The following is a 69,028-nucleotide window of genomic DNA, read 5'->3' as shown; positions in this document are numbered from 1 at the left end:
AGAGTTTCAGCGAACTTGGAAGTTTCAGACGAAATGGCTTTCTTTTTTTCTTTTTGGCGCACGACATTCTTCAAGATGTAGGCTTTGAACGTTTTCAAAGCTACTGTTGATTTCATGTTTATGGGAACAGTCCAGAAAATCGGTTACTGCGTTAAGCGTTTAACAATGGTTCTCAACCTGTGCTTCACGTACCAGTTATGGTTGGCAAACAGCTTTTAGGTCTTAGTTCGGAAAATATTTCGGATTTATTATGGTAAACCTTTTCTCTGTTATTCGGTAATGACATGTTTTTCAGTAAATTGACATGTGATTTATTTATTTTATTTTTAGCTTACACAAACTGACGTGACTGTAAGCAAACTTATTTTTCTAAGATCTAGTGGTAGACAACGACTGTAAAACCTTGTAGGAGATGGTACACAGCCAAAGAAAAGGTTGAAAACCACTGGTCTGATGTTTTCAAGGTTATGAGACACTTCACAGATTGGACTGTTGTTTTTGTATTTTATTATCCGAATCTTGTTTGCATTTTATGCTTCCGAATCAGATTGCGAGGCTATTTTATTTTGATTTTTAGTTGATTATGTATTTTATTCTTTTCTTTGCCGATTACCTTCTATCGTTTGCTTGCCTGCCTTTTTCAACATCTATGGAAATGGCTCAATTTTGATTTTTTTACTACACTGCAACGCCATTATTCTTCATTAAAAGCCTACAAGGCACGTACAGAAAAATATGAACTTTATAGTATACCCACTTACATATTTAAGGTTATTAAAATTTTCAAAATTGAAATCCTATTGGTAAATAAGGAGCAAAAAATATATACTTTTTTATTTGTAACAAAAAATTGTTGCCTATATTTAGTCTTCAATCCGTGTTTTTTTTTCTTACAATGCAATTCAATTTACTACAAGTTGCCATCCTCTGTCATTTGTGCCTTGGCTTGACCTTGTTTGTGATCACGAAATAATGTACTAAATATAGATAAATCTGTGCACTCTATTTGATAAGGCACATTTTATACCTTGTTTCGATTTACCATTCAAGTTTTTTTTACTACTTTGGTGTTTGGTGCGTGCTTGTCAAAAAACACGCATTAGACTTTTTAGCGAACTCATTTTTCGCCTTTCCTGTGCCGAGATTACTGTTTACCTTCCGAACACCAACTAAAACACGAATTTTCTTTTTCTGTAGATACGAGTAGCTCTTCTTTTCTTATTACCTTATTGTGATGTGCCTTCTGCGCGATCAGAAATAAACTTGATTCGCTTGTGATTTCAACAAACGTTTCATGTGTGTGGTTTATTTCTCACAGTCCCCAGCAATTTTGTTTTTAGTCTGCAAATGAACAAAGAATTAAGTTTTTTCATTATATAAACATCAATTACAAAAATTGCTCTTTGGACAAATATTTTTTATCCATAAATATATCGACGTTTGGATAGCCTATAAGGGAAATCTTCATCAGAGCAATGAACTTTCAACTGGGCGAAAAATATATATAGTAGCCAAACAGCAAAGAAAAAACAATGGAACACGGTTTATAAGACGCTTATGTTTTATCCAAATACGTTAAAACATGATTCGACTAATTTCATATAAACCACACAAACTAAGTATCTGTCAAATACAAAAAACATGTTTCTCCTAATTGTTGCAACCTTAAATAAATTAACCTGGAACTTATAATAATTATTAGGCCTATAGTTCAGTTAAACACCACATTTTTTATGAACCAGACTACATATATTTATTTGCGTTTTATATAACAAGGCGCTCCTAATTAACCAAGTATAGTTTTCCTTTTAAGCGCCATGTCTTATTAAATCTGACCTAAATTTCACCCGAAAGCCCTAATATTATCAATATTTGGAGCATAAATATTGCCGCTAGACGGTGTAACAGAGCACGATAAACCCTAGCTCAAAAACGTAAAGCTGTAAAAACTAAGGTCAATTTATTTAATGGTATCAACGATTTATATTAAGAAATATAGTCATGAGGCAAACCTTGGCCTCCTTTATGTGTACAAAAGCAACATTACAATTGGAAACTTATTGCATTGATTTCATTATTGGCGTTAAATAATTTTATCTTAACTTAAGCCAACAAGGCCTAGCGATATTCAATGCGGTTCCCCATGCTTGTATTAATAAGCGAAAAACGACCCGTATAGTTGAATAAATAAATGTCATTTTTGTAGAAATGCCTGTATATGCCCGGCACAACAAAACATCACCTACAAAATACGAAATGAAGACAACTTGTTTCAACATTGTCTAACGGAACAAGCAGCATAATCACAGGTTGAAATCAATTAGAAAAACACGAGTCAATGTCAATTTAGTCTGATGACTTAATAATGTATAGAGGTTTTTATTACTTGATTACAGAACCGTAAAACGACAAGTTTTTGATTTTGCGTCTACTGGAATATTTTGTTGCATAGGAAAGCTCAGCAATCCTAAGGCGCTTTAATTCATTGTTTCCCAACCTTTTTGTTCTTGCAACCACCTTTTAAGTTTTCAAAGTCTACGCGACTTCCCCCATTTTTTTGGTATTGCACATAAACCAGATTATAATCATATACAAGGCAAAATGTTAAAATTCCTAGATTATCTAGGGAAACTAAAAGGACTTTTTTATCCCAACAAAGAAAAGGTCACGACTGGTTTACTAATTAAATCCAGTGACGTGCGGTGAGGTTCCTAGATGGTGAGGCACAATTTTTTTCGAGTCACGTTTTCTTTAACAACCACAAAAACGGTATCGCAATAATAAAAAAAAAATAAACTCAAAAACCATTCAGAGATCAAAAACAAAACGACTAAAAAGTAGCAAAACTACATTAATATAGCAAACATATTAATGACTACATCGTTTATGACGTAACAGTCCATGACAATTGAAGGTGTGGCATGCTTGTGATCGTCTGTGTTGTGGTAGGTTACTGCTCATAAAAGCTACAAAACAAACTATTATGAAGAGTACAATATTTATCAATTTTTGGGTGGCCATGGCCCCCCTGGCTACCAGTGGCGTAGCCAGCCGAAAATTTTGGGGGGGCCAAAAAGTTGGAATGTTTTATTTAGCTCTTAGTATTGTATTAACTGCCGTAACGAACACAAGTAACAATGCTAGCAACCGTTTCGAGCAGCAAATGACTGAGTGTTAACGCAATACTCAAAAAACAGTCAATTAGCAAAAACTGTCAGAAAGTAGTGAAAGTACATTGATGTATAGTAAATGTTATATCAACTACATCGTTTGTGACGTAACAATGCATGACAATTGAAGGTGTGGCATGCCTGTGATCAAATGTTGTGGAACTGCTCATAAATGCTACAAAACAAATTATTAAGAGTAAAATATTTATAAATTTGGGGGGGGGGCATGGCCCCTCAGGCCCCCCTGGTTACGCCTATGCTGGCTACGCCTATGACCCCCCTGGCTACGCCTATGACAGCTACACATATACTCCTTTTTAACCAATCTCTTTTAAAGTTGCGTGTTATTTTTTGTCCAGTCGTCTGATGCAAAGTTTAAAATTTGCAACAGGTCCAGGGTTGCCAGACTATGAAAAGGTCTTAAGGCCAAAATAATACGAAAAAAGGCCAAAAAAGGCCAAATGAATATTTACCCGTTTCTATTAAACATAAAGTGATGAAATAACAAATTTACAAAGGACTAAATAATAAAAAGTAAATATAATACACTGACACCAGCAACAAATTGAAATTACAGTAAATTTCTAGTTTTTGTGCAAGCTTGAAGTCAACTGGGATAACCACAATAATAAATATAAATTGTGCTTTTTAAATGTAGCCTATATATTAAATAGGTTAGGTTAAAACAATAGAAATAGATTATATGTTAACTTGCATAGCTACATAGTTATAATATTTATTATTATTCTTGTTACCTAAATAATATACATTTGGCGGGGAAAAGTCGGTGGGAAATTATCTTTGGAGGCAACATCTTAACAAGGCCTAAAAGGAATGGTCCAACAGGAAAGAGTCATTGTGTCAAACAGAGCTGAACACTTTTTTATAAATACGGCAAATATGAAAGCAATCAATATTAAAATGTCATCAATGAATCAAGCTAAATTCATGTATGTATTTAAGACTAAGTGAATATTACCCCACTACTTAATATACTTTTTTACAAAAGAGATTGTTTTGTGAAAAACCAAAAAGGTTTTCTTGCACTGCCGGTGTGTCCAAGAAGAAGTTAGACACTGCTACGCCAACAAAAGATTCTTTTGTAACAAGTCTATGATCACTAATGTTATTTACTCATCAGTAATGTACATTTGCTGAATTTCAACTGAATTTTTGAAAGCGTCGGTGGTTGTGATTAGACTACCGATAATTTGAAAAGTGAAGACCTTACGTTTCTGTACACCAAGTTTTTAAAGTTGACACTATAATTCTATAATGATGTCTATAATATTCATATTTATCGACATTTTATGACTTGTAGTGGATTTTAAATTAAAAAAGCCAAATTTAAGGCCAAATCTAGAAAAAGGCCAAATGTATAATTTCTAAGGCCAACAGAGTCTAAAAAAAACCAAATTCGTGGAATTGGGCCTTAAAAAGGCCAATCTGGCAACCCTGAACAGGTCTGCCTTTATTTATGACTTCAACTTTAGAGCTTTAAACTACAAGAAGTACACGTACTATGCGGGCATTCAAACTGGACGAAAAAAAGGTTTCATAGCTGGAACGTCACAATTGAGGCGTGCCTCGACTCATAGCTAAATCGTTCATCATGTTTTCCGAGAGAATTAGCGAAAGAAAACGGCACGCATAATGCAGTGTATAGCACTTCTGTGATCTGAAGAGAGGCACGGCTTGGCGCTGCCTCACTTTGCGTATTTCAATGATTTTGACCGCGTGAACGCTTGATATGAATAACACAACAGAAATAGAAGAAAAAATAAAGCACACTTTAGGTATAGAAACGTAAAATTTGCGATAGAGATATAAGTGTTGCTTGATATATCTTTTGCTTTTCCAGATGTGCCTCACCTGCCTCCCCTGACTGCACGTCCCTGATTAAATCCCATCAACACAATTGTTAGATTGGCGGTTTTTCTTGTTCCTTCTACTGCTAAATTTCTAGTTTATATTGTTTGCTTGTTCTTGTGAATTTTTGTTTAACAAATAGTACACGGCGACCCCCTGACAACCTCTTGCGACCTCCTTGGGGGGTCACGACTCGCAGGTTAGAAACCGCTGTTTTAGAAAAAACAAATAGCCATTTCATCTACAAAAAATTTAAAGTCAAGAAAGTGTTTCACCCCTGGGTTCAATTCAACAATTGAAAAACCTAATATAAAAAACATTGCCCGGTTTGTGCTGTGTATACTGTCTATTTGCCCCCAAAGACAGCAACAACGCGCTGTGACGCCTATGGAAAGAGGGTTGCAATACAGTGAGCTGCGGTTGAACTCATATAGGAAAAAACAACGCTCTGAATTGAATCGCGTGTGCGGCGCGTCAACGGGACTTTTGCCTTGATCGGAAATGACCGTAAGCAATTTAAGAAGGTGACTGCTGCCTTATGATGGTTAGTCGTCAGAAAAAGGGAGCAATTGTGGTGACGCATCGTGCCAGAATTGGCTGCTTCATAGCCTGCCTGTTTGTTCGCCGACAGAATTGCATTTTGTTACAAATATTAAAAAGACATGAAATTTTGGTGGCTTACTTATAATATGGGCTGCTTCCGTGGCTGTGTTGTATTTCGATTAAATCTGTAAGTATAAAGTGGTAGCCCGCAGAGCGAAACAGCGAAGTTGCGATTCTATTGGGCGATAGTCACAGTTATTAAAAATGAGTCAACGTTCATCAAGTTGGTAAACCATGTCCCCGAAAAGCATGGGGTCGGAGCGACAGCACGTTGATACCGCGAAGCCCAATTAATTCCATATGGAAGTGTTTCTCGCCGGTGTCGTTTTACTAGATGCAGGACGCATGCAGTATCATTCGGCCTGCAACGTGCGCTAATGCGAAACGCTGTTCTTGGCAGGTTTACGAGATAGTTAAAGAGGCGAAAAGGACGCTTTTATATGTTTTTAGATGACGAGTCTTTTTAACCTAATTTGCTTGCTATTTGAATGTCATTATAAACGTGAAACTACTTATTTGAATAAGCATGGTATAATAAACCGGTCGTTCCCAATAACGGATACCATGCTGATTCGTGATTTGTTTGACACGTGGTTTAAAATATTAAAACAAAGTGCAAACTGAAATCCAAATGTAGACTGAAAATTGTGAGAAAACAGTCATATGTTAGCTTATGATGAAGGTGTTATCTTTTCCGATAAATAATTGGTTAATTTTAGTTTAAAGGTATGTCGTTTGTGAAGAATGATTTATTTAATTAGACCTAGAATGAACTTCAAAGCACAAAGGTAGAAATTTGTTATTCAACATACCTGTGGTGTTAAAGCAAAGTGATACGATGTGCTTTTTGCAGGAAAGCGAGCATTGGCAGCATTTTTCACGGCTTCGCATAGGATAAAAGCAGAGTAAACTGGATGTTTTTCTAGCAGTTTGTAAAGCCTGTAATGGCGTTATGACGCATTTCGTTGAAAGTAATTTTCATTTGTATAGCTTTTAGATTTGCACTACGTCGAAAATGATAGACGTTTACAACAAGCGAAAGGGAATGCCAATTTAGTGCTTGGCCATGTACTGAAACGGCGTGAAAGGCCGAACGCTTTGGCGAGGTTTTGGCGCAACCAAACAAGAGATCCCTTGCAACCGTATTGGCAATTGGCAGGAAGTTGGGCAGTGAAACGCGAGGCTGCGTGGGCCCTTAAGCCTGTCCTTGCGTCACCCCTGTTTCATTGCTGAACTTTGCGCGGATGACTTTTACCGCGCAATTACCAGCCAGATCACCCCCAGCCTCAAGCAAATGACTATGAGGTTTTTTCTGTGTTTACGCATGTATACAATAGTTTAGAGTGGATTTTGTTATTTTCTGACCAAAAAAATAGGCCCTTTCAATTTCGTTCATGTCGGAATATTCAAGTGTTTATCCATGTAGTGGTTATTAACCTGTGAATGATTGCCGTGAAAGGGGTAAAGTGACAATCACATATGGGATAATTTTGCGAATGTTGCAGGGTGATATATTTAAACGGTAAAAATACCTAAACGAAGTTCCATTCTTGCAATTGTAGATAGTTCTAAACTTCGTGTGAATTCAAATTAATAAGTCAGTCTGCCGCAGTTGTTTATTAATTAATAGCGGGTAAAATAGGGGGAAATAAAATGCATCAAGTGGTTATTTAGGATAGTGACACTTACAAGGTTAAGGATCATTGGTCTTAGCATAACGAAAACACGCGACGGATGTAATTGCATCACACATCATAAGTCATGACCACGTTTTCGCGCGAGGATTTGTTGTCTCAACTGAGTTACTTTGTGATGACGTTAATCCGTTAACACAATGGTTCTCAACCTTTCATGGCTTGCGGTACCCCTACAATATTATTCCGTAGGTAAATCACTAGAATGTCACAATAAACGGAACTGAAACAACACACAACTCTGCACAACGTAGGAAGTTTTAATCGGATTTATTCCACTCTAATCTTACACAAAAAGTTATAAAAGTTAAGGAAAAAAAATCTCTCGGCACCCTTGGGCATTAGAAAAGGCACCCTAGGGTGCCGCTGCATCCCGGTTGAAAAATGAGAACCACTGCGTTAATATATTAACCTGGTCGTGCCTAACAAGTGTGAGAACTAGCACAGGGGCACGGTAATGTCTAGATGGCTATAGGGAAAACAATAAAAGGGCCTAAATTTATTGACTTTATCATAAAATAATTTGTTCTCTAAGCCTGTAAAGCTAGTTCAATGAAACTTAAATTTAAATTAGAAAAACTTTTTTGCAATAATTTTAAATTCCGAAAACTTCAAGGATTTTCGTGAAAACCGTCCTTTTAATCTCAGCAAAACTTTACCTTGTTTGTTCTTTACGACTTTAATTCTTTAAGGCCCGGGACATCCGATGTCTTTAAGCGAGGTTAGTTTCGGCGGCCGTGATTGTATATAAGTTTATCTTCTGTTACCAACAAGTCACTTTTGACTCGGATGAGCTTGAATTGCCTAGTAATGTTTTTGTGCGACTTTTAGAACGTGCCATGCCAACGTTGGTTAACGTTGATTAAATGTTGTAAATCAAATGTCATTTTCATTAATACTTTCGTAAAAGAACGGCGACATCTTACTGACACACCCTTGGTTATCTCTATAGCACTTGTTTTGAAAGGTTACACTTAGTGCATATAATTTCAAAGATTCGATATGAGGCATTTAATAACAATAGTCTATGGAAAATATATGACCTCGTCAGCCGACAAGTCTTTCAAAGCTTATGAAACCAAGAAGTGATTGTTCAGCGTGATAACAATTCAAGACGCTAGAGTGGTGCGTTTTAGCGAAAATGCAGATTCTAGTAAATTCTCACAAATAAAAGTTTTTCAAACAAGTGGCAATAAATCTTCACGCGCCAGTTTTGATTTTTGTATGTTTTATTATTTTCTGTTATTGTCGTGGATGGATTTGTTATTGAACGAAGTGAAAATAATGTTTTTAGTCAAAATTGCCAATATTATTGTTATTAAAAGATTTAAAAAAATATCAAATTCAAATGAGTGTAAATTTTACAGCATATGTCTTGCTATACAAGCCTTGAACATTGGTATGGATAAGTTTAACTGTTAACGAAAAATTGCCTACTGACTGGTTTCCACGAAGAAGTTTTTCCATTTCGTTTGTGTTGCTGTTTCTAACATTCCGGTAAAAAATGGAGGTAGCTTGAAGCATTATAAAACCTAAGAAAGTTAGTTTTACTGTACACCAGGTATCGTATTTCTGAACCAATATTGATCATGATTAATAAAATTATAAAAAATATCACATGATATGCCATTGTACTTTTCAGATTGAGCGTTTCATAGTTCACATTTGTCTTGTGATAACTGATCAAAAGATAACGAATCGCATTGTTGAGAAACACTGAGTTGGCTAATCTGCAAGTGAAGAATGGGCCAAACGACTGAAGATATTTATATCCCGGGTGCTGCTGCTGGCGCAACCACATCTGGTATGTTGCACAAGAATTTATTAAAATGAACAACTGTGTAGTAAAGCGGCAGAAACTTACACCGGAACACGTGTTTCCTTTTTGTTAAAATGTGATGGATTTTTTTAGTGATGGATTTTAGTATGATTCAATTGAAGAAAATATGTAAACAGTTTAAAGTAATCTTAAGACTGTTTATAAAACAATTAAACATAAACATCATTTCTTAACATTTAACAGAAATATATATTTCGCCTATAAGGCATCGTCCGTTTCTGTACAAATATAATATATATTTTCTGTTAAAAAATTAAATTTTAAGAAATTATTTTATGTTTTTATACCTGTTTTTATAAACAGTCTTAAGATTCTGTTTACGAAAAACAAGAATCTGTTTTTTACAATTCATTGTCTGCGGGAGATTCTTTACTTCCTGAAGTGTTTCAGCTTAAAGTAGATGTAATGATAGCATAATAAACTAAGATTAAACCCGTATTTTCGAAACAGTCTTTTTTGAGTTGGCTTGTAGAACATTCTAGCTGTCCACTCACGGTGATTCATTTTCATTTATAGAAGTTGCAAGACTGCGAAAATGGGTTCGGCTTCAAGGAATGCTGATAGCTACATTGTTCTTTTTGCTCACTTGCTTTGCATGTAAGTCAGGGTTTCTTAAACTGGGGTCCATTAACCCCCTTGGGGGTCCGCGGACTAGTTTTAGGGTGTCCATGAAGGCCTATTCGAAATGTATATTTAAGAAGTAGTCAATTTTAGCCGAAAAGGGTTTAATTTAAAATAAAACGGTTTTGCACTGAATGTATTTAGAATCCAATTCACTTTCACCTCTTTTGAGCCGAAATTAGCAGATTTTATAAAGTGTATCTGCACAGTGACGTCAATTTATGACGTCATCTCTAAAATTGTCTTGCCTACCGTGGTCCACGCGAAGCAAAAATAATGTTGGGGGTCCGCAATAAAAAAAAGTTTAATAAGCACTGATGTAAGTACGGTAATACAAAAAATTCGCAAAAATTTAGAAAAAAGTGAGCTATTACCTTGAAATTTTCGCGCAGTCATTTACTTTCTCAACATTCCGATAACCAGCAAACAAAAGAGCCAATCAAGCATGTTGCTGTCCGCAAATAAACAAATATCGCTGACGGAGGAGCTCGTTAAAAATGTCGCCTTGCTCGAAAAACAGCTGAAAAAAGTCGAGGTACGTATATAGTTTCTGATGTATAGCAAGGTTAAGTTATATAAGTAGGTATACTGTAGTCTGTTAGACAGGTATTAGTGTTAAGAGAATATTTAGGTCATTGTGATAAAATGTTTTGTACCCGACAGTCATTACCCAACGGTATTCGCCAGGAAAGTACTTCTGTTTATTTACTATGATCTCTTTTTGTTATTTAATTCTCACTTCGTATACCTCAGTTTTGTGAGCTAAAACTCAATCAATGTTTACATTAGATGTCCTCAGTCGTGGACATATTTTTGTTTATCCAAAAATTCCGACGTCACATTTTTCGATGAAACACCAAACTATTTGCGTCCTATATAAGCAATCCCAAAGTTTCCAAATCGCACGAAAGCCTCGTAAAGTCTTCTTTATCGTGCCATTTATAGTTTCATAACGATGATTGAAACAATTAGTAAACATTATAGTATACCAGGTATTTATTCAGGTATATAGGCAAATATATAACTATTGCAATTAATGCTATTTACATCTTACCTTTAGGAAAATGTTGGCAATATCACAGATGCTGTTGAAAAAAACAAGTTCGAAACCAAAGAAGTTGATAAGAAGGCTCACCTGAAGATAGACGTAAATTTATTTAACGATATTTTATGCTACGCAGTCTTGCACTTATGTAAGAAAATACTTGGCTGATTTGCATAAATATTTTTTTAAATCTGTGCCCTTTTGATCAAAACAAATGATTTTGTGTAACTCGTTTCACAGTCGGGACTCAGTTGATTGTTGTATGGCTGTATATTAAATGATTGCTAAAATACATTTTAAAGGATGTGAACAAAACTTTGACGCGGAAAACACGAGATGTTCAGCAATCGATGTTGTCTTCCAAGGAACAAATGCAAAAAGGATTAAAGGTAAAACCTAAAAGGCGTTTTAAATTTTTCGAAAATTCCAATCAGCTTAATTTTGGGAAATATGAGTTGTTACTGCTTCAATAACGGCATTTCCTGCAAACAAAAAATATGTTTACTGCTATTGTAATTAATTTCCGATAGCCATTCTCTCAAAACACAGACAGATAGTTGCACGTTTGTACTTTTGAAGTTGAACAAATTCATTAAAATAACAACGAGATCGTCCTTTCAAATAAAATGTATTCCTACGTTTCAGGACCTCCAGGAAAAAACGTCGAACGAGCTTCAAAAAATAACACCGGAACTTCTTTCGCTAAAGTCGACAGTGGAAAACCTTACGGTGACTGACTTAAAGCTTCGCGAAAAAAATGCTTTGCGAAAACGTGTTCAATTGCTTTGCGAAAATGGCGTTCAAGGCTTGACGAACTAAATGTTTGCCATTTTTTTAGTCGATTCTGCTTATTTCAATTGCGGTTTCAGGATAGTCTTTTATTCCTTTAAGACCGCGTAAAACTGCCAAACATTTTTTCGCCGTGTATCTCTGTAAAGAAATGAAACGAAAATATAATGAAATGAGTTGTGGAGCCGCAAAACGTTGTCATAAAGCCTTTACAACGAACTATTTATTTTGCAGGAGGTGGATACGAACTTGGAGAGAAGAATGTCCACAACTCAGAGAGGCTTGCGGTCACAAGTCAATGCGACGAGAATGTTAAAGGTGCGTCTGAAAGTTGTGTTGTACACACCAAATGTGATGCGGACTCGGAAACAAAAGGCCATTGCCCTGGGGGAAATTGTCTGTTTATAAACGATTGTAAATGTGAAATCATGCAAAAAAGCCTGGATTTAGAAAAGGGTAAACTCTTTGTGTCGCGCTTCCCTTTAAACAATTTATTAAAGCTCACACCAAAAGCTTTTCATTCGATAGTAAAAAGTTGATATAAAATTAGTTTGGAGGGTACGCCCTGGTGCAATTACCCTTAACGACACTACACAGTGTGTATAGCGAGTATGCTGCCAAATTTAGGATATAAGAAACGACAAAACAAGATTAATTTAGGTGAAAATACTAGATTTAGCTTGCGTAAAATAATTAATATGTGTCAATCACGACAAAAAGTAGAATTAAAAAAAATATTGTGTTTGCAAAACTTGATATTGAATAGTTAGTGGGTCCTTCTCGCCCCTTGCTATCCTAACCCTTTTACAGCTGCTATTGATAACGTCGTACGTACTATTAATTGTTTAAACAGGTTATTTTTAAAGAATTAAAGAACTGAATTGTGTTTTAATGATATTAGAACAAATTTGAGGTCGCCAAAAATCTGAAAGTTTGTTCGACTCAGTGAAACGATTCGCGAAATATAACTACATTACTGATTGCATTGCTTTCAATTGTATTTTATGTATTACCTTGAGCAATTTTTACCCCATTACAAACAAAAAAAAACGAACGAAACGATCTGTCCTGAATACCAGAGTTCAGTTCATGTGTTCAACCAACATATCAAAGTCAAGAAATGCCGCTCAAAGCATAACTTTGTAATATTGCATCCAACCTGCATTCCAAAGCTGATTGATGAATAACGTGCATATATTTTATTGCTCCTTCCCTTATATGTATAGTTGTCGAGCTAATCCACACAGGAAATTGGAGCTATGTGATACGGCCATAGAAATGCAAAAATAAAATTATGCCCAGAGTTGATTAATGTGCCGCGCCGGACCTAGTTGAATGGGTGAGGCTTCCTTACACTCTGTTTCCTCATTTTGTTTTGCTTGTGTACTGTGCAGGATGCCAGCACGACTAACCAGCTGCGTTTGCGTCTGGCTAGACGTCGGACGTCGGATCTTTACAAGAAACTGCTTGACGTTGAAAAGGTTCGTTAAGTTTGCAGAGGCTGGGTTGGGAAACAATCTACCATAGGGCGGCCAGAAGGAAATAAGAACGTGGTTGTATGTTTGCGTTCGTATATAAAGACAGTGGGCGTTTTTTTTCATGGTTGAAAAAAAGGTCATTTTAGAAGCTTGGCAACTTGAAACAGCACCAACTTGAAACATTGGGGAAGAGAGATAGGCACTTGGACTTTAAATATACAAATTCTGCGCTCTCACCGTCGGCTAGGAGACTTTTGATTAAGCAGAAATATATTTCCTGAAATACAGATCGGTGTACCTAACAAAACTCGTTGCCAAATTTATTGTTTCACAAAACTGCACTAATACCGCGTCCACCTGCAGTTTACACAACCGGGATTTTCAAAATTCATAAAGTTAAAGTTGATAGAATCCAAGACATTTGCCCAAATTTCGCAACTAAACTAATTCCCTTCGTGATCATAACCGAAAAACTTTGGTTTTCGGTTACTTGTGGTACATGTGTACTTAAGCAGGTCAGAGTATTTAATGAAGAACTTTTATATTAATTTAACACTATCTTTAGGGTTTATCAGGTAGCTATTGCCCATGGCATTTTTAATCCAAGGAAGGTGTAACTTAACAGTGTTATTACTATTTTTTAGTTTACTTTACCTTGGATAGAACTTGGCCCAATTGGGCTCAAAAGGCTTTATTGGGCCTCAAAAAGCCATATTGGTATTTTCTTGTTTATGCCTAATGGAAACTCGTAAAAAAAAATAAAATAAAAAAATAAAATAAAAAAAAAAAAAAAAATATCGCAAACTTCAGATTGATGTTTTGTAATCTTTCGTTTGTATCTTTATGACAACCTGTTATTTATTTCATGTGAATTAAACAATACACCGAAAACCTTTCTATATCCTTGGAATTATACGATTTTAATTTATTTTAGAATTTGACAAACAGCTCAAACACATCTGCAGAAGAAATTTCGAAGAATATTGAATTCCTTTCTACAAGGCTGGAAAACCTTACGGTATGAAAACTTTCGCTTTTGTCATTTGCACGGTTTCCACGTTTCAATAATCTTTGATTGTCACAGAAAACTGCAGTGAACCGTAGCGAAATGACGCACATGGAAGAGGAGTTGTATCAGACCCTTAATCACGTGACAGGAAACATCAAGGTAGAGTAGAGTGCCTTTGAATGACCGCGTCTTGCTTACAGAAAATGATGGCTTGGCGTGTGAGTTTTCCTTTTCAGGGTTGGAACTCAGTCCACGAAACACGTGGACTTTCAAATTGTAAGCAATAAATTGGCAATGTGTTTAGAGCAACATTATTCCTTTTATGGTTTACAGTTTTTTTGTAATTTGCTATTAAGCTTACAAATCAAGCCATTATTCCGAAGTCATTTGAACTCAGTGAACTAAGTCTATTTAACTCGAGACAATATGACCCTCGTATGAGAAGCACTGTTATAAACAAAGCACATGCGTTTTAGGAGAGTGTCAACCAATCGCAGAAGTCATTGGCATCCGCCATTGAAGATCGATCCTCCCAGCTGCAAAATCTAACGGTAAACAAAATAACTTAAAGTAATTGCTAAACCAAAACATGCATTTTATATAATTACAGCAAAATAACAGTTACATTCTGTGAGACCTACATTTAGTTAAAAAAGTTTTATTGATATTCTACAGAAAGCAATGATGGCAAACGACAAGATGCTGAGTGAATTGGCTCTAACTTTCACTGGGATTCAAAGCAATCTTTCACGCAATTTATTGGTGTGTCTAGTTTCCTCGTCATTTACTTTTTAAGTGATTGGTGTAGAATAAATTGCAAACATGATGTTTTAGACCTAAACCAAAAAATACTTCAAAAATTACACGTTGTGGCGAGTAGATCGATTGCAAATAAGATCTACAATTTTATTAATTTCATAGGACATTGAGAAGAGCACTGAAGCAAAGATAACCGCTGTCACTTTCAACGTTACTGCTTTAGGAAGTAAATTGGAGCAACGTATTAAGGTAATTTAAAAAAAACGGATTTAAGTTCAAAACAGGTAGAAGCTTTTAGTGTGAAAGATGACCATCATAAATTAATAACACATAACCACGAATCCTGGCTTATTGAATGTAAGCATGGGTGCGTTAGACCGATTATTTTACAAATGCAGATTAGATAAACGAATTGCTATTTAACAATACTTCCCAAAATATACAAGAGGATATATTTTGTAATATTTCTGTAGAATGTTACGGAAAACTCTGAAAGCCGATCGCACGACATTTTGCAGAGGTTTGAAAATGTAACGGAAATTATCAAAGAATTGCAGGTAAGTTTTAATTGTCCTTAATAACATGCCGCAAACTACTTCACGCAAAATAACCTATGTGTCGGACCAGATGTAGATGATCGCAAATCGTATAGGGATATCCGACAATATTGAATCCTTTGCGATACCCAATACCTGGATACTCCTTTTCTGGTGTCGGGCTGATCAAATAGCCAAATAGGATCAGCGCAGCGATATCAAGCCAAACGGTATTGGGTTGTCCAATATGTCATTGTTATGGTAAATTTTAACTTCATACAAGGGCTAAACGGCAATCGTTAGTTAGGGATGTCCTAATTTTAGCTAATTTTTTTAGTCCAGGGGTTCTTAAACTGGAGTCCATGGACCCCTTAGGGGTCCGTCACCTAATTTTAGGGGTCCATCAAGGCCTAATTGAAATATTAGTGTATATTTAAGAAGTAATCAATTTATCAAACACAACAGTTTAATTAAAAATAAAACGGTATTGCACTGAATGCATTAAACTTCGTTACCCTTTCACATTTTTGGACCGAAATCAGCAGACTTATAAAGTCTATATGTATTGTGACGTAAATTCATGACGTCATTTTAAAAAATGTTTGCCTATTGTGGTCCACGCGAGGCCAAAAAAAATGTTTGGGGTCCGCAGTAAAAAATATTTAAAAACCCCTGGTTTAGTCCAATAATATTAAAACTATAGAATGAATGTCAAAGTCCAGTCAGAAGTAGGAAGCATATTGTGCATACTGTAAACATTTCGAATAATTCTTTATTTATTTTCAAGATCAGAAGAATTATTCAAACCAAAAAAAAAATATTTACATCTGTATGGGCTTTGATATTAATTTGATGTCTGACTACAACCTTCAGCCATTATTCTCCTATTAAAACCTAAACTTTATTTTAATTTGAATCGGCCGTACGGTCGTCCTTTACACTTCAAATCCCATATCTTTTAGTTTATATCGGTATCGTTAATTATAACATAGCAGAGGACAACCGAATCAATTTCAAATTAAAATGTCAGTGGAGGAAAAGAAACAAACCAAAATGTTGATTTAAATCGCGCAAGGTTTCCGTTACAACACTCAAAAAGCGTTCGGGACGACTACGTATTGGGTGTTCGACACAAATTACCCATGTTTTCGTCTTGCAGCATTCGACAACGAACAAAAGTGACGAGCTCGATCTGCTAAGAAACGAGATGGCAGAACGTTTGGATGACGTCACGGGAAGAATAAGGGTAAATTTACCGATGCTTCGCTTGTTGTTGAGCCTTACGCTGGCGCCACACAGACAGTCGCTTTGCCCGCATATCAGCTGGCTCTTTACGAGTAGGCAATTAAATGGGGTCAATGTAGTTCGTGTTACAGCCTGTCGGACTCGCATCACTTGGCGAATTGGACATATATTTGTTTTTAATAACTTGTATTATGACATAATATACCACAATTTCAAAGTTTCATGTAATTCGCGTGATACATGAGAGCGTTGAATTCAAAAATTTAACGCAGCTGTAACATGACAGAAGAGCACTTTAATTAGTAAATCTTATATAAACTTGAACATGACGGTCAAGCACATTAGGTTACAAAGTTCTCAGGAATTTAGCATGGCAGTAGAGAAAATTTAAATCACAATTTACACTTAGATTGCATATTTTGAACTTTTGTTTTATTAGCTGAATATAATTTCTAATTATTATGGGTACCGTTTAGCATTGTAATTCATTTGGGGTGTGTTTTACCACCAGATTGCATATGGAAATACGAATGCAATGATTGTTATAAATGCTCTGTTTTCGTTCTTTCTGCATTAGACTAAAATCGAAGAGCTGGGAAACAACACGAACATCACGCTGAGCGACATGTCCGAAGTACAGGAGCAACGACATCGCAACAACACAGTAATACTATTCATAATGCTTTCTGGAAAATATTTTATTACATTTACGTAACTGCACGTATATTAGTCAACGTGTATTCTGTAAAACGCCCTTCTGACCTTTCCGAAAGCTATTTCGAGGCCATCCGGTGTTGCATGTTATATTAAACGTATTGTCGTATATTCTACATCGGTCCGATTCTCCATTTTTTCCTCAAATATTTCACCAACGCCTTACACAGCCAATACTTTAACAGGCTTCCTTGAAGAATGCCGTAAGAAGCCTAGAAGATTTTAAGCAGGGCGTGTCTCAGTTTCGTGAAGAGGCGGCCGCCAATATTTCCGTAAGCATGTGTTATGTTGCATGAACGGTTCATTCTTAGTATAGAAACTTTTCGCTGAAACGTTGCGTAACGATATGTACACTGACTTTACGTATTATGTGATCCAAGTCGTTGGTTGTAATGTTGTAATGAAATGTTTTAAACTACGTGACCAAAGGAGATAAACTGAATGCTGGTATATCTGAGAAGTATATAGGTCTAGGGCCACACAGTTATTAATAAGGCGAATCGTAATAGATACATTTCGTTTAGTGGCCGTAAATAAAGTTTTGTAACTATCAAACTGTTGTCGTGCAACATTTAATTATATTGAATTTACAATTTCCCGTAAATAAATCAGTTGTATTTTTGTGGGTTTTTTATCGAGATTTTTTCAGGTCACATTTTTGACATTGGTAGAGAGCAGTTCATTATTTTGTGTACTATTAACCCTTTTTATGAAAGCAAAAACTGATAAAACCTGTTGTAACTCTTGATGGGACATTAAAGAACTGATGTTATTTAGAACGTTATCAACAACACCAATACCAAGTTTGCAAAAGTTTCTAAAGATGTAGAGTCTTCACAAAGCTCCTTGGCCACACTTCAGGTTTGATTATGACATATTTGCAGTTGCTGTTTCGTGATTAAAAACAATAAGCTATTATATTCATGCGTTTATTTTATTTTTTAAATCTTATCGCATTTTTTTAAAGTTCGCGAGAGTGCAATACTCGTGTTTACTTAGACGATTACAGTTGAGTTTGAGTTTTTATAGTCACATTAGATGTCTATTAAGGTTGAAAACCAATAAATATATACTAACGAATTACTATTATTTAATTTAATTTAAAGCTAACTGTAAAAAAGAACTAAAATTATAGGTGTATAATTTTTATAAGTGTAAAAAAAACAGTTAAAATTAGGTTTCGGCAACTAATATTAACAAATATAAGGATGTCAAAATAATATTGGATGGGAGCCGATACCCGATGCCAAGTGGAAGTATCGGTACTCGTCCGATACTGAGGGCGTTATCGGTGCCGATCCAATAAAAAAAATTTGTGCGTTTTAGTCTTGATTTGCAATTCTACTTTGAATGTTTAATTTATCAAAACATAGTAAGTTAACTGGAGGTAACCACACTTCTAAACTCGAGGGCAAAGTTTGGCCTAATAATCCTAAACAAATTGCCTTTAACTGTTTAATTCTATCTATGTTAATTGTTCGGGCATGGTAATGACATATATAATTTGCAATTTGTATTAGACTGAACTTGCGAACCTGGAGAACAACATCAACATCACAATGAACGAACTTTCCAAAATGGTGAAGAAACGACACCGCAACATGACGGTATCCACTGTGTTCAAATATTAATAAATTAATAATAGTAATAAGGATAGTGAGCGAAATAGTAAGATGTAACAGTATATTTAAACCATTTAGTAAAACAGGTATAAAGCACATTTTTTTTTCAATTTTTAGAAATATATATTGCCGTATAAAAACAGGAATCCCTCAAATATATATGTAACTATAGCTCTATACCTGTTATTCTAATTTTTATTCTTTATGCTGTCGAAATACCAAGTGATTGTCTGCATACGATTCCTTATATATGAAAGTGTTTTAGCTGTTTTACAAAATACTGACAAGTTTTTGCAATCCTTGTACCGCAATTTGTTTTTCGGCAGGCTTCTTTGACTAATACATTGACAAACCTGACGGAAGGATTTCAGCACTACGTGTCAAGGTTACGTGAAGATTTGGCCGAAAACATATCCGTAAGTTTGTCTAAATTTTACGACTTCTTTTCTGATCACGAAATCGTAAAATACACATTTCTTGTAAAATTGTGTAGCATTGTGCTGAGATGATATAACTTCTCAGAGGAAGAAAGCCATTGGTAAAAACTAATTGAAAAGAGATTTTGGAAAGCGTAAGAAACTACATATCGGATTAAATCCAAATTCAACCCAATTTATGACCAGGGTCAAGTCTTTATTCTTACAAATCGTTGAACACGGTCTTTTTGTGCAATATTTCGCATAGAAAACATAAAAAAAAAACGAAACAAAATGGCTGGTTAAGATTTTTAATTTCATATTTGCCAAAAATAAGTATTTTTTTCCACAATACATTCAAATAAAAAAAGTTAAATAAAACTTGACTGATTTGCATAAATGACTTAAGTTCAAGTCAGTTTCTTAATCCAATTTATTTAAGTTAAGTGAAGTCATTTCCCCCGAAAGGCTTTAGTCAAGTCAAGTCATTTGATAAAGCGATTAAAGTGGAATTAAATAGACTTACGTGAGTTCAACTTTGTATAATAAATACACCGATAGAACGACGTAACCACGTACAGTTGTGGGTTTAATATTCTCTTGGTGTGATTTAGAACGCCATCAACAGCTCCAAAAAGGAATTAGTGGCGGTGTCTGAAAAGATGAAGACGGTAGAAAACTCCTTGGACACATTACAGGTTCAAACAAATTTTTAAGCCTAACTCATAACATATTCATAACAACGTATATGAAAATGTCATAAAATATCGTATAGCCTACCTTTGTGTTCTAAGCGTATTGTGAGGTAAATCGCCACAAACAAAATGCCTTTCTTTAAAGAAGTCATTCTATTTTTCAATAAGCTTTAGACGCTGGGCGAAGCTTTCTTCATGGTTTTAAGGCGGAATTTTAAAATGTCGTTATGGTATATTAGATCCTAATAAGGACAATCTAATATATCACAAACTTCGGTCAGCCTTAAACACGTTTGAACAAGTTGTTCTTTTACGTTATAATCATTAATCGATTGGCTTCATATTTCTTGCAGGAACTTGCAATCGGCACAGACGAACAGATCGGCGCTTTGACGGCGACTTCCCAAGCCGTTCTAGGCAACGTGAAGGTAATTTACCACGGATTAGAATGATTGAATGGTGTTTTTCGCGCGATTCTGTTCAAGATTAATCGTCAAACTGCGGTGTCCTGCGTCTTCAGTAAACTTAATGTGTAAAAAGAGAGAACATATTATATGTTAAGCGGAGCAGTCTAATAAGATCAGTAATCATCTTAAGGCGCTTAACTTTTTTGTTAACGTAAAAAGCGCAGGAACTTAATAGGGCGGGCACCTCTTGTTCATTTGGAAATTTCTGTTGGTTTAAACACGCAGAATTCAGTTATCGAGACCACATTGGTGCCTTTATTTCGTTTGCAACAGCTGGAGTGGCTAAGATTCCAAAAAAAATAAAAATTGTTGTTCACTGAAATTGCTACAAAAATCCATGTTTCATATTCCGAGTAAACGAGCAAGCGTTTCGGTTGAAATGAAAAAGCATTAAATTATTGAAAATATTTTCTACGTAACCATTCGCACAATGTAACCAATTATTTGCTCATCTTGCTTTGATCATTTTTTTTTATTAATGCTGGGGCCTAACAATATGCTGTATACTGCTTTATTTGTTTAACGTATTTATACACGTCTGTTCCAGCAATTTGCTAACGCGTCCCAGCAACTTGCAGCTCTGTCCAAGAAACTGGATTCTTCTCAAAGCGCCATAAAAACTCTACAGGTGAGTATCAATTGAAAAGCATAAGGCTCTTTTGTGGTTTACAAAAATGCCTATGGTCGCTTTCCTAGCATGTGTTGTACAACAGACTTTTAGTGAAAAAAAATAACGAAATATCACCAAATATTATAGAAAAACAAAATGTTTTACCAAGCATTTGTAAAAATGAAAAATGTTGAATGATGTTTACAAATTACAATTACATATTTTGCTGTAGCTTTGTGAGCTTTATTTGTTTTTAACACGTGAACCTATTTTTGTGACTGGAATTAAATCGTCTAAAATCTAAACTCTAAGTAAACCTGCAGAAAGAATCCTATTATTTGTAGAGAAGATGCAGCAGCACATTTCGCAATATTATAAGCAAAGAATTTAATCTAGGAACCACTTGTGCGTTTTTCACATGTCTTAAGGTTTCGTTCGTAATTAACGCCATTAAACGGTTTGTCATCCCTGCCTAAGACTAACTTGAATTACGACTCAAACCTCATCTAAATTTTTCAGGACTTGGTAGGTACGACAAACGTCACACTTGCGTCACTGTCTGATGACGTAACGGCCTCTCGGCGGGAGCTGGAATTAGTGCAGAGGGTATTTTAATGCAGTTTCCAGGTAAGGACGACACGCATATAATGCTGACGAATTTCTTTGTCTTCCTCAGGACTTGTCTACACGAATTGTTCCGGAACTATCGATCGTCAAAAGCAACCTGAGCAGCTTTGACACCGCTTTTACGGTAAGTGTGTTTCACACAAATTAAAGCAGTAATCGTACTCCTATATGTACCATCTTATAATCACAAGTCGGGATTCATTTTTCAAGCTATGACAATTAAAGCCTAATTATTTTTTCCAATGATACAGAATAACTTCAAATCGCTTCCTGCAAAGTTTGCGAGCTTTGAACAGGAGATAGCCCAGCTGAAAGTGGATGTCAGCACTTTAGAAACGGTGAGAAATACAACTGGGCGTTTTGGAAAACAAAATGTGGCCAAATATCGTTTTAAAGTAAATAAAAATGAAAAAATGTCACATCAGCGCGTATCGAAACGTATTTATTAAGATGATGTCCATATACTTGACCTTTTTGGCTTTGCATTGTTTTATCAAGCTACATTACATATCCGTTCATAGCGTACGCAACTAAAATGAAAATCTATTGATCTTTCCAACTAAGGTTACAATAAATTTGCGTTAATCGTGTAGCGCACATCTTTTAGCGATCATCAATTTTCATCAAACCATCGGAACAAATGGCTGTAACCTGCCTTGCAGTTTTAGTCCTGTTAAATGGGTTGCAACGGGTTTTCAAATCTCGATCGACCGACAAACGAACGGTCCAAAGTGCATGTTCGATTCATTGCCAAGGCGATAAAATTGCTCAATAAATTAGGCGAACAAGCTCTTTCGCGCCGGCCGCAACAGCTGTATTTGCTGTTGTTGCCAAAAACCAACAAACACGGTCGTCAGCTTATTATTACGCATTGAAACACAGTGGGGCACGCGTAGCGGCAGTCCTGCAAATCCAAAGCATAGTGAAAAGGGCGAATTGATTGGCAATCTCAATAGGCCATCGCCTCTTGCTTCCAAGGTTTCTGACCGCAACCCAGGAAGCGATTGTAGGACCAGCGCTCCTTGCATTACCGCAGTGAGGAAATCGCTTCCAGGGTTGTAAGAGACATAGAGAAAAAACCTTTAAGGGTTTGTTTTTATTATTAGGGAGTGCAAAATACATATAGTTTTAAACTTTTGAAAGAATTTTATGAGGTAGTTCCCTGCAATGTCTTTAGTGATTCGTGACCCTCCTAAAGAAGATAACTTGACAAAGAAAAAAAATCACTACATAATGCTTAAAAATATTAATGAAATAACACCAAATATCATTATTAAACTTTGGCAACGTTTATTAGGCAGGGTTTATGCAATTCGCTGTATTCAATTTTCCTATACTCTGGGTTGGGCTAAACTAAATCTACTATAACTTTTCATTGGCGGATCCCCTAAAACTGCTGCAAGAACGGACCCATATTGGTTCGTTGACTCCATTTGCTAACACTTGATTAAGTCCGACCACTGCTTGCAAACAACAAATCAAAAGCTGTGCTTTAGACAATACCTATTGTTGTACTATGCCTTAAATATAAACGGCCTTTTTGGAGAAATGTCCCTCTTTATCTTTGAAATTATATGTTTGATAAGAATACTGCTTTTATTGGAGCAAGGAATTCTTTGTAACGAAATGTCAAACGAGGCGCTGTGCTCAGTGGCATTATCAACGCTGGTTACTTCGATTTATTGCGTCCGCTAATTGCGTGTTCTTTGCGGTTTCCCGCTGCAGAGATTTATGCCTTTTCTCACTCACACGGCATTTGCGAATCTTTTGCAAAAAAATGCACTCGGCGACATCAGTTGCCGTTCTTCTTGGGTATCCACATAGCTTTACTCTTCGGCGTATAACAAAGAATAGTTAACAATAGGTGTATGACGTGGCGGAAGCCAGCACAGCATTCTGAAAATTCGTTCATTGATATAAAGTTTCATAATTATACATGAAGTATCGCGCGCTTAGGTTTGCTTTGTTGCGAAGCTGCAGTTTGCACGGTTTGTCACAATGAGCTAAAACTGAAGCTACTTGAAAGTGCGGCTTGATTAGTTAAACCGGTTATTTACACTGATTATGACTGCTAGCCCTTTTTAACAGGTTTCAGATATGCGATGTCGCTGGCTCTGTCAGACAATATACATCCACACCTACAAATATAACTCAAGCCGAGTGAACCCTGCATAGGCATTTCTTCCATAGGAAATTAAAAGATTTTTTTATTTCACTAACTCTTATTGACACGCATTTTTGTTTTTACAGTTAAAAGAAGACCAATCTGTGAGTATTATACCAATGATGAACGATTTCTATGAAACTTGTAATATATAAAAGTATATGAAACTTGTAACTTATAATTCAGCCATTTGAACCTATTTTCAATTGGATTGCCAAATCCTAACAATCTAATTGCTTTTTTCCCATACGAACTCAAGGATAGACATACATAAATAATATGTATACGTTAGTAACATCACCAAACACTTAACGTTTCAAAGGGGTATCAGAATGTATAGCATAAATAACCATGCAGCAAAAAAAATTAGAAAAAACTTCTCAAAAAATGTTTAGGAAAAAGTTGTCGTTTTTTAATTTTTTTCAAATTTTTAGGAAAGCGCAATAAAAGTGCTGGCAAAAGTACAAATTGTAAATTATAGTACGCTGAAAAACTTCTTATAAGTACATATATCGGATTAACTGTTTTATGCTACTTGTCTTAATACTTTTGACGTGACTTTTATAACATTAAAACTAAAAAACGTACTGTTTCTTTTCAGTCGTACGATTCGGGAACAAATGTAAGTATTTTTTTTATTTAATTGCTCAGTCGTACAGACAGAGACTATTAAGATCAAATTTAATCAGCGGAATGTTAAAAGTGGTTTGTTGTATCCATTACGACCACGAATCGCTTTAGAAAAGCCTGTACCTTACTATGTTACACCCAAAACCAATATTGCGAACGTTTTAGCTTTGGTTGTACCTACTCTTTAATTGTACACGCTTATGTGAACCGATTTTCAGTTTAGGAGCATACATAACGACGAAGCATTACTTTTTGTAGTACTATAGGCCCCTACGTTTAAAAAAAAATTTAAAATTGTAAATTAAAGTACGCTGAAAAACTTTCGTAAGTACATATATTTGGTATATTTATGTTTTTTCGCTTGTTTTCTGACGAAATGTTTTCTAACGAAATGTGTTTTAGACTCCGCCACATTTTCATACAAGTTTCAGGTATCTTATTAGCCGGAAGTTAAAGAGATATTAACCAGTTTCATTTTTAGAATGGTGGACATGAAGAAGAAGAACCGGCATACTGAAAATAGTTCTCGTTTTTTCTGCGATGTGATAAACACTGTGATTATGTAGCAGCGAGAAGCTTCCACATAAACATTACAAGGGATGTACAAATTCCTAGTCCTCTACAGTTCAACTGCTGACTAACTGCTGCATCTTATTCAAGAGGATATAGGCTTCGCAAACTAATTTTTTAATTTTTTGCCTTAGTGGAGTTTTGGCGTTATAAGCAGGGGTTCGAACCGGAACCGAGCCGTAACTCAGATTAAATGACTTACAATTCAAAGATTACTCTCTACATTTATTGACCCACATTTTTAGATTTAGCGTAACTTATATTGTATCCGAGCGGGAAGTTTATGAACCGGAACCGGACTCCGAAAATGCACCTGAACCGGATTCCGAAAAAATCCTTGAACCCGAACCGAACCGGAAAAGTCAAACGGTTCGACTCCCTGGTTATAGGTGATACAGTGTGTCACTGACACTGCGTATAAGTTTATTACAGTAGGGTTTATTGCGGAATGGCTGCTTATAGGTTTATTACAGTATGGTTATATTGAATCGGACTTAATCTATGGTTCGTTGTGTAAAGTTAGATAACATCATGTTACAAAGTTAAATGCTGTAATACCGTTGACCACGCCTACAGACTGTAAATTGATCGACAATGTATGTTTACAGTTACGCACTCACGTCTTGTATATTACGAGTTTGTTGCGTAAATTAATAGCATTTGAGGCATATTGCAAAAAGTCGTTTAAATATACTTTTAAATGTTGTTCAAATACACTTTTATACGAGTTGAGTTAGAAAAACTTATGCCCCGAAATCACGACATGGTATAAAACCGGGGTAGGCAACCTACGAAATCCGGTTTGCCAGCACTTTTTTTAATCTAACGTCTTCTTATTTATACTTTTTACATAAAAGCTGGCTAACGCATTATAATTTTAACTATATGAACCGTGTTGAGGTCGGCCGGTATATGCTTCCGAAAACCCTTAACGATTTGAATCAGAAGAGCGATTTCCATATATTGATATGTTTCCTGGGGAGCCAGCTCTAATTTTATGTGATGTGTGTTAGTTCACTTGTAAGAGCGAATCCTGGCAGCGATGGAATAGGTCACATCAGTAGCTTCAATTCAATCACACCCCCATTTTTCTCGCAAAAACCGCGTCTGTTGGATTGTCGAACAATTTCCTTCGGCGCGTGTATTTTTTGTATCCTTGATGACCGAACAACTTCCTACCCGATTCTCTCAATACACCCATGTTCGTGTCAAGGCCGAGAAAGGCTACACTTCAAAGAAAACCCAATCCGCAAACGTTTTTCCCCGCCCTACAGCCATAACTTCTGTACAACCGCCAGTGTGGTTGTGGCAGTGAGCTATAGAGCTATACAACAGCGGGCGACCTAGCTTGACGTGCGAAATTGCCGACTTGCGCTCTTATTGCTACCGATTGCAATACAATTTAAAAATGTGCGCTTCCTGTATGTATTTCCCGATCGCTTTTTAATTGTTTGGGGTCGCCTTCGCCTAAACAAAATCCGTACACAGAGACTGCCATAACTATTTAATAAAACTGAAGAATTATTAAAAAAAAAGTGTTTCTAGGATTCTATATTTCACATATATTGAAATAAGGCTACAATTTCTACAGTTTTTATTTCACATATATATCAAAATAAGGCAACAAAAGGCAAAATTATTGCGTTAACACATAGTTGAAGTGTGTTTAAAAGTAGCGTTTTTGACCAGGAAATAATCATGTGGCGTGTTTCCTAATTAGGGGATAAATGACATTAATAAGCATAACGTACTTATTGCAATTGAAATATTATGTGATCGGCAGCTTTGCGAATTAAAACTCTTAAAAAATGGATGCGCTTTTAAAAGAAATAACTATATTATTTTCGGAAATGTAAAAAGTAAATGTATCATTCAGATTCGATTTTTATTAAACCTTCTATTAAAGCAACATAATGTTTTTCAATTAAAAATGGAAATGAGTTTTTTTGTAAAAAAACGTCATTACCCCAGTCATTATGAACGACACATTTTGGTCTCCATGGTTATGCAGGTAGAACGGCTTGTTCGGGGTGAGGGTTGGGCGCTTTGATTAATCTCCGAAGTTTGCGCATTATCCATTCCTGAAAGTAAGGTTAATATGAAACAAATCACAGAGCCAAAATATTAAAAGAGATTTGGCCTACAAAAACACTGTGCCAAATTTTGTTATTTGTGAATTTGGGGTATTGCACTCGCCGTGTAATGTTATCAATGGGAATGCACAATAAGGACCTAAAAAGCAACAATACCTAAAGCAGAAAAACAGGTAAAAACTACTTTCGTTTGGAGGAAGTAGGTCTGGCTTCGGCCGTTTATGGTGACGACGTTTGCGTGGTCGCCCTAGTTTGTCCGACGCCGCTAGGGCGCCGCTGTTGTGGCACCAGATTTTTTCTGTTTGGGGTTAATGGTGCTGGTTAATGGGTTGGGTTAGAAAATGGGTTAGGATTAAAATTATTAGGGGAATAAGTAGTGTATGCAGGGGTGCCGTTTGGGGTTAGGCAAAGTGTTGTTTACTATTATGTATTAGTCCTATTATTCCGAACTGTGTTTTATTCCGACGTTGATGGTGTTTTTATTTCGGTCTTATGGCTGGAGACCCGTATATACTCGCTACGTAAAACTAGTTGCGCGACACACATAAGGATAGCGACCCTCAGTTTGGAAAGCTCTTATGTAGAGAACTTATAGACAGGAATGCTTTGCTTATAGGCTATACACATGCTGGTACGACTCGAATGACTAGTAGAAAATAGCATTATCGCAACTCGTCCAGGGCGCATTCCGCTCTTAGTTTGTATTTTTAGGTAAACTGTGTATCACATCGTAAAATCAGGAAATTTGAATTTGTTTAAGTCCAGACAAACTAAAAGACTTGAAAAAAGGAAACAGCTGTATTAAGTTTATTTTTGTCCGTAGAACAGTCCTTCTAGTCATACGGGTCCGTTATCGTTTAACAGCGCCACTTCAAGAGACTAATCTCAGCTAACAAAAGGGATGTTTGTTTATGTTGGATCGTGGCAGATACCCGGTGGTAGTATATCGGTGCAGCCCGATACTAAATTAAGTTTTGCATTTTAGCTATGCTTTGTGTTCCAAAGTACATTTATCTACATTGAGGTAAATTTAGCAAAAAATATTAGATTAAAAATCGAAAATAAATAAAAAAGCATGTTTTTCATGTACCAATGTGATTAAATTTGCTTATTTGATCATATTGATGGCATCATTTGGCTTCGAATCGGATTGCGGTAGTTTCTGCCCAACATACCAGGAATCAGTATCGGAATAATTTACCTATATAGTACTGGACGCTATACTATAGGTACAAACGAATACAAGTTTATATATGTTTCAAGTTAGTTTAGCAAAGTACCACACGAACCTGATAACCTGTAGGCAAAAACGACAACGGCAGCAACAGAAATTTTGCATCCGCGCCAACTGCATAGCGCTCCTTAGGGTGAACAGCAAATAGAGCATGAACAATGGCGTCCACAACCTGCTGGAGATTCGGTGACGCCATATCACTCAACATTGTTTTGACTCCTTTTATTTCTGCACCAAATGAAGCATATTGGGATGAAGAAAAAGGAAAAAAAACATGTGTTTGTTCGAAAACTTAATGATGGCCAATGTCATCAAGACAAGTAAACTTTATTTAAACGAACTTAACATTTAAATTTACACGAAAACATTAATCGGTTTAAGCAGTGTTTTTAAAAAAAAAATTATTTTTTTTAGCTTGCAGCATAGTAAAAAAATGGACAAATTGTTTACAAAAAACTAATTTAAGTTTTTTGTTCTTTACTTTAAAAACTGTTTCAATACAGTAAGGCAATAGTTACTATACATGTGTTTCCTCATGGCTATTGTATATACGCATACTGGTATGTCTATTTTGGAAACCCGAAAGTCATTTCGTTAACCATTGAGAACCTATCGAGTCGCGCCAATGTGATGCGGCACACCTTGAAAAATAGTGTAGATTTTCGAGTCTTGACTTCAGTCATAAGAAAGGTACGACATTTGTGCTTATTTTGACCAATGCGGTATATACCCTAAATATTTTACTGTTAAGTTATGATGTTGCATTTTCGTTTTTGGTTAGAGCAGTATTTTTCAGCCTATGGGTGTCGACCCAAAATTGGTTTGCCGATTAATAGTTCACATGCTAAGATTCGTTGAGATTAGTTCTACATTTCCTGAAATTGACAATATTCCGCAAGCAATACAAAGAAAAGGCCCATAAGAATTAAATTTGTAATAATTAAGTGACAATGTTTAATATTTTGATGGATAAAAAAAAGTTCACTGAAGGAAATACTTACGCTATAATTTTTGGGTCGCCGCGACCAAAAGTTGAGAAACACTGGTTTAGAGGGGTAACACTAATTTACGGAATGATGAATGGTCGGAACGGTCGGAACGCTCACAGTATTATTATTAAATATAATAACACTTGACCCACCTTCACCCAAACGCTAACCCCCACCCTAACCCAAATATTGTGCGTTGGTTTAATAATTGTTTTAACGGGGTAACACTTAAATTAGTGAGCGTTCCGACCATTCATTATTCCGTAAATTAGTATTACCTGTTTAGAGAAATGTTATAAATCTCACTTGTAACCAAGTAGCTTTCCCCGTAGCTTTGTTTCATCTCGTCGTTTTGTTCCTCAAATCGCTTCTTGATACCTGCGATTTGTTGGTTAATGTTGGTGAGATTTGTTTTGAAGAACGACGGTTCGATAACGTGCGTTGTGATGTTAAACGGACGAAGTTCGAACCTGTTATAGATTTGCAAAAAGTTAAATCTAACGTAAGCATAATTCGTAATAGTAAAAATGTTTGCTGTATTACGTTAGTCCGTCAGCAAACCCCTCGACGGCAAACTTGGACGCCATGTATGGGATGCCTAGAGCTGCGATTCGTCCGCTGATGCTACTAAGGTTTACGATTCGTCCTGGAAAATATTAGTGATTAAATCAAACTGAAACTGGAATGATATTAAAGCAGCTGTATTTATGCCTGTGCAACAATTCCTATACTTCAGAATAGCGAAAGGAAATGTTGGCTTCATAAAATCGTCACAACGAGTCTTTTCTAGCAAAAAAAGGTAGGACTATTTTTCTTTTAATTTCACCAACTTGTTTCGGATGGCCATAATGTCCCCAATAAACTGTAGTTATCAGGTAGGTACTTATTGACTAGACACACAAAGCGACTAATACAATGCAGTTCTGTCGGTTCACCAAAAAGGTATTTTTAGTTGTCAGTTAAACACTATATTATTTTACCACTTTTAAATGCTTAGAGTTCGCGTTTCGCGCGAACTTAACCTCATGCTTTAGTAGGTTAAGGTCCTTACAGGACAAGCTGTTCAGTTGTTTCAGTAACTCCAGTTGTTTCAACAACGAATAGTGCCTTCGAAATTCTGGCTACTCGTTTATTGGTGCGTAATATATATTTTTTGTATTTTCAGATACGCAAGTGTCAAAAGTTTAAAGTACTGTTTTAGAATTGTACTGAATATGTGGTATTAGAAATCACCTCGACCCTTGCAAGATAAATGTCGACCTTAATTCCTGATCAGTAACAGCAGAGGAGTCCAGCAAAGCTAGCAATTCAGGTATATTTTGTTCAAATAGAATCAAGATATAGGCTACTTTGAATACGATATACTGACGTTGCCTTTGCTGGCGAAATATATTCAGTATATGACTGGTTTAGCGCCCGCAAAATCTTAGAAATTCTTCGATTTTCGTCACAAACCTTCGCGGCCTCTTTTGAGCAGAGGTACAAACTTTAGAGTGACGTCGACAGTTCCAAACAGGTTGACTTCGAAAACTTTCTGGTAGTCCTGTTTATTGTGCCACTCGAACGGGTATGCGGGGATTGCGATACCGGCGTTGTTAACGATTGCCCACAGAGCCGCTAAATAAAAAATAAACGTGCAGAAAAACTCCGAAAAAAGGGTAAACGTTTGAATAGCGAACGCAAAATGACTCGATTCGCCAAGAGCGTTGAAACTCATTAACGTGAAATAAAGTAATTTTAATCGGTACTTACAACCTAATAGTTGGTCTCATTTACTAATGTTTTATTCACGATAAAAATATTTTTTTTTTGTAATTTTAAATTAGGATAGAAAATAAATAAACAAAAAAACGTCCCGTAAAGTTCAAATTAAGGATGTAAGTTGCAATGGTCTTCTAGAAACTATCATGTGTAAATTTGCTAATAAATTTGAGTTTTGTATAAAACAGTTTTTGTATAATTCGTAATGGTTTATTGAAATACTTTTATAGAACACTTTGCACATAAACTTTCAATAAATGACCTGCGAGTTAATTTAATTTTAATAAAAACATTTTATTGACTCACCATTCTTCGATTTTTCAGCGAGGTCATTTTCAACGAAGTTCGCCGCTCTGATTATGTCTTCTGTGTCAGTGATGTCAAGCTGAATGGCTTTTAACCTTGTGCTGCAACTCTCTTGTAGTTCTTCTACTGAATTCTTACTGTAACACCCGGCGTATACGAACACTCCCTATTGAGACAATATTGTTCATTACTATGTTTTATTTCACGTGAATGCATGTATGTCATTTTAAAGGTGCATTTTTGGTAAATAAATATTGTGATAATTCTTTGAAAATTATGTTAATTTGTAAATATTTCGGATTGATAAAAATAAAAATGTAACGAAAATACTTTGGAGCATAATGGTTGCAGGTTGTTGTAAGACGTGATAAGAATATCAAAACCCATACAGAAGTAGGTATCATTTTGAACGATGTTAAAAATGAATAAAGATTTTGTTCTAAACGTTCAAAACAAAAATAGATTTCTTGATTTACAAAAATAGTTCTATACAACAGAATTATTTGGTAAGCGTAATTATTTTCGTACCATTTCGTCCAGTCGTTTTGCCAGCAATCTTCCAAACCCGGTATCACATCCTACCAAAAATACCTAGTAATTATTTATCATTAAGGTCTAAGTATAAAGGACATAAACTAACCAGGCCGTGAAATATGGATTAGGCGGGCTTTTATTTACAAATTAAACAAAATTTTATTCAGACATAATAGGATCTGAGCAGTAATATTTTCCGTAACTTTGTTTAAGGGATAAAAAACATAAAAATATTTGGTCGGGCAACAAAGGCCTTCGTCTATGGGGCGTTTTATTTATTTTTTTTTGAACGGCACCCATATTCGCCCCTTTTATGTCAACAAATTGCTTTAAGAGACGGGGTGCATTTATGTTGACACGATTTCTTATAACAGGCTATAAAGACGCATTGTGAAGTATAGCTTTTGCCACTTATGTTCACAATGCTTCAAAACAAAATTTTAGAGAAGCTGTTTTAAACCTAAAAATCCTTATTATGCAGCAAAATTAGTAAAAATGTAATTTCCAAAACCTATAACAAATAATTTTTTGTCACATCACAACTTTTGACTTTAAACTATATTTTTTTCTTTTCCTTAACGTTATTGTTTTGAAACGTTTTTCAATTAAAATGGTTTGGGTATTTAACCCGTGTTAAGTGAATGTGGGTCACGATTAGAAGATAAACACGACCAAACAATATAAAATACATTTAGGGTTTTTGTAGCACCATTACAGGGATGTCACGAAGGCTATATGGAATATGTGTTCAAAATACAAAAAGCATAATTGAGAAAAAATAATAATTTGCATTTAAAGTTTAACTATTTATTTGAAAGTAAATTCTGTTTAACCAGAAATCACGATGACGCCGCGCTGCCATCCAGTTTGGAAGTAAGCCAAGAATCAAAAATTTCGTTGTACGGTTTAGAAAAATTGCTGCACTTGCCTGTTATAAAAACATGCCTTTCAGTAACATTTTGAATGTGTTTTCTTGATCGAAGTTTCCACCAAGAAATGAATCCGACGAACAACACAACAAAAGACCAGACTAACATGGTAAATTTGCTTGTTTTTTCTAAAAATGCCTTACTTTCTATATTTGCCGAAAAAACGGTTCAGTAAAATAAAGATGCAAGAAGTCGTGAAAGTTTTTGAGACCGCCTTTTATGTTATCACAAACTTCCTGTTCTACTAACACCCAAATTTCTTGCTGTAAACAAACCAAAAAAAACAATACATATGGAATTATTTTTAACAGCGGGCCGCATGAAAAATTTAAAATGTTGTGACCGGCCGGGTCTAAATAGGATCTCAAATACACGCAATATGACGTCATGCGCTGGCGCTAAAACAAATAAGTTTACGAACTTGTTATTACGTTTCGAATTGTGCGCAAATGTGCAATTTAAGTCGAATTTAAATAAATAAATAGTTTAATACGTTTTAAGAAGCAAACTTTAATGTAGACTGAAAGGGGCGGGGCACATTGAGCACAGATAAAAAAATGTACATTGCTTGATATACTGGCGCTTATCAAGTTATGGGGCGCGTTAATTTAAAAATTAGGGTAGAATAAATTTTGCTTTTAAGGATTGAGAAACACACAACATGGTATTAACTAAAAGTTGACAAAATGTGAATGACTAAGTTTCATTTTTCAGAAATAGGCCAGTATTTTGTTCATCATTTAATCAATGAATACATTTGACTAAAGCGCGAAAATGTATAAATATTGGGCTAAGGTCCTTAAACTTTCGTTGGAGAGAGTGCTACAGTGCAGAGGGCGACTTCTGTTCTGTAAAAGACCCAAAATGGATTAGAAAACTAGAATTATTTAGTTGTCCAAGTCTAGTAGAAACTCGCCATTGCTTAGCTTATGTATTTAAAAAAAAAACGAGGGCCGGATTAAAGTGATTGGCGTGCCGCGGGCTGTATATGGACTTTACTTAAGTCTTTCAGACAAATGAGTAGACTTGGACTTAAGTTGATCAGTCAAACGACTTGGGCAGAAGGTATAAAAACAAAATCATTTAAGATAAAGTTAGGTTATTCATCTTAATTTTGGCACGTAAACATCAGCTTGCTGCATGTGGGATTTTTGGTATTTTTTAGTTGCGTTACTGTTCATAATCGGAAAAAATTACCGAAAATTGGACGGTTTACCAACTGTTAGTGACATTACAAATGAATTGTTTTAACAATAACTTGACTTTGTCAACTGACGACTTGGACTGGGACCTGACTTTTAAGTTTTAAAAATACTTAACTTAAGTTATTCTACAAATGACTTTACTGGGACTTGAGTCAATTCAAAATGTCTTGTTGACAAAACTGCTTACTGCGTATACTCCAAATCCTGATGACATTTTGCAATCGTAAGCAAATGACTACAAACAAATAAATTAAACTATATATACCTTACTGCTCGCTGGCAGGCGAACAGTGGAATAAACTGTGCTATCGCAAAACATGGAAACGACTTTAGGGGAATTCAAAGGATTTCCGTTGTAATGCTCATATATAGCTATCAGTGTACTTTATGTTAAACTTTAACCGATTTTGTTTTTATGCTCAAAGTCAAGGTTACAACGAAAAGCCAGACGCAAAGTAAGAAACAATCATTTACTAAAAGGGCTTTTATAGTAACCTTATGACGGGCTTCCAGTAAAAAAACACATTCCCGTCGCCTACTCAAGTAAAGTAAATATGACCCTGAACTTCGGTGGCAGACTAGACGACTTCTTTTAAAACTGCGGTGAGATGTCCAAAGTAACGGCGTGATTTATTTGTGCCGTGAGACTATACCAGGTATAGGCTATATATCGCGGAATTGCCAGAGGTTCTTTTTTATAAAGGTTCATTTTTTTGTAATGGTTCATAAATTTACTTACGCATTATGATCTTATGCAATAGGTTAATAACCATGGTGTAACTTTATGAACTTTACTTAATATTTAATTTTTTTAACCTATAACGTTACGTTTTATTGCCCAAAGCCATATTTCGAATTAGTTACCATTTTACCACCAGGCGACTTGCGGGTTCAAAACATATAATAATGGTTGAACGAATATACCAAAGCGGAAAAGGAGACTATACACGCGCGCGATTGCATTGGCCAAGTCAAGGTCAAAGATCTAAAATAAACCTCAATAAAGACGTTAAATTTTTTTGTTAAAACGTGATTTTTTTTATAGTAAAAGATGGAAAACAATGGCGTGCTACGTGAAAAAATACCTTTGTATATGTTTAACTTGCCCAATTTTTTATTCTCGATAGTGCGATGAGACGCACGGCGCATTCTGGCTAATCTGTTTTCAGCAAAAACGGGCTAGACACAGATTTTATTCCTTTACACATTTTTTACTATGTTTTTAGCAGAACTGATGTACAATTTTAAATCCGCGCTACCTTTGTATGAAACTGAGATATATGTGCCTGGGTTGCAAACTAAACATTATGCTTCCTATTCAAATTCTAAAATTTCGGAAGCATGGATATTTTACTTGTATTTCACTCGTGAATTTACATTTTCTATTAGAAATAAATTTTAAATTTAAAAAAACTCAGCTCAAATATTTAAAAGAGATAATGCTTATTATACCGGTTCGTCTAATGAACAGCAGCATTGGCCAGATCAAAAAATAAATTGTGTATAGTCAAATAATTAGACTTTAAACAACTTAAGACAAGTGTGTTTTCACAGTAGGTTTAGCGGTAGGCAAATGATGTTTACCTGCAACGCCATATTTGATAAAAAATTATAGAATCTTGCTTGTTTAGAGTTTGCCATCATTTAACTTGCAGTACAAAAATGAAAAAATATGCTGGGTAAAAGTCTCTAACTTACTAAACTAGAACGCAAAAACTATTTTCAAAAGCGTAAACAAAATGATTAAACAGCCTGGTAGCGTGTGAAGAAACAATGAACCGTAGTTGCAAACAATGAACAGTATTTACAAACAATGAGTAGTATTTGCAATCGCGAGTTACTCTCTGTGAATATTTGAGCTATTTATTAAACAGTACAAAAATTAAAAAAATTTTTGGTATTAGAAAATATCGTTTTCAATATTGTAAAGGACTTCATCCATAAGACCAAAGTGACAACAATATCAACGTCGGAATAAGACCAAAATAGCACTAATACAATAGTCGTAATACAAAAAATCAATGTAATGACTAAACCCGTTGGAATAAGACCTAAATGGCCAGAATCAGGGCTATACAACAATTACTTAAAAAGATGTGTGACATGCTTAGCCAAGTGTTGTGTGCTATAGTGGATTTGAATATTTTGTCGTAGCATTTCAAAAACCTCACACAACATTGGTTGCAAGTTAACTCCAATGGGCGCGCGTGCGACTTTTCACAAAACCTCTTAAGACGCAAAAGACTAAAACGATTTTTCGACATTTAAAAGACCATAACCTGCATGACCGTAAAAATCAAGTAATCGATGACCACAAGAGAACGATTTAGCACCAGGATTACATATTTGTTTCAAATATGACGCTAATCGATTCATTGCCGCATTCACACAGGTGGTTTCCTCATAAGGTTTTATTGGCAGGCATTGTCGAAAAACATTTTTTCATTAGAGGCTAAAAGCATATTGAAGACCAGCTGCCAATGCTATTGTTGTTTTACTATTAGGCTATAACAGGGGTTCTTAAACTGGGGTCCATGGAACCCTTGGGGGTCCGTGAATTAGTTTTAGGGGGTCCATGAAAGACAAATTGAAACATTAGTGTATATTTAAAAAGTAATCATTTTTCAAAGAAAGCAGTTTAGTTAAAAACCAAACGGTTTTGCACTGACTGTATTAAAACTTCATTTCACTTTATCAGTTTTTAGAACGAAATCAACAGATTTATGAAGTTTATTTGTAATGTGACGTCAATTTTTGACGTCATTTTTTGAAATTTTTTGCCTATCGTGGTCCACGCGAAGCCAAAAAAAAATTTAGGGGTCCGCGGTCAAAAAAGTTTAAGAACCCCTGGGCTATAAGCTATCCGATCATTACGAAACACGAAAAAACACATAATATGAAATTTATTTTACCGAACGTGATCAGGGAATTTAAATGTCGTACCAGGCTACCCTATTTAACCTGGGCAACGACGGGTATTTCGTCTAGTATCTAATTAAAGAACCTTTTTCTGTCAAATTCCTGTAATATTACGGCTGAAAGATTTAATAGTTTGCTACATAATATAATACCATTTCAATATAACAGTGATTTCGTTTCATTTCAGGATAACAGATAATTACCGCGAGCGGTCAAAAACAAAGAATAAAAAGCCAAATAAAGAATAAATTGCAAAATAATTTAGATTTCATTTCATTATAAGTTTCTTTAAACTATTGAGAGGCTTAAAAACGTGGTAGACTCTACTATAATATCATGTTCTTGTGTATACTTCATATAGGCCATACATCAGCATCGACGAATTGCAGTGTTTGCAGTGTTACCCCCAACCTCCTTTTTAACGGCCTAAACGGAATTTGTTTTCTTGTTTTTTACAACTAGCATGAACATTGAAAGCATGAACATTGAGCCTTACTGATGTAATTTTGCGTTGCAGTTCTTATCTCCGTTACTTTGCGACTTCCTTTTCTGTTTATATAACGTTCTAAAACGTCCGAGCGTATATATAGTGACTCGTTTTTATCTTAGCCTCACTTACTGCACTGATGATGGCAAAAGAAATTGCCGAAACGTTTGCTAATAAAAGAATGAATCTTTTATCTATTATTTGGGCCACTCTCTTTCTACTGAACATTGAAATTGATTTGAAAAACTTTTATTTTCAAATAACTTAAAGATCAAACAGCCTTTTTATTATGCTGCTTGTAACATTGACCACAAGCAGCTATCCAAACGCATACAACAAAAAAATATTTGCAGCGCTCATAGCGCAATCCACATATTCAACTTTCACACAAATTGTACACTTTCCGCAACCTATTGCACAGCATCCACAACACATTTTTGCAGTTTTGTTTTGTTGATAGTTAACAGTCGTTTGGAATTATTTCCGCTTTCTGCTTCCGTCAAGTTGTCAGTCATCGAATTTAATGAATTGTTGAAAAATTATGAACTAGCTAGTAACTAACTGTTACCAGTCACTGCAGCAATTGTTCTTAAAACTATAGCACAACAGAAGGCTATCGTTTAAGGCAGTTTTAATCGGGGGGAGTTGGAATTTGCTTTACGGTCAAAAAGACCGATTTTTTTAAGGTTAACTTTTGTAAGGCTGATAGTACTACAGATCCAGTCACGGTATAAAACAGTTCTATTAAATGGTTATACGTACTAAAAGCACAACCGAATCATTTTTTTTTACCTAAAACTATCCATACAAGTTAGTAAAGAACGAATAAATAAAGTCAAGTAGAAAGAACTGTCAGTATAGCGACAATCACCTTAATGTTGACCCTTGTAAAATCTGTCTTGTGTGCTTGCGTTTTTCCTTTGCGAGTAGTTTTATTTTTTAGTGTTAAATATATGAAGGACGTCGAAACAGGATAGGCGGGCATGTTTGTTTTGATCTTTTAATTGCACTGTGTGCTCCGAATATTAAAATTCATCGATCTCTGATTCGATAACTGTCCACATGTTTTTGTAGCCAATCAAAGCAAAGCATCATAGCTTTATTTTTTTTTAAAAAAGCACATTGCCGTTTTTTGAAAACAATTCGTAAATAATACGTCATGGGTCTGAAGAAATTTATTATGAAAAAGGACAAAAAGATACATTTGAAATTTCGTAGAACATGAAAGCATAATAGGCATACAAACAAGAACAAAAAAATGTTAGAACAGCTTCTTCTTGGGTTTGGGTGTAAGGGGAGTAGCTAATTTCGTATCAGAATGGTGAGCTACCGTACTTTTGTGTCTGTAGATATACAATAAATAAAAAGTAAATTAAGCGAACAAACGGTGTAAATAAAAGGTTTATTTTCTACCAACGATTTTGGTTTATCAAAAAAAAACTTAATTTAATCTGAACTATACTTCCACGAAATATTTGCCCACATACATTTAGTGCGTAAAACTTGGCATGAAAACATTTTGCGCCATTTATTTGGCGATGTAAGGTATAGCAGTCCTCGTATGACTTATCTCAGCGGTTCCAAAACTGGGGTCCGCAGAGTAGTTTCAGAGGGGCCGCAAGGAGAATTAGCCTGTAAGATTTTAACATTAGGATAGAGCCAATGTTTTTAAACCTTATATATGTGTCATGGTGTATCTTGGGACATCATAAAGCATCTGTTATGCTGTACCACCCGCTATCAGCAAATCGTTCGCATTAATCGATTGAAAGTTGTTACATTAGAAAGAATTGCGACTGCACTAGTGCACCACAAGAAATATGGGTACCCTTGGATTTTTATAGGGCCGCGAAATATCAAAATAATTGCAACGGGTTAACCAGGCAAAATTTTTGAAAAAGTTGGGAAACCGCTGCCTTATCTGGTAGTAGATTGGCGTAACAGGGAGATATTATTACCGAGTAAAATAAAGGTAGAAAACTGAGAACATGTAAATTTGTGCATTAGCGAAGGCGATTAAGTTTTCCGAAGCGCATTTTAGATGTACATCGCTTAATGCCGGAGACGTCAATTAACGACAACATCCGCTGATTAAATTATCGCTTTCACAAATATCACGATTGTTTTTTATCCGTCCTGACAACATTTTGAGTTATGTGTTAAAAATTGGTGGCTTTGAAAAACGGCTGTGACTTGTGGTCTTACTCTCAGGGGGTAATGGGTTTTATTATTATTTTTTTGATGACTAAGTGCACATAAGCTTCCAAAAATGACTTTACAAATATGACGATTGTTTTTTATCAGTGCTAACAACATTTTAAGTTATTTGTTAAAAAAGGGTTTCTTTGAGGAAACGGCTGTGACTTGTGGGCTTTTGCTTGGGGCGCAAATCGTTTTATTATTTTTTTTGATGGCTAAGTGCACAACAATAGTGAAACAGTGGTTGCACGGGGGAAACAAGGGCCATTTTATAGGCCTGACTACATGAAAAAAAATTCGGAAACACCGATAGGCTCGCGCGGCAAAGCTTACAATTAAGCAATTTATTACCAGGACACAGAATGCTGTTTTTACCAAAAGTCATTATTTTAATTTCCTTGCAAAACTACTCTCACACCTGGGTCAATGATTTGAGCCTGATAAAAGTTGTCGTTACATTCTGCTTTGATGATATCTCCAACAAATAGGTCAGAGAAGGAGGTACAAGTGATATCATTAAGTTTAATTGATTGCGGGTTGAAAATCAATTTTTCTAGATCATCTTCCGCAAACTTGACTTTTACGAAATGATCTGGTTTATAAATTATAAAAAAAAAATTGTATGTCAAAAATCAAAATCATAATGATATCTAAATAGACTACAAGGTTTCAACGTCAGAAAAAATTGATGATAATAAGTAACACATTCCCCCTTACTATGTATGCCAAAAGCAGTTAAAATAAATCGTTGTTAACTAGTTAACTATAATAATTTGACAGCATACACACTGAGAGCAACTTCTAAATTATGTTATTTTATTCTAAAACAAAACCTTAAGGATTAATAATGTTGTGTTACCTCCTGCTTTCTTTAACTTCTTAGCTTCTATTATTGTTGAGGTATTTCCTGCTCTGCTTTCTTTAACTTCTTAGCTTCTATTATTGTTGAGGTATTTCCTGCTAAAAACTCAGATGTTAACAGACATAGATTCAATGGTATGTATCGAAATAAAAATGTCATGACCAAAAATGTGTCAGTCAAGAGCAGTAGTGTATCCAAGGGTTTTGGTGTCCGTTTTATATTTCTTTTGTCAGTGTTCAATTCACCGTTTTTTTTGTCAGTGTTCAATTCACTGTCCAAAATGACAATGTTTTTATGAAATTGAGCATAGGCGCCGAACGTGGGTGTGCCATGCGTTTTTAGACGCACTGAATTTCTAACAAGGCGTCGAAATGCCTGGAATTTAACCCAAGTTATCAATAAATGTGCAAAATTATTTCCTGTAGCACAGTTTTAGTTCACCAAAAGTGTTAAAAACTTCGGCTCACATTTTGTAATTAATAATTGAGCACGTTGAAAATAACGCCCTAGAATTTTGAAAGTTCGACACCTATGAAATTGACAAGCATTTAAAATAATGCGAAACCAAAAGCAAAATGCTTTCTTTCGTTTTTTGTTTGGCCCTGCTTCAACGGTAGAATTTTCTCTGAACTTCTGTCAGACAAAAATTCGGGAACCCAATTTTTAGGTATATGGACAATGGACATGCCCCTGGTCAAGACTGTCACATAAAATTAGGTTCAATGTATTAGTACATTAAACCCAATGCTAGAATTTGCATTACAAGAAACGGTAAAATGATAAAATAATATATACCTCGAGTGAAGCTAATGTCCATGGATGTATCATCTTCGTCATTTGATGCTGAAATATATGGTCAAAAAATATACCTTTATAAGGAAAACTATTTACAAAGTAGAACATAAATTGCAGTAGAAATGCAAACATGTAAGGCAAGACAAAAAAAAGTCACAAAAGAACATCTACTGTTGTTGCCCCATCATTGTCAGAAACCGTAAATTAACTATTAAAACAAAAACTATTTTGAAATAAGCTCCATGCAAAACCCCTGTTTTGCAATAATTTATAATATTTTTTTATAAAATAAAAGAGTATTAGACATGGTCAAACCTGAGAAGCTTTTAAATTTGTTTAACACCATATACATTTAAAAAGATAAAATATTAGTTAAGCGTAAATGACACTTACCCTCTGAATCTGACAGTAAAGGTGGACTCAACGATTGTTGCAGCAATTCAGCATCTAAATCAAAAAATCAGAAAACTAATTCTTACACAAAATATAAAGCAGAGCAAAGTACAACACAAAAAACATTTATATTCAAAATGTGCCTACAAGAAACATTATTTTAACCTTTAAACCACATCTTAAAATTTTCACACCAGAAAACTGAAATAAACTAACAACTTACTTCTGGATTTTTCACCTGTAGTATCAATTGGTCTGTCTTTGTCAGATTCTCTTTCAGCCTCTAAATAGAAAGCACCACAGGTTTAGAACCAAAACGATCAAGAAACAAAACAAACAACACTTTTACTCACCAGCAGCTTTCGTAGGGGCGAACCTATCTGCTTCAACAGCTTTCATGGGGTGTGTTACATTGCAAACTTTGAGTGCTGTTTCAATAGAGTGTCCATCAGCTGTTGTTATAGCATTTTGAAGTTCAACAGGTAGTTTGCACACTTTTGTGGTTATCAATTTTCGGACCTCTGTTGGGGAAACTTCCATTCCCATCGCTTTCCGTGCCTCTTTCTTAAAATACTTACAAAACGTTGAGTCCTCCAGCTTTGCGTCATCACGAGAAAGTGAAGGGAACATGTAGGAGCTTTCTCCAGGTTTATGATTGTTAAACGCATAAGCGTGGTCCGAGGTTGCCCCTATATCTTTATATTCCGTTTTCGACACCACAATGCATCCATGTAGATTCATCTCCGTATGCTCACCGACCAAAATGGAATAATTTCCCTGTTCAGTTAGTTCTGCCGACCTGTATTCATTTCTTTTCATGCCAAGTAAAACGCCATCTCTGCAACCCAGGCGAAAAATGATTCGGACAAAAATGTTACCATACAAAGTCTCCAATTCCTTTTTTTCAATTGCACCCATGCTCTTTTTTCGTATGAAACTGATGTCAGTACCGTATTTGTCTTCGTATTCGATTATCGCTCTGTGTGGTTTTGGTAGATTTTTAAGGTTTCGCCTATTTTTTTCGTTTACAAAATAGTTCTGCTTTTCTTTTGCTGGTTGTAATCTTCTGTGCCACTTTTGAATCATTTGTTTTAATTTTTTAGATTTCAAATTACACCTTTTCTTTAAATAAGAAAATCTGCAATTGATAACATCAGCTTCCTTGCCATGTTTCAATTTACAATGTTCAACTATAAACTTTACTACAATTCCACAATAGCAACATTTGTATCCACGATATGATCTGTACTTGCCCAACCCTTTTTCCTTTGCCATGTTATCATACATAAATACTTCCTTTGGAACATCAGGGTGGTGACGGCGGTGGTTGGTGACATTCACAAAAGACTTTCCACATTCCGGAAGAGGACAAATCCTTACATTACGTCTGGAACTAGACACCCAACAAAGTTTTCTTTTACTATTTAAGAACAAATTTTACAAGAAAAGGGCACAGCGATAAACCCTTAAATGTAAAATTTATCGGACAGTAAATACTAAATGTTTTTGTTATATGTTACGCTTCAAAAATGAAAAAAATAATAATTAACTCCAAAACAATTTCTGCATTTCAAAAAAATGATATGTTTACACGTGCTAGTAAGTTAAGCTAAAACAAATAAACACCTACTTCTTTTGTCTGTTGGTGATTTTATGCTCGCTTGATGAACTACAAAAAAAACATGAAAGCTACTATACACAGCATTAAACATTTTCTTTAAAGAAATGTAGTATTGCAAAGTTCACATAAACCAAATAATTTCGTTCTGATACAACATTAATACTGATACAATATTTCAGAAACTGATACAAGATTTAGGATTAGGCATTCTAAATTTCAAATAAAATTAAAACTAGTCTCATACATTTCACTTTCTGCTTCATATGTTCTTTTATTTTTCAACAACAGTTCAATTTAATAGTACTGATAATGTGTAATTTTCTAATCATTACCCTTAGTAAATATACATTTTAATTAATTAATTTCCTACCGTTTTTTGCACTTGCAGCATTGAAAGCATCTTGAAGATAAATATGACCATAAAATAAGGAATACAAAATATAATAAAATCAGTTAAATTTAAAAAATACAAACCATTAAACCAAAAGCAATATAACTAAGATTAAAGCCAAACATTTTCTTAAATAAATATACTATGTTTTTTACCTGTTTTGACATTCCCAGCAATGGCAGTGCCTGTTAGAAACCATTGAGAATTAATACGGTTTAATTTATAAACTACACTGAACAAAAACCATAAGAAATATAATTTAGCTAAAAAATAAACTCATATTTGTTGTTAGGCAGCAATGCCTAAAAAGTGTCAATAAACAATACAAGCTATAAATGGAGAACTTGTTTAAAAAGCAAAGTATTATACCTTTCATATTCAATCTTTTCATTAATTTTTTTTCTGAAAAACATTGTTAAAATAAGCATAGTTAGTTTCTGAGTAGTTTTCTGAAAAAAATGAATTTTAAGTTTTAAAAATAAAAAAGTATTGTTATTCATTTTAACAATATATTTGAAATATTTAATTTACATTGAAATTTGTTTAAACTTAATTAATACCTATTACAATGTTTTGTTCAACATATTCTATAACGATAAAAACTACCTTTCCATAGATCGACTGGTGGAATCATGATGCTTTCTTTTCTTCATTAACTTTTTTCTGTTTTGATGTGAAAAGAACCTTTTTCTGTTTTGATGTGAAAATATCATTATAACTTTTTTCTTTACTCAACTATATTTTAAGTTTTTAAGGCTGAAATGATTACTTCACTACCAAATGGCAATTAAAACTGAGAAACAAAACTAAGTTGCTAGAACTTTTAAAACGTTTCTCGTATAGTTGATAAAAGAAGGTTTTTTCTTTCCATATGTGGTAGTTACTGATAGCATATTGATATTCAATAAAAGTGCCTTTTCAATTTTAAAAGATTATCAATAAAAAAGTAAGTTCAAAAAGTATTATTTTACTTTCTTGGCATTTGCAATAATTACCATGAGATGGGAAATTTACTATAGCAATAAAAAGCATGTATCTAAATTATATGTAATATTCTTTTTAATCAATGGACACAATATATTTTAAAATTAGAAGAGCAGATCAAAGCAAAACCTGTAAGAAGTTTTGAGAATCTGTAAAATACACATTTCTTTAATACACTTAAACAAAAAAGGAATATTAAGTTAATATTTGTTTATTTCTGCCCAAATTTAGGTACACTGGGATTCAAAACATTTAGGCGCACATTTTTATCAGGGTTTTTTAACCATCGTTTTTAAGATAGAAAAGCTGGTGGTTAAGGTTATAAAGCACTGAGCAGGATGTATTTCTAATTAGATTTCCATTAATGTAATTTAGAGTATAACTGGTAGTGGAATTCCTATTAAAGCCTGCCTCCATTAATTCCTGGGTAACTAATTCCAAAGACTAAAAAAATCAAAAAAATTGTGGTATTTCAAACCTGTGTGAGTAAATGTAATTCTAAACAAAGGGTTAATAAACAACAAATATTTATCTTGTAACTATTACATAAGCCTTCTATAAAACAATTTTAAATGTATTTCCTCTTGGGGGGGATAATAACGTTTTTAGATAGAAATTGTGTTTGCTTAGGATAACAAACAAGGCCAAAGGTCACACTAACAAAGTTCAACCTGAAAACATAGCATATTATTGTTAAGCAACTTCCCTTTGTATCATTAACCTGGTATTACAACCTTTTGTTATACTCGCTGGTTGAACTAGATGAGGAACTATTTGAAACTATTGATGAAGATTCAGATTCTTCACTGACATCAGATGATGATATTAATAAGTATTGTTCCATGTCATCCATTGTGACAAAGATCCTTTCGTTATATTTCACAAAATTTGTGGTAAACCAATAAGGTCCCTGCAAAGTTATTATTTTTTATGTACAATTCAGTTATAATGTTAATGTATTCCGGCGCTGGTCTAGAATCCTACCACACTTTCGTCCGAGGTTTCTATAGCTCTAATATTATTTGGGTTGGGTAAAATATTATTTTTATAAATTTATTGCTTAACCTAGCCAACACCTAACCAGCACCCTAACTAGGGTTCCTCTTTTTCCTGGATTTTTCACTCCCGAGAAACGAGATTAAAAAAAAAAATTCCCGGGAATCCGGACGACGTTATTTGACTTTTCGCATTGGTGTTTTTAAAAAAAAGGCGTAAGAGATTATGACGTTAATAAATATTCCAATTTTCGCTCAGTTTCTGTCTGCAAAAACAACGGGGGTTTTATGCAGCTGTTTATGATTCCAATACGATTGCTTTGAAAGTTCAAACACCAATCATATCGGTTTCCACATTCAGCCTCTTCACTGTGCATGGTCAAATATGGGTAATTTACTACACCACTTGATTAGTGTGATGTCACGATGATGACATGGTAGGGCGTCATAACTGTCATACAACACAAAATAATACAATATACTGGTCCACTAACATTTGTACCAGTTCCATTATGAAACCATGGACCTCTTTCGTATACTAGTGAGACAAATTCGCCCGCATATGTGACAATATGCGAACGCCCGTATATATGAGGTCAGGGTTGCCAGATTAAATTTTGGAAAAAAAAGCCAAACCGCAAATGAAAAAAAGCCAGAAAAGGCCAAACATTAATACTACAAATTTAAAACACATCAAAGGCTATAAATAATACTATAAGTTGAATTGTATGATGACAAATAACCTTTAAGGTTCAACCTTGTGTGATATAGCAACATGACAATCATAACATGTTCACAACATACCAACCAAAATGTTTTTTCGTTTTTTTTTTTCGGAAAAGTTATTCTACGATCTTTAGGGTGTAAATATAATATTTATGAACTGTTTAAGCGACCAATACTTTACGTAACAATTCAAATTTAGGCTTAAAGTATTAGCAATATGGTTTGTATTGCTTGTAATTTCTTTTCAAAATCTAAACCCGAACCAACCAAATCCAACGGGTTGGCGTCGGCGACCGACTGGCATTGATTAAGAAACACTGTGGCCTGGAGAGTGGAGACCTTTCAGAACGATTTATGATTTTAAAAATCAGGCAAGGTAGGGCAGATCTTAAAACGAATATTTTAGAACAAAAAATGAGACCTGTTTATGCAATTTTTACTAGTACAAAAAAGCCAGAAAAAAACAAAAAGCCAACAGAATTTTTTGACACCAACCATGTTCAAAAAGAGCCAAATTTGAAGAATCTGGCGTCAAAAGAGCCAATGGCAACCCTGTATGATACCTACTACTGCCAATAGCTAGTCAGCCAAATAGGGGAGATTTGCTACACAGTATTACGTCATGATGAAATCATAAAATGACGTCATAACTATCAGGCAACACAAATGCTTTATGATTACCACTCAAATATGTTCGAACGCCATTCGGACGTCTTACACCACACAGTATGTTCGTTAGACAAATTCGTCCGTATATGCGACATTGTGCGAACGCCCGTATGTGCGACATCACCGTCCGTATAATATGCGATCTACAGCCGCCCGCGCCCGTATATGAGACATAAACGACCGTATTATGCGACATCGGCTATCAACCCCTTTCATAAATTATCCGAAATCTCTATAGTTCTATATCCTTGGAAATTTTTGTTTCAGTCGTTTTTTACACGCATTTATGGCTGCAGGTATAGGCTAGAATTTTGTTGGTATTCTTTCCTTTAAATTACGCTGAAATTAACAGCTTGTTTTTTTTACAGAAAGCATTAGAGCAAGATGCGCATATTTGTTTGCAGCATAAATTAGCAATATTAGGCTAAGTGGGATTTAAATTAATAATAAAAAGGAATCTTTAGCATTTATAACAATGAAAACTACTAGTGGAAAAGCAAATGCTAGGCCTAGGCTGGAGTAATTCTAAAACTGCAACCCATTTGAGAGAACGCTTAAACAAAACCAAAAATACTAAATCGCCAATATTTTGTAAAAACTCTATAACCATGATTGCCGACATTTTTAATGGTTCTGTAAACAATTCGACCAGGATTACGTATTTGGTTGAATACCACGCCCGTCGCTCAATTGCCGCTTTGAAGCAAGTCGACGATTTACACTGATCATTTTTTTTTTGTCTTAAGGTTTTACTGGTCGGCTATTGTGGAGAATTGTTCAGTCATCCCAAGCCACGATTACGTTTTAATATTATACTTTTGAACGTTATTTTTGGTTAGCGTAAGTTATGGCGTTAGCTACTCTCGCTTAGCTAAATATCTGCAAAATCTATTTGTCTTAAAAAATATATATGATTAAAACTTTAAATTGTGTAATATTAGATTATATATTTCTCTAAACTATTATATTGCAAGCTCTGCTCAAAATACATTCGATCCACTCGGTATCCATCCACTAATGGCGACGCAATATAACGCAATACAAACAAAATCTCGCACAAAGGTATCACGCAGCGCTGAGAAATCGAAGGCTGGAAAATTCACACAAAGGGAAGACGATCCGAGCGGTTATTCCCGCGGCCAAACGCACTAGTCGACAAAACAGGGCAACAATAGTTTACTTGGTGAAAAAAAGTGTAACCTGGTATTTCCTCTCGTATTTTATATAGCCTCAAGACCACATATCATTCCGTTCAAATAAACAAAACACACTTTAAAAGCTTTCGAATCATACTTGAATGCCGTAGCGTATAAAGTTTGGGATAACTGTCTTACATTGTTATCGCGTGCGTCACTCGCTGGTATAAAATGCTCACTAGAGTTTTCAAATGTTATTAAAAAATCCATAATCAAAGATGAAGTATGTCATATTTTACAAATGGGCACTCTTGAATGCGTAAAACAACGAACTGAAAATTGCTATGCATAAAGCCCGCGATATTTCCGTGGTGAACATTTGGGGACAGGAAATTTAACAAATATGTGTTGCGCCCGATTTAATATACGACCCGATGACTTAGATTCCATGCGAAGTACAGTATTGGCTTTTATCACTTCGCTGTTTAATAAAGCGCAAAATGCAGTTTAAAACGTCCTAAATTTCATACTCAAGCTCGATGGCCAATTTAGAAATGCTTTTTTATTTAACAAACAGAAGTTCGGGAGCAAATCCCAACACAAAAAAACTATAATATTCAACAAAAAATATTAGAGGTGTATTTTTTTATAAAACACCAACTTAAAACATAACCAAATAATGTTTAAATATATTTCCATAAGTAAGGCCAATACATGTCATTCCACAATTATAAAAATGTATCTGATTTTAAAATACGAGAAAATATTCGAAACAATTTTGACTTTGAACTTTTTCAATCAGTTGGGAGAACGCACTGCTTGCTCTGGATGCGGCATTGGCAGTTTCGTTAACTTGCGAAATTGGCGCATTCCCCATTCCTGTAAAAAAGTAATTTGACAATGAGTCTTTTTGCGTATATTATAAAGTAAGTTAATCGCTTGTATCACATATGGACTGCTAACTATTCTAGTTAAACATTACTGTAATTTGTACAGGACGCTATTCCTTACATGTGTACATATTTGGTTGTATCACAATATACGCTTTTTTGTTCATAAATTCTTTGTATACAACTTTAGTTTTAGCTACCAGATAGTATAGGCTACGTATTTTCAAATATGCATATCTGTTAACACCTGTGTAAGGATACCCTTTGTGTTTTGATCTTTATTCAACCTTTTGTTATAGTTAGTGTAATTTAAGTGATTATAAAACGTATTTTAACAATGCAAATAACCTGAAAACTCGTGGGAAAGAACGAAAGTGGGCGAAGAATAAATCTCGCGTCGACTCCAACTACATAGCGATCATTAGGCTGAGCAGAAAATAAAGCATGGACGATAGCGTCCGTCACTTGTTGGAGATCGGGTGAAGCCAATTCACCCATCGATTTTTCGATACCTTGACATTCTACCAAAAATACAGTGCTTTTAAAAGGGTTTCTTGCTCATTTTTCTTGGCGGGCTTCTAGAGTCATTTTGACTTATAGTTCTAATAGTTTAATATTTTTAAATTATTTGATTTTACCAACGTTTGGCGGACCAAATGACTTCTATAGTTTTACGTCATTCATATATACGAATAATGGGTTACAACTTACACATAATGCGATTTATATTTAAAAAAAAATGGTAAAAAATATTTATATTTTAATTGTTATACCAAAACAACTTAATATATATCTTGCTGTACGTTTTAAGCAGTAGTTGTAGCCAAAAAAATTACTCTAAAAAAATGCTTTTTTTAAGTTTTAACGTCATTTATGACTTGAAAGTAACTTCAATAAAACAAAGCGGAATGCTTTTGGAAAATAACGGAAATCTAGCCGCAACAAGCAAACTCAAAAATACTAATAAAAACAATATTTATAGCCATTAGAATAATTTCAGATCACATTGCCTTAGAAAAAAGTGTATAACTGTTAATATTTGAAGAAGGGATCTATTTTAAAACTTACAAAATAATATCTAAATTGTATATTTCGATTTTTATTTTAAAAATGCTTTACAAATAAATAGTTGCCTTTCTTACGGTTTTATCGCGTTTTTTACAGTTTCACAGCAATATTTTATTGGATTATAAGCACCGTTTTAGTTTGCAATAAAAAAATTTACACTTGACCTAACTTCACTCCAAACAAAGCCAAAATCTCGGGCACACATTATTGGTCGTCCGTGTGTTTATCATTACACCTTACTGGCCGTCAAGTAGCTCTCTCCGTAGCTTTTCTTAATTTCGTCACTTTGTTCCTTAAAGCGCTTCTTAATGCCTTCGATTTGTTGCGTCACGTTTGTTAAACCTGTTCTAAAGAATGATGGCTCGATCACGTGAGTAGAGATGTTGAACGGACGGAGTTCGAACCTTAAACAGCAAAAAAACATTAATGAGCTTCAATCAAAGTTCGGTTTTGCTTGAACGAAATAATCGGAATAACGAGTCGATGCGGTTAAATCTGTAATCATTTGAATCAAACTACTCAGAATAAAGGTGAAGAAATAATAACGCTAATATTGGTCTTCCAACATTGCCATCTTTTATCCATGTCATAGAACCCAAAGGATCGAAAAAGATCTAAAACAACTTTATTCAATGAAAGAACACTGCAGTTCCGCCAAAAACCGCATCATAAAGTCTGCTAAAAACTGCAAACACCAAAACATACAAAAAAGCTAAATGTAGAAACATTTTGGTTTTGAATATTTGTATTTTAATATGTAAAGCTTTTTTGTTTTTTGTTTGTGTTTGTAAATTTTCGCATAACTGACGATACCGTTTTTGGGCGTAACTACAGTATTCGGTCTTTTAATGAAGTTGTTTTAGATCTTTTTTACCATTTGTGGTTATTTTGGATATACTCAAAGTAAACGTCGAACATTTGTGCTTGTTCGACAGTCAACAAGCACATATATTGTAAAACGTTGCGTCTTGTGCGTTTTATATGCTAAAAAGCATTGGTCAAACTTGTTCCAGGTGTAATGTTTTGGCTACTATATTTTACGCGGGTTCGTGTCTAATGGCAGTTCTTGTTTCTTATCGTACATCAGGCCGTCGGAAAATCCTTCGACTGCAAATTTGGATGCAATGTACGGAACACCGAGTGCAGCGAATCTTCCAGTTATGCTTCCAACGTTCACGATTCGACCTGTCAATACAAACAACGACTGCAAATTTTCAAAAGTCGAAATAAAGGGGTAAGTTTAATCAAGAATCGTATGGAGAATCGTATAGAAGTTTAATGACGAATCGTATCGAGAATTGTATAGATGTTTAATAAAAATCGTATTGCTTAATCACCTTCGCCGCCTTTCTTTAGAAGGGGTAAAAACTTAAGAGTGACGTCAACAGTCCCGAACAGGTTGACTTCAAACACTTGCCGGTAATCTTGCTTATTGTGCCATTCGAACGCATAAAGAGGAGCGGTAATGCCGGCGTTGTTGACGATAGCCCACAGCTCTAAATGAAAGAACGTCCATAATATCACTACTGCACTACTGAATGATAAAGCATTTTAACGAAAAGTAGAATTAAACGAAATTCAATTGCTCGTTTATTTTAACGAAGTTTAAAAATGCAGGTTTCCACTTGTAAATGTAAGCATTTTTCTGTGAAACAATGCATAATTATTTTGTAAATAAATAACGCATCAGACCGTGTGGTTGTGCAGTTTTATGTTTGACAATGATAGCAGTAATGCTACTTATCGTATGATTAATGTTATAATTAAGTTATATATGAATTGAAGTGATCGGAACACTTTTGCAAAAAATTCCGGAGGTGACGGTCACCTTTGCAAAAAACGGAAGTGATCGGAACACTTGCAGAAAATTATAGTCTAAAATGTTTTTTTTTGAGCGACCCGTAAAACTAAAATACTAACGACGTTAGCAAACAGTTTATAAAGAAACATCCAGAAGGAGAATCAGGTGCGGTTAAGAATTGGGTAGCAGGCAAATATTAACTTGGTAATTGGCGCTATATTATAAATAGCGCTATCGCCTCTTGAAACTATAATCGAGCTATATTGCAAATAGCAAAGCCACTGTCCACTAAGGATATTTAAACAATCTATAGCAAAGCGGCGTGGTAAAAAGGCTTTCACGTAATTTTATTTATCCAATCAATCTTTAATTTTCTTATTGAATTATACCAGTATCAGATTTCTCGGCAAGGTCCTTTTGAACGATGGCGACCGCTCTGATTACATCTTCCGTTTTGGTGATGTCAACCTGAATTGCTTTTAACTTGGTGCTGCAATTTCTTTCCAGCTCTTCCACAGATTCTTTCTTTAAGCATCCCGCATATACGAAGACACCCTGGTAAAGCAGGAATCTTAAGCATTATTTACAGCAGAGCGCTAAAAAATTTGGTTTGCTTGGGCCAGGGTAGGCGGGAAATTGTTCGGAGAGGACGTCACAAAAAAAGTAGACTTAAACTAGCTGTTTTAGAGCGAACTCTTGCGCAAAGATAAAACATAAATCCATTCGAAATACATCCAAGGAGAAATTGCTGATGGTGTTTTATGCTAATTGCCTTTCTCCAAAAAATTCATTCAACAATTCAAATTTTACACAAATGTTTTAGTTTGACCTTTGTGCACCACCAAAAGCTAGCCTATGCGCGAAGTTCCCCAGTTTAAGAACCCCTTTTACAAAAGTAAAAGCGTATACAGAGTATTATGTAATAAAAACATATGAGATGTAGTGTTCCTCAACATGATTTACAAAGTCTAAAACAGGGGTCGGCAACCTTTTTTTAGTCGCGGGCCAAAACCAAACTCAGAAAGGTCTTGCGGGCCGCACAAAATGATAATAATTTCGAATGAGCTCGGATATTTTTTGCAAACGTGTTTAATTTAATTTACAGAGGCAGTAAAGTGTCAACGCAAAGCGTGAAAATAAAACGTTTGTTTGGTTTGAAATTTGACTTCACACGTTCGTCATCCATACTACTAATGAAAAGTATAATAAAACTACTTTGAGAGAACGCGATAACATTTAAATTTATAGCTCAGTGTTTGTTAACCCTTTTTAAGTCAAGGCGCACCTGGCGATCGAAGCGAGCGATTTTTTTTGGGGGGTATACCGGTATTTCTTTAAATTATTTGCATGTTTTTATTACATTGCCGAAAAAAAAAAAAAAAAAAAATATATATATATATATATATATATATATACAAAAAATCAGTAAAAAACAAAAGAGTTTTTTTTTAAATAAACAAGAAAGTATAGATCGCCTACATAGTGAAACATAATTCATTTTGACAAAGATTGGCATGAAAAAATACACAGAGTGTCTCAAATTCAATTATCATTCTAGCCCTTTTGTGCCGAACTAGAGCGTTTGTCCGCGGAAATAGCCGTTCCGATCGGTTAACCGCGTACTCGGTTTCCGTGAGGATAAGACTTGTGTGGCTTTTGCAGCCTCGGCTTTCTCAGCGCTGTGTGATACCTTTGTGTGCGATTTTAATGGTTTTGTATTGTGTGGTAACTTTGTCTTTAATTGTCGGGTGAATACCAGGAGAATCACACGCATTTTAAGACAGTTTGTAATCTTCTTGTTAGAGACAAGCTGTGGCCTAATGCGAGCACTTTGGCATGTGTGTTTGACTTACACTGATTGTCGTACTGTTCAAATAAAGGTCTTGCTCGGAACCGTAAAGTCAATCGTTATCGTTTGCACTTTGCAGCTACTTTAGGGACCTTGTCCCGATCAGTCGGCGACACATAGAAAAAATTATTTACAACAACGACCGTTTAAAATCTTACCCTATGGGGGACGATCATTTTGTCATGGCAACATTTATTCAATACCCTTGCTTTAAAGAACCAAAAATATTTCTTATACACACAAAAAGCACCCGGGTGTAAACCAATTGATAAACTTATGGAGCGATTTTAAAGAACAATTAGGCTAGTCAGTTTTACTGACACTATTTACGTCACTTCATACTTTCTCAGACAGATATGTGCATACATACAGCTTTAACATAATATACACGAATATAATTGCGTATACGATCCAGCGAAGCCGTAATTTACGTTTGATTTAAGCACGGGTGAACTATAAATACATATAAAGTGGAATGCGTTGTCAGGTTCTCACCATTTTGTCAAGACTCTCAGCCAGATTTCTTCCAAATCCGGTGTCACAACCTGCAGAACGGTAGTAAATGGTTAAGCACTACAGTATAAGGATTTTCCAAATAATCATCGTATAAATGTATAAATTCATATATATATATACAACATATGTATATCACATTTTACCACATGTAAACATAACTTGCCTGTGACGAACACATGTCTGCCACTTATTCCTTTAACGCGCTTTCTTTGCCTGATTTTCCACCAGACGAAAAGTCCGGCGAATAGAGCAACATAATTCCAGCCATTCATATTAAACAACATGTTCGATAAAAGAAACAGGCTTTCTCTGGTGGCGAATAGAGGGATAGTGTATATCCAAGCAGTGTTAAACAGTCCCTCAAAGAGTCGTTTGTTAAGTTAATCCCTTACCAAATCAATTCTTTAATCTAGGAAAGACCTGGTATTAATTTTCCCCTGTGCAACGCAAAAACATTACTCATAAACACTTATTTCCCTGACGTATGGCTTCTAAAAACCTAATTTAAAGCATTTGTAGCAACTTTATTACGGACTATAGCATATTCTTGTGCAGTCAAAGAAAGCAAGTTCAGTTGGTGAAAGCATTCCACCGTGAGCAAGCAAAGCCATACATACCTTTGGACTATACATATTTTAAATTTTGACACAAATCCTATACTGGTATACTAGCTACAGCTTTATTGACGTTGACATAAAAAATGTTAAACACAAGCGAATTTTGTTTGCTCTGCGCAGCGCATAAGTTATATTGGTCAATCATCTACCGGTGTTGCTATAATGTTGTACAATAAAGCCCAACAGTTTGCTTTGATAACGCTTTTTTCTTACTATGCTGGTATGCTTATTTTACCATGCGAGTAAATGTTGTTTAACAGAAAGCAAACTAATCTGATTAACTCAAACCTGATCACGATACCAATACTCATGAATCAGTTATAGGGCCTACCCAATCCATTAGTGTGCGGTAGCATACTTGCCTGTAATAAACGCACACGCCCGTCGCGGATTCGTTGAACAACTTCTTTACTCGATTAAAAATTTTAATCATTACTTAAGTTCAGCGTACTGCGCAAAGTTAATGCAGCCGTTTACAAAGTCAAGCACTTTTTAAAGTTTAAGCCGTTGACATCCAACGGCCCGTTTAACATCCAATATGCCACAATAAAATAAAGTTGGTCTGCTTTTGCAGAGTGAAACACTTTTATCCTGCCGAAGTATAACTAACGCGTATCTGTACGTCCGGCAAAAACGCAGACACCCTGTGATGAAACTATCGCTTGTACAAAGAGCAAAACTGAAACGTGAAACAACAGAAAATATATGAGCGGACACCAGACATAGCCACGAATAACATTTCAGGAGAATTTTTAATGAATTTCAAAGCTCAAATGGTCGAGTTAATCGACATGGTATTGAAGATGTTTTGATACGCACTAATTCAGGAATGCGTTACACTTTAAGTGAGGTAGGATTATATTTAATCACATTATGGTGGCTGGTGCTGATACAAGTTATTATCGAGCTACATTACAGATCCGTGAGTAGTGGACCTGAGGATACTTTTTACTTTGGTAGTTTTGTAGGAGATAACATTATTTTTATCCGGTAAAATGTATAAAATGACATTAGTCTACTAATGTGCTGTCCTTGCATTTACTGCTAGGCCATACCTGGGCAAACTACAACCCACGGGCCGGATCCGGCACCCAAGAAATATAATCCGGCCCGCAGGTCATTTATAATATAACGTTTTAGGCACAAGTAAGCCTTAAGATTTTTTTCCTTTATTTCAGAATATTTTAATGAATACATTAGCCTACTATTGTAAGGCATCCTCACCTATAATCCTAATCTTACCAGCTTGTATAATCCTACTCTTACCAGCAAAACAGGGATATTAAACGGTTATTTTAAAAGGCATGACAAGTTGCAATATGTGTATTCGAGATCCCACTTTTACCACGGCCCGCCAAGACATTTTCTGTTTCTCATGCATCCCGATTTAGAAAACAATTGACCACCCCTGTGTTAGGTCATAGGTCAGCGGTTAAAAAAAAAAGCTAGATTTAGTTTAATTTGTGTCACTATATTTCATTTTACAGGAATAATGGTTTGGGGAGGAATTAAAAAGGAATGCAAATTTATTGTTCAGCCGCAAGTAACTCGCTAATTTACGCGTTGAAAAAATAATCTGTTTTGAAATATGTTCTGCTGTGTTTTGTTCTAAAGCCATCTTACAGTTTTTTCTTTCATAAAAATGTATTAGGCCACAGAATTTGTTTGTAATAGGCCACGAAAGAAAAAAGGTTGAGAACCACTGTCATAGGTTGTTGTCGCAACTTTTCTCTCAACTTACTCGTGTAGAAACGCAGCTGGAACTCTTAGCCCCCGAAAGCAAACAGCGCATATCTGCGTGATTTGTCCTTCAACTTTCACCGAACTAAGTTTATTAGAAAAGGCGGCGCTCTTCGAGGAAGCCGTCAAGGGTAGACTTGAATTTAGTTTACGGGAAAATGGCTGCCACACTTTTCGCGGTAGTGGAAAACTTGATTCTTGTTTCGGGAGATATGGAAGATAAAGCTTTGTGAGATTTCAGATTTATAGCTTTACGTTTTCTTTACAAAGATATACTGTAAATATTCAGGATTACAAATAAGCATGAAATCACGCGCCAGCAAGTGTAGGAAATATGAGTATTGTGGGTCAATATAAGAATCATTCGATATATGCATTGGATTTTATAAAAGAACAAAAAGCATTCATTGGTGATAAAATGGTGAAAATACAATACATAAAAAAGCTGATGTTTGCATTAAGCTATCGTGTCTTACAGGTATGACATTCACTGGAAGACTGACAGGCCAAAAAGTGTATCGAATGTATGTGAATCAATATAAAATTAACCAACACTGGAATTATGGTGCACTGCACTCAAAATAGTTTAGGGGCCAGTGTGTTCCACTTGTTGTACGTAAGGTTTTGTAACATTTTTGCGCTTCTTTATTTATCAAGTATGTTGATCACAAAACAAAACTACGTTTCTACAAAGAATTGATTCTAAAGGATTGAAATCGGTAAATCATATGCCTATGCCAAAGTGGCAAAAACCTATTGCTACACAAATCTCAATCTTCAAAAGAGACGCTCTTATGCGCACTATTGGGATATGCTGATGATTCTGGTGCACAAGCATCTAAATAAATTTGCCACACAAAAATCGACAAGCATAAAAATACGAAAAGCACAACATACACTAGCTACCCTACATTCGCAAATTGGCAAATAAACATGAAAAACAAAACTGATTTTATACCAAGCTATTTGTAGATATAATCAGGATTGTTAATCAGCAAGAAGCAACTCAAGTCACAATAGGAAAACCGTCGCAAACCGCCGATTTGGAAGTGCAATGACACTCTGTATGCCCGTGACAGGACTCGGCCCATTCCACGCCCGGGCAGAAGACAAAGCAGGGGGTGGTGCAACTTGGACTGATTGCGTCATCACACTGGCATGCTGATGACGTCACACCGTCGGTATCCAGCCCGGTGAACGACCAGCACTTGTTGGCGCCGCACTCGACTTCACAGATCAGACCTGAGCGAGTTACGTATTCGAGTATACTTAGAAACCTGTGCACAAAGACGAACCGTGCAAAACTGTTCTGAATTGTATGTCATTTATCATTTATCAGTGTGAATATGCCGAAAGTGTGCCGATCATGTTACGCTTTTTCGCGATGTTATCTTCTGATCGAATTTCCAAAAAGAAGTCGGCTTTAAAAAGAGGAAGTATATGGCGATACACAAAAGTAAATGGTCGTTAGTTGCCTGGGAGCTTATCTTTAATAATTTGTTTTCCCTGTGTTTAAAATAGAGAAGAAAAAAAGTTATGTATTCGAGTAAATATGTAGGTCGTTTTTAATCGACGGTTCTCGCAATATTCTTGTCGACAAAGTCACTTTATTTAATATTAAAAAACATATGGGCAGCTCGACTCGATGACCGAAAGGTCCTTTCGCTGTCCTTGTGTTATTCTTTTTTGTTTTTTTAGTTTTTCGATGATTGGAAACATACACAAAAATAAATTGAATCTGAATCTGAAATATGCACCTTGTATTTGGAAAATACATTTTTTGCCCTTTTTTGACGAAATACATTATATAAAAATACATTTATAAAAACATCTTAAGTTTAGTATATACCGCTGGACCACCATTAAATGACCATTTTACTTAGTCTAACAAAAAGTTTTTAATTCGCTTCTGCAACAAGCTTTCACCTTCAACGTAATGCGGCACTTCGGCTTGCCACTGCCAGCTGGCGAATGCCACATTGCCACCGGGGAAATAGTGGCACGCTGACATGTACACGTACTTGCCGTCTGAAACCGGGAGCTCGGACCTTGCCAGTCCGCATCCCATCTTCTGCGTCGAATTCCACAGCAGTTGTGTGAAGTGACCTGTCGATTTTTCAGTTATCGATAAGAAAAATGGTCATCCTATCAAAAAAAAAGTTATCTCGACTGAACAAAAAAGGATACAGATACTCGTTTACCCTTGGGGAAAAAATGCAATTCAAATCGAATTGTCAAGCAGATTACTCCATCACGTAAAGAAAACGATGACAAACTTTCTACCGATACGCTTGAAGATTTTTAGGGATGTCGTCACACAGTTACGTCATAACGGCACGTCTAAAACAAGGTATTATGGGAAACCGGAGTTTGTCGTTCGATGTGGTGCACTGTAGTCATATTTTCCACTCAAATATTAAATTAAATACATTCAAGAAGAGGGGGGTGGCCTGGTAAAATTGACATTTTCAAAGCAAGGCGTACCTGCGAAAAGTATTTTACCAAAATGCCGTCTCGGTAGCAATTCTTTTACGGGGACACCATTTCGGACCGTTTCGGACCGTTTCGGGTTTTCAGGCACTGTTGTAGGCTAAACCAGCGGTTCCTAAACTGGGGTACGCGGACCAACTGGGGTCCGTACAACAGTTTCTGGGTCCGCAAGGAGAATTAGTCTTTAATTTTTTAAACATCACTCATTAGCGAATGTTTTTTAACATTAGCATTAGACTATGTTAAAAACATTTTTAGTCTTTAGTTGTGCTTTATTATTCGATAATATAGCGTGTTTGTTGATGTCTCTTGTGACATCATAAATCATCTATTAGGCTGAACTAACTGCTATCAGCGAATCGTTCGCATTAGTAAGAAAGTTACATTAGAAAGAATCGTGACTGCACTAGTGTACTACAAAAAAACATGGGTCAACTGACCCTTGAATTTTTATAGGGCCGCGAAATATCAAAAGAATTGCAAAGGGTCCGCCAGGCAATTTTTTTTTATAAAAGTTTGGGAACCGCTGGGCTAAACTTACCGATCACATTGGACGAGTAGGCAGGCAGTGGTTGTCCAGGGTTGTCCCAGTCGTAATACGCAACCTCGCTGTAATATCCCCTGGCACCACGATAAGCTGGATTTGGTTAAATATAAAAGTATTCAGTTGCAATGCGCTAAAGAAAAAATTGTAAAAGCCAAAAAAAAAATAATTGATTGATGAAATAATAATAATATTATTACTATTTTTGTTAATTTTGGGATCTAAGCCTGCTCCAACATTGCTAGTTGTTGATCTCTTCTCCATATCGTAAGATTCAAGCAAAACCACAAAGGTTGTAAAAGAGATCCAAAAACAACTTTATTCAAGAAAAGCAGAATACTATAGTTACGCAAAAAGCATCGTCAGTTCTGCTAATATACTACAAACACAACGAAACACCAAAATTATATATAAATAAAATAAAATAAAACTATTCAAAAGTTTAAAAAGCCAATAACAGAATTACAATACAGTTCAGTAGAGCTGTTAACCAATACTGACGTTAAAATGGCAAAATAAATAAAAAGCAGACAACTCGGGTTTCCCTAAAAACATGGTAAATGACATCATCCAGAAGGCTAGTTCCTGGAAAGAACGTTTCGGCCCTCCAAAAAAAGAAAAAAGAAAAGCAGAGGATATAACAGTTTGGCCCTCCCAGTTTCCCAAGATACTAAGGATGACGATTAAAGAAAGGAAGTTAGCACCTACAACAACTATAACGTATAAAAACCCGCAAACACTCGGAGTAATCCTTACAAATTATCGCCGTTTAGCTTTCAACAGTCAAAATATTGATGAAGGCAAGTCGGGCCCATGTGGAAAGTGTGCTTTGTGTGGCAATTATGGAAAATATAAAACTTCTATGGTTAACTGTTCTAAACAGCTCTACACTCCACAAGGTTATATCAAACTCAAACGCAATCTAACGTGTTCTAACTACGGGATTTATGTCGCGACATGTAAATTATGTAAAAATCAGTATGTCGGCCAAACAAAAAATAAATTCTCTACAAGATGGACCGCACATAGAAACCATTGGAAAAAGTTTGACATTTCAGACAATAATGACCAATCTGCCCTCTTACGACACTACGCCACACATCACATTAATGAACTAGAAAGAAAACCCCCAATACACGAGTGTTACAATGTAACATTTGTTGCACAACCCGAAATGGTCCAGCTGGACTTTCATGAGGACATTTGGTTAAATAAAATAGGAGCTACCATCAATATTCAGAATATTATAACACCCACTATTAAATAATCCTTGCACCTTACGTTTTTTTCTCTTTTCTTGACCTACTTTTGCGCGACCTCAGAATTTCTTTGCGTTTTCTTGGCGTTGTTTTGCTTCAGGCATTGTGATTCCGTTTATTATAGTAGCTCTTTATTTTGCCATTTTAACGTCAGTATTGGTTAACAGCTCTACTGAACTGTATTGTAATTCTGTTATTGGCTTTTTAAACTTTTGAATAGTTTTATTTTATTTTATTTATATATAATTTTGGTGTTTCGTTGTGTTTGTAGTATATTAGCAGAACTGACGATGCTTTTTGCGTAACTATAGTATTCTGCTTTTCTTGAATAAAGTTGTTTTTGGATCTCTTTTACAACCTTTGTGGTTTTGCTTGAATCCAAAAAAAATAAATAGGCTTTTATTGGTGTTTTTTTTTCTAAATTAGATATTATGTTTTGTATATTTCTGCAACATTATTGTGTTTATTATTAGTAAAAACGACTTAGTTCACACTAAGAATATTTAACCGTAAATATTTAAACGCGTTCTGCATTAATTGAAAATGTCAGTTTATAATTTAATTTTGGCACTTAATTTTGTTGAAATAGTGCAGAACCTATGTTATGCTTCTAGTATGCTATTGGAGATCTCGATTATTTCACATGTACACAATGTCGAAAATTTGAGATACTACCTGGGAGATAAACCTCTGGTTCAACTTTGTTTGGTTTGGTTGTGTAGGCCATCATCTCAGACACTCCGTACAATCGGTAAACTTCACCGTCCGGATACCAACCTAAATTAATACAAATATCTAAAGTTTTGGTTTCATGCAATTTTTGTGCTAGTTGGCCATCGTTTTATATAAAAGGCCGGGTCGAGGCATTTATGATAACGCGCGACATTCGTAACTCCGTTTGTCGAATATTATCGGTTTTGCGCCGATATCCAATACCAGGTGGTATAGATTTGGATACAGCTACAGGAAATACACAAAATAGTTTCTCAAGTAACAACACTAGAAAGCAAACCCAAATTCTGGTTACGCAATAGAGTTTGGTATCTCGGCAGTATAAGTCGGCCAAAAATAGTGTGTAAGGTCCCCTTTTTTACTAGGCTTAGTGTATATGTTGTATGACAATGCCAGCCGTGCTAAAAGTAAGATGTCCGGCTCTCTTGTATATGATTTTGAGTATAGCCTAGTTATGCAAATCATAAAATAACTTACCAAAGATAAGCTGCTAATAATACATTTTGAGTCTTTTGCCACCCAAAGTGAATGGTCTCGCGGCCAACTGTTTGCGGACCCTGGTCTATGCAGTTTTTACGAAAATGAAAATCTCGCCTTGGCTTGAATGCACGACTGTGGTTGCGTTGATGGACACCAAATAATCGACGTATTTCTGAGCCGTGGCTGCAAGCGCCGAATCCCAGGTCAGCTGATCGGCGCCGTGACCTCGCCTGTAGTAATTGTGATTGTTCAGCATCCCTTCCGACCAAGTGTTGGGAGGCACGTCCTGATCTGTTAAAGTCAAATTAGCGAAAATTAATTTCGATTTACACACTTTGCATGTAATAAATGAAGGATCCTTCAGGTGTGTGGGTAAATTGGTCAAATACCCAGTGTTGTAATGGCTTAAGTCAAGGACTTCACTTAAGTGCACTTCAATTTTTTTTTTTTTAATGACTTGACTTGGCTTCTTTTATGATCAGTACTTTAACGCATCGAATCGGATCGGGATACTATTTTTCTAAAATATCGTGCATCGGTATCGGGTAAAAAAATCAAGTGATGGACATCCCTAGTTCTAACAGCCAGTAATGTGCGACACATTATGGAATATAGATAATTGAACAAACACTGCACAGTTAATGTGCTTGCCAACTCGCCCAGGACGTTGCAGTGACTCAAATGAGCCCACGGACTCAGGATTAACGAAACGCTGCCCTATACATATACTCACCAGGACAAGATTTATTTCGATTTTAAAACCAAACTTTTCGCAAAAGTTGTTTATCTAGTTGTTTTTAGATACTGCACTTTACTTGGAAAAGCTGCTCTAAGTACATATACCCCACCAGGACAAAATTTATTTCGATTTTGATACAGAGCTTACAGATTTCTTTCGATTTTGATACAAACTTTGCATAAAAGTTGTTTGTCTAGTTGCTGTAGATACTTTACTTTACTTGGGCAAAACTGCCCTATATACATATACTCACCCGGACAAGGTTGGATGGTGCACGACTGTCTCCCGTGGTCATCGCCAAAACACAGGTTCCCGTCCTCACATGTGCGGAATCGACGCTGCATCCCGGTTCCACATTCGGCCGAGCAGGCGCCCCACTCGCCCCATTCACCCCACTGGGCCACCCAAATTTCTGACGAAAACAGAGAACCATTTACGCCGAGATATAGTTTTCAAATTATAGCCGCAAAACGTTATCTATAAGCTAGGAGGCAGTCACTACTGTTACGGGATGATTTTTAATTCACTATTTTGGTATTGATAGGTTTTTAGGCAAAATTTCACAAAGTCGAACAAGAAAACGCAAAAATGCGATTTTCTTATCGCGTCTGTGTAATAGGTAATGAGTTGTATAAAAGCGTATTACAAAAACAATAATAGTATAGTTTATATAAGGATCTAGGCCTGTTCAATATCGCAAAACCCAAAAAGAACCAAAAAATGTTAAAAGGATTTAAAACAACTTTTTTGAAAACAAAGAATACTATAGTTATCCTAGAAGGGCGTCAAGTGATTTCTTTTAAATTAAGTTTTTCAGCAGAACTGCTGATCGTGCCGTATTTGGCGTTAGTGTGCAGTTTATTTTTTTAAGATTTGAAGTTCTTTTTGGATATATAAGAGTACGTAATGATCATGAATTGATTAAGGAATTAGTAAATAAAATTAGCAGCTCTTTATCCAATTAATTGAAAACAAAACTGAACAGTAACTTTGTACACAATTTCAAATGTCAAAGCCTGTAAGTTTCCCACGAACCGAGACCTAAATTAAGTCTCGATAATATTTGATATGGAAAGATTCTAAATATGACGACCAAATAACCAAGTATTATGTTACAAATCCGTAACAGGCACCAACGTATTAAAGTAAATACAAACTAACACCTACTGCATCCCGTTTCGACGCAGACGGCGCATTCCTCGTTGTAATGGGTATAAACGTCGCCCAGGCTCACATACTTGCCGGGCGGTTGTCGGTCCTCTTCAACAGGAAAGGTACACTGCTGGGCGAACGGCTCGTTCCGACCACTGCAAAACACCTGACCCTGGAAAAGCGCAAGGAACAAATGTTATCGTTTTGGGGTTAGACTTTTATTTTCATTAAAAAATGAAGCGCAGGCGCCTTTAGGATAAATATGATTGGCCGGACATACTTTTAAGAAAATCACTTCGGTTTAGGACGCTTTTTTGACAAACTTTTTTTTTACCTAAAACGGTCTAAAAACGAAACATGAAAGGTTCTGCCAAAATCATATCTACAGTATCGTAAAAACCTTTTTTCGCGATTAACAGCATTATTCTATTATTTTGTTGTTGGAAAACCAAGACATTTGTTTTCAGTTTCGTTGCCTTTTCCGTATACATTTTTAGCGTTGTTTCTGTTCCATTTGTATACAATTGCAGTTAATTTATATAGAACATACCATTCAACGTTTCTAGAATCGCCATCAGCATATTTCCGTGAAAAAACAAGCAGTTTAAATCAGGGTTGCAGAGTCGGAATCAGGAATCGACTGAGTCAGTTTATTTTGCTGGAGTCGGACTCGGGACCCGAGTAAGATCACGTAAAACTACCCGAGTCCGACTTGCGCATGCGCAGTACCAAATTTTAAAACCGACATTGCCGCCAACTATAAATTGTAAAGGCGGAATAGCATATTTGGCAAACATCCCTGGTTTCAATATTAGCAAATTTAAGTATGCGGGAGCAACACAATATTTGTTCAATTTTTTAAACTTTGAGTTTTCTTGTTTATATACGCGTCAGCGGAACAGTGATCAACAAGCAGAAACCTGCTGCCAATGGTTTTGGATTCCATAAAGATACGCCCTTCTATACAATATTTGTTCTGTTCGACTGATGTCATATACCCACGTCCTATACGTCTTACGCCATTGTGTTCTGATATTTTAACACCTCTCACACCACAACAGCACGCACTTTTCAAAGGTTCGTCGAAAACTTTAGCTTGTGTCTGGCAGAAAACCTCAAAAAGTATAAACAAAATTGTTCAGTGGCCACCATATCAAGACAGCAAGAACAAAAACATTTGAAGATTGTTTTGGGCAATAAACCCACAAAAACAAAATATTTCCATTGAAACCACAAAATCAAAATATTATCGCGTGCGCATAAAATCTGCTATTTGTTATTTCTACAGTCGATACAAAATTTGCCTAAACAATACGAGTATAGAATCTTTTTTAGGAAAATAAATGGTAAACTTTCGCTTAAAATCATAACGTATTTAGTTGAAAATGTGTATTGTATAAACAAACAAATTGGTAATTGGTTAGCGTTACGTATAGTACCTTATTATTCTCCTTTTTTATTTCAAGCAAATTTTCGGCCGATATTTAGTCACCAGTTGTTGTTTTTTTTTAATTAACGATTTTTTTAGACTTGGTGCTTTGTCTTTCCTAAACCTTTTAACGTCACTTTAATTGTAATTTGAAACGTTCGGACAATCAAATAGATCGATTAAATTCCATTAAACGCCGGTATTTAAACACGGTGTCCGAAGCGACCGTCGGATTTCGTCGAACTCCAGGCGAATGATTACCCGCAAAGTATAATATCGAAATGAACAAGACACACCGGCGTGAAACCTCCAAAGCAGTTATCGGGGTTGGTGCACTCAGAGTAACCGTCATCGGCGCATCGACACCACATGCCGGAAGGTAGGGTCCACCTCTCCCCCGGAAAGTATCGGTCTGTTCGGTGTGGGAAGTCAACCTGAATGAGGAATACGCGCGACACTTGCTTGCAGTAGGTGAAGCTGTGTGTTTCTGCGAAAGAATGTTGTTAGAATTAAGTTATATATGTAACACACATAGTTGAAAAACGATTGTTGCGCGTGTTCACGAAGTCGTAGAACTTTTATAAATGATATTAGAGAGACTTTGTTGCGTAACTGACACCCGTTATTTTATATTAAATTATATCATTACTATGCGCAAACAAGTAAAATAGATTAAATAAAAACATTCAGAGGTATTTTTGTAGGTTAATAGGCCAAAATTTCCTTTAGCATCGAAGGTTACTTATCTCCAGGTGTCAATCAATTACGTTAATCAATTTAAATTAATTTATAATCGTATCGGTACAGATACCAGGTCGGTATCGGACGAGAACCGACAACAATTGGCATCGAAAATCGGCTCCGATCCGATATTATTATCGACATTATTTACATCTCTAAATATTATTTCTGTTGAAAAATGATATAAAAATGCTTTTGCTATCAGTCATGAAAGCCTTCATCTGGAAAGTTCCATGATGAAGGCTTCGTGGATAGTTAGCCGAAACGTCGGACAAACAAATAAATACCAGAGGGAATTATTTTCAGACAAAATTTTTCTTTTTATTTTTTTTGAGATAAACAGCGATTAAACTTTAATACAGAACAGGAAGTCTAAAACCACAATTTTTTCACCTTTTTATAAATCGAAAACCAATTGAAATAAAATGGAAAACTATTCTCATTCAAAAGGAAATCTCAAATGCGAGTAAACTTGACATGTTTTGCTCGCCTAAATTGCTGGTTATTATAGATTTTAATAAAAAAACTGATAAAACCTGAAAAGCAGACTTTTCGTTTAGAGACGAAAATTAGGTTGGGGCTAAATTTGGGACATGAAAGCGTTTTATAAATTAAACCACAGTTACGCCATTACGCGAAACAATACCGCCAGACAAAATAACTGTCAAACTTTAGGTCTGGTTCGAGGTCAGTGATGACGTGGGTAGGTGTCTGGATGCGGCTGCGGGGGGCAAGTTGGTGGCCATAATCGGGGAATTTTCGGCGTGCGGACGTCCAAGAGTGTTATTCGGCGGTTTGTCGTTCGGAGAAACTTGGGAGCGTGTTTCACTGGGCGAAAGGTCTCAGGCTGTTTTTTTTTCAGAAAATTCACATCGGGACCTGGATAATTAGCCGAAATGTTGGACGGACAAATAAATACCAGAAGCTTATTTTCAGTTGATGCTATGCCTGGTAGCAACAGCATGTTTATATATGATTGGAACTATAGAGGTTGACCGATATAATTTTTTTTTTGTCAACCGATACCCGATACCGATTTTTATATACTTGGGAAATGTTCAAAACTTCAACTAATTGAAAATAACATCTTAATAAAGTTTTATTTTATTTACCTTTATTAAATATTGAACTATTATTTTGCATATTAACTTGGCGTGATGCTAAAACCCAATTTTTTTTTATCAAAAATGGGTAAGTTGCTTGTACAGGAAAAAATATATAATATTTTCATACTAAAATATCGGCCAAAGTATCGGCCTAGGCCTACTATTACCGATACCGATATATCGGTAGAATTCAAATATCGGCCGATATTATCGGTAAACCGATATCTCTAATTGGAACCCAACGACGACTGAGATTACCCCGATCCGATATTATCGGTCATTTTATCGACCACTGACCTGCAGTGCAGCAATAAATGTCCTTCTTGAGCTCGGGACTGTCTGTGTTCTCACCCCAGCTGGGGAAAGTCCCTTTTGCGTAGGTGTGCTCCCAACAGGCGAGGGTGTACACATCCTGACCCACCTGCACCCAACTGTTTGCGATGTCGCTGGACGAAAAAAACAAAAGTTTTATATTTACCACTGTTTAAGATTGTATTGTTTGTTTTGGGATGTATGCTTGTTCTGACATTAAACGTTGAAGGTTTTACAGTAAGTATTCACCGGTTTAATTTAAATTTGTGCTTCACATGCTAACTTGGGAGACCTGCCTTGTAATGTTCCGTGACGTATTGTGAGCTTTGATTAGGGGCAAATTGGTAATTGCTGTTACAAGGGCAACCACATAAAAGGGTTTAAACCAGGGGTTCTTAAACGTTTTTACCGCGGACCCCTAATTCAATTTTTTGCTTCGCGTGGACCACGGTAGGCACGACATTTTCACAGATAACGTCATAAATTGAGGTCAAAATACAAATAAATTTCGGTCAAAATACAAAATAAACTATTGATCTAAGATTACATTATAAACAGAATAATATACACCTATACGACAAACGCAGATACGTCAGTTTTGGTTTACCCCAGAAATTGTTTGGCGAAAAAACTTAAATAGACCTGGACACACAACTGTTTTGGGCAACCAAAGGCATAACATATAGTACGGTAATACATATTTATGGTGTGGTAGGTTATATTAAAAATTATAACCTAAAGCGCTAGAATGGCATAGAAAAGGTCATTTGAAGCACAAAGCAAATTGGCACTGACCAAAACAGGTTTCTTCAGGCCACATATTGGTTGAAAGACTTACTTGGTCGGTGCCCAGCGATTCTCGTCCCAGAAGACGCCAGTAAGAACCGGTACAGAGTCAACGCATATCTCGGCAGCTGTACAAAGACTGCGGCCACGCTGCTCGCAAAAGTCCTTCGCTACTGACCAAGTCAAGTTGGTCCACTCGTAGTCGTAATGCACCGCGTCCGACACTCGAGTCGCTAAAGAGCGAATAAATGACAACTTATAATTGCGAATTAACCATACAGCCGGGTGCCATAAATCTGCATCGCTGCTTGTTCTATTTACGGATATACAGGCATCGATATATGTAAATAAAAAAATAAAAATAAATTGTAAATCG

General features: G+C 35.5%; 5 protein-coding genes across 5 annotated transcripts; 1 reads left to right on the top strand and 4 right to left on the bottom strand.

Moving 5' to 3' along the window:
- Window positions 1–8,982: 8,982 nt before the first annotated feature.
- LOC146146848 (uncharacterized) lies at window positions 8,983–25,855 on the top strand. Its single transcript, XM_083387117.1, has 29 exons — window positions 8,983–9,140; window positions 9,693–9,773; window positions 10,190–10,332; window positions 10,858–10,944; window positions 11,145–11,231; window positions 11,488–11,571; window positions 11,866–11,949; window positions 13,026–13,112; window positions 14,044–14,127; window positions 14,194–14,277; window positions 14,595–14,669; window positions 14,794–14,880; window positions 15,040–15,126; window positions 15,351–15,434; window positions 16,573–16,659; window positions 17,236–17,322; window positions 17,558–17,644; window positions 18,150–18,233; window positions 18,893–18,979; window positions 19,321–19,410; window positions 20,025–20,108; window positions 20,459–20,533; window positions 21,120–21,200; window positions 21,702–21,788; window positions 21,859–21,933; window positions 22,061–22,147; window positions 24,060–24,077; window positions 24,575–24,595; window positions 25,085–25,855. The coding sequence occupies exons 1-29, from the start codon at window positions 9,080–9,082 to the stop codon at window positions 25,118–25,120; spliced, it is 2,301 nt and encodes a 766-aa protein (XP_083243243.1). The 5' UTR covers window positions 8,983–9,079; the 3' UTR covers window positions 25,121–25,855.
- A 1,321-nt stretch (window positions 25,856–27,176) lies between these two features.
- Window positions 27,177–33,127, bottom strand: LOC146146847 (retinol dehydrogenase 7-like). The gene is made up of 8 exons (XM_083387116.1): window positions 33,019–33,127; window positions 32,085–32,134; window positions 31,557–31,722; window positions 30,945–31,106; window positions 30,033–30,135; window positions 29,796–29,959; window positions 28,556–28,728; window positions 27,177–27,254 (listed from the first exon to the last, which is right to left on the bottom strand). The coding sequence occupies exons 1-8, from the start codon at window positions 33,125–33,127 to the stop codon at window positions 27,177–27,179; spliced, it is 1,005 nt and encodes a 334-aa protein (XP_083243242.1).
- A 5,728-nt stretch (window positions 33,128–38,855) lies between these two features.
- On the bottom strand, window positions 38,856–45,728 carry LOC146146846 (uncharacterized). The gene is made up of 11 exons (XM_083387115.1): window positions 45,610–45,728; window positions 44,047–44,076; window positions 43,871–43,900; window positions 43,510–43,548; window positions 42,233–43,272; window positions 42,103–42,162; window positions 41,880–41,933; window positions 41,487–41,534; window positions 40,689–40,739; window positions 40,248–40,421; window positions 38,856–38,973 (listed from the first exon to the last, which is right to left on the bottom strand). Exons 1-11 carry the CDS (start codon window positions 45,726–45,728, stop codon window positions 38,957–38,959), a joined length of 1,662 nt encoding a protein of 553 aa, XP_083243241.1. The 3' UTR covers window positions 38,856–38,956.
- A 3,471-nt stretch (window positions 45,729–49,199) lies between these two features.
- LOC146146845 (retinol dehydrogenase 7-like) lies at window positions 49,200–54,797 on the bottom strand. Its single transcript, XM_083387114.1, has 8 exons — window positions 54,689–54,797; window positions 54,505–54,554; window positions 52,550–52,715; window positions 51,697–51,855; window positions 51,442–51,544; window positions 50,600–50,763; window positions 49,640–49,812; window positions 49,200–49,280 (listed from the first exon to the last, which is right to left on the bottom strand). Exons 1-8 carry the CDS (start codon window positions 54,795–54,797, stop codon window positions 49,200–49,202), a joined length of 1,005 nt encoding a protein of 334 aa, XP_083243240.1.
- A 2,988-nt stretch (window positions 54,798–57,785) lies between these two features.
- LOC146146844 (ectin-like) lies at window positions 57,786–67,917 on the bottom strand. The gene is made up of 9 exons (XM_083387112.1): window positions 67,852–67,917; window positions 66,004–66,194; window positions 64,294–64,450; window positions 63,380–63,538; window positions 62,502–62,678; window positions 61,851–61,952; window positions 59,914–60,009; window positions 58,809–58,988; window positions 57,786–58,124 (listed from the first exon to the last, which is right to left on the bottom strand). The coding sequence occupies exons 2-9, from the start codon at window positions 66,076–66,078 to the stop codon at window positions 57,889–57,891; spliced, it is 1,182 nt and encodes a 393-aa protein (XP_083243238.1). The 5' UTR covers window positions 66,079–66,194; window positions 67,852–67,917; the 3' UTR covers window positions 57,786–57,888.
- Between the last annotated feature and the right edge of the window lie 1,111 nt (window positions 67,918–69,028).

The sequence above is a fragment of the Ascidiella aspersa genome, chromosome 4, assembly GCF_963924565.1.
Source record: "Ascidiella aspersa chromosome 4, kaAscAspe10.2, whole genome shotgun sequence".
Classification (NCBI taxonomy): Eukaryota; Metazoa; Chordata; class Ascidiacea; order Phlebobranchia; family Ascidiidae; genus Ascidiella; species Ascidiella aspersa.
The sequence above is the reverse complement of the archived record's forward strand: the minus strand, read 5'-3'. Positions and strand labels throughout refer to the sequence as shown.

What these genes read in the sequence shown, in the direction of transcription:
- LOC146146848 (XM_083387117.1), top strand. Translation starts at nt 9,080, where the DNA reads ATGGGCCAAACGACTGAAGATATTTATATCCCGGGTGCTGCTGCTGGC. An exon ending in CAAGGCTGGAAAACCTTACG is followed by an intron (nt 14,128 to 14,193) that starts GTATGAAAACTT and finishes TGATTGTCACAG; the next exon opens with AAAACTGCAGTGAACCGTAG. An exon ending in CCCAGCTGCAAAATCTAACG is followed by an intron (nt 14,670 to 14,793) that starts GTAAACAAAATA and finishes GATATTCTACAG; the next exon opens with AAAGCAATGATGGCAAACGA.
- LOC146146847 (XM_083387116.1), bottom strand. Translation starts at nt 33,127, where the DNA reads ATGTTAGTCTGGTCTTTTGTTGTGTTGTTCGTCGGATTCATTTCTTGG. An exon ending in GGAAAGCTACTTGGTTACAA is followed by an intron (nt 28,729 to 29,795) that starts GTGAGATTTATA and finishes CATTTGGTGCAG; the next exon opens with AAATAAAAGGAGTCAAAACA. An exon ending in TTTTGCCTACAGGTTATCAG is followed by an intron (nt 27,255 to 28,555) that starts GTTCGTGTGGTA and finishes CCTTACTTTCAG; the next exon opens with GAATGGATAATGCGCAAACT.
- LOC146146846 (XM_083387115.1), bottom strand. Translation starts at nt 45,728, where the DNA reads ATGGATGACATGGAACAATACTTATTAATATCATCATCTGATGTCAGT. An exon ending in ATCACCAACAGACAAAAGAA is followed by an intron (nt 43,273 to 43,509) that starts GTAGGTGTTTAT and finishes TTGGGTGTCTAG; the next exon opens with TTCCAGACGTAATGTAAGGA. An exon ending in GGACATTAGCTTCACTCGAG is followed by an intron (nt 40,740 to 41,486) that starts GTATATATTATT and finishes AAGAAAGCAGAG; the next exon opens with CAGGAAATACCTCAACAATA.
- LOC146146845 (XM_083387114.1), bottom strand. Translation starts at nt 54,797, where the DNA reads ATGAATGGCTGGAATTATGTTGCTCTATTCGCCGGACTTTTCGTCTGG. An exon ending in CAGACATGTGTTCGTCACAG is followed by an intron (nt 54,555 to 54,688) that starts GCAAGTTATGTT and finishes ACCGTTCTGCAG; the next exon opens with GTTGTGACACCGGATTTGGA. An exon ending in TGCCGAGAAATCTGATACTG is followed by an intron (nt 51,856 to 52,549) that starts GTATAATTCAAT and finishes TCTTTCATTTAG; the next exon opens with AGCTGTGGGCTATCGTCAAC.
- LOC146146844 (XM_083387112.1), bottom strand. Translation starts at nt 66,078, where the DNA reads ATGTGGTGTCGATGCGCCGATGACGGTTACTCTGAGTGCACCAACCCC. An exon ending in CACCATCCAACCTTGTCCGG is followed by an intron (nt 62,679 to 63,379) that starts GTGAGTATATGT and finishes TGACTTTAACAG; the next exon opens with ATCAGGACGTGCCTCCCAAC. An exon ending in AGTCGTGCATTCAAGCCAAG is followed by an intron (nt 61,953 to 62,501) that starts GCGAGATTTTCA and finishes GTATTAATTTAG; the next exon opens with GTTGGTATCCGGACGGTGAA.